The 72,089-nt window shown below is 37.7% G+C and overlaps 1 protein-coding gene across 2 annotated transcripts; it reads left to right on the top strand.

Moving 5' to 3' along the window:
* Positions 1 to 15,871: 15,871 nt before the first annotated feature.
* On the top strand, positions 15,872 to 60,484 carry gabrg2 (gamma-aminobutyric acid type A receptor subunit gamma2). Of its 2 annotated transcripts, XM_026181402.2 has the most exons (10): positions 15,872 to 16,364; positions 23,232 to 23,371; positions 27,845 to 27,912; positions 31,100 to 31,320; positions 32,336 to 32,418; positions 34,223 to 34,360; positions 50,699 to 50,851; positions 52,562 to 52,767; positions 54,190 to 54,213; positions 56,830 to 60,484. In XM_026181402.2, the coding sequence occupies exons 1-10, from the start codon at positions 16,249 to 16,251 to the stop codon at positions 57,106 to 57,108; spliced, it is 1,428 nt and encodes a 475-aa protein (XP_026037187.1). In that variant the 5' UTR covers positions 15,872 to 16,248; the 3' UTR covers positions 57,109 to 60,484. The 2 variants fall into 2 exon arrangements, with proteins under 2 accessions (XP_026037187.1, XP_026037188.1); XM_026181403.2 differs by lacking the exon at positions 54,190 to 54,213.
* Positions 60,485 to 72,089: the final 11,605 nt, after the last annotated feature.

Raw genomic sequence — 72,089 nt, 5'->3', positions numbered from 1 at the left:
AGTTCACACACCTACACAAACAAATACATAGTCCGTTATGAAGATTATGATGTGATACACAAAAAAAGAACTTTTGCCATTACATCAAAATCACAACAAACAAGAAGCATCTCATTTCTCACGGGTGGGCATTTTGAAGGCTGATATGAAGTCTCATTTCTTTATTAAATTATTAACACATAGCCAAGGCACTTGCAGGCCATAGTGTGTCTTGGGTAACAGCTATTATTCATTTTGTGGCTGGCCACATGATTTTTTTTTAGCACTTAATGAATTATTGTTGCATTCCAAAACATTCACCACTATCAAGCCTCTCTCCCTCTCTCCATCTCTGCTGCTTTGCGGTTCCAAATCAGATTTCAAAGTGAATCCTAAAATTCTGCTTTTAAGTGTAATTTGTTTATTTACTTTTTTAATATGATGGTAAACACATGTATAAACCTATTTTTAATATTTTCAACCAGTCAATAACTTTCATTAGATTTCTTTCGTTCTTGCTTAACCCTTTCACGCGTAGTGGTCACCCCAGTGGACAGCTATTCAAAGGCTGTTTTCTTGTATTTGTGTCAGTGTTGATGGTATACTTGCACATAAAACACTACATTGGACACTGATGTGTCACTCCATACCCTGCCACCCACTTTTCAGCCAGTGTAAGTACACAAAAAATGTTTCAAAATGTAAAAAAATCTTTTTTTCATGCCTAAAGATGAATAAAAATACTGATTGAGGTTGTCATAATTTATGCATGAAAGTTTAATATTGATTTTTATATGGACAAATATGCAACATAAAACACTATTTTCAGTTTTAACTTAAAGGAAAGCCAGTGATCTTAAATGCTTATAGTGTTACTGTGTCTGGGTTTAAAAAAAACAAAACAAAAACAATACCAGATGTTTTTCTTATACTCTGTATGCAGTCAATAGATCCACAAATACAGCAGCTTTATACAGGTAATTTCTTATCTTTATACATATCCCTCATTCTACAACTATATCATATGTTAGAGCCTGCATGGATTTCATTCATTATGTTTACTTCAACCTGAGATTAATACCATCACCTAGCATTTCATATACATATCTTTAAATGTAATATTCTTTGACAAATCCACCTTCAGCATGAATGCAGTGACATTTCCAAAGGTGAAGGTTTTTTGTGTTTTTTACTGTTAAAATAGTATTGCTTCGGTAGATAGAAGATTACTCCAGTCACCAGCAGTTTCCATGGAAGGTGGTAACAAGTCTGCGAATACTTGGTAATGACTTGCACTAGTGAAAATATTAATATTACAAGATTAAATAACAAGACATTCATGTTCGTTACTAACACTAAAAGTAAAAGCATTAAAAAGGTCATACAGATATGTTACACAAGACAGTTTATAATGTGTTTTGAAAAATTGTTTAAAAAAATATATAATGACCTTATTAAAGATGATCTTTAAGTGTTTAAAATGGTCCCTATTTGTTTTGTTTTTTATTTAACCTTTATTTGACTAGGAAACTATCACTCTTAAGACCTTCTGCAAGGTTGTTCTGGTCAAGATAACAACAGTTGCAATCAACAAAGGTCTAATGCCTGAAGAAAGGGTAATGATAATGAGGCAGGGCATTTACAGCCTGAAGTAACTGCATTCAAGTCACTTAGAATCACCTATCCTTCATTTAGCGACACCAGTTCTTAAGCCATGTTATCATAGAAAATGTCAGCAAAATAAATAAACCACCAAAAAAGGAAAGGAAGGGAGTGCAAGAAGCAAATGAAGAATATATTTTGTGGTATAAAAGTATGGTATAAGTTTTAAAATAAAAAAAAAAATGAAACCAAAATATGTTCTTTACTTCAGCGTAATATATCTGTCAGGTTCAGATCCAGACGTTATCTGATAGTGTGGCTGACAAACTTGGGTAATTTTAAGTTTCTGTGTAACAAAGATTTATTTAATTGAGTGCAGCAAATATAATCACATTTAATGCAAATTTTATGACGCCTTAAATTAATCAAAACTGTTTTTGCTCTTAAAAGTAATTATAAAAGTTTGGATATGGAATTGCTCACCTTACTTGAAAGCAGTTGAGTGTATTATGTCATGGCCACCCATCCTATCTCTTTAAGTGGATTTTTCCAGTCTGTCAAACAGGACAATTTGCTCTCAGATTCCAATATTGTTGAACCAGGTGAGCAAAGAAACAACTGCTAAAGGGCACTTTGTTCATATCTCTGAGACACCAGCTGTGCTCTGAAAAACTGTGGTATTTTGACACTCTGGCAATAAAAATGGATTACCATGGCAGTCCAGACTTGTCATTTTGTTACAATTGGACTTTTTGGATTGTCAGCTTTGCTACCTTGAACTTGGTTGCCTATTGTGACTACCTCCCCGACTAAAAGCAATACAGTCTAAAAATCATTTTATGGAATTGTTAAATAATCAAAATTATCTTCACAAAAAAAACCCCAACAAATTCGGTCACATGAATAAAAGCAAAAGGAAACTGAAACTGAAGAAGACATTTAAATGTATTCTCTTCTGAAGGTACAGTATTTTGTGCACTGAATCTCAAGTGCACTGTAGGTTAAGATCTGATTGACACAGCATCAGATATATCATTGGCAGGGCAAAGTAAGACCACTGTTATCTCATATACCCCACTGACACTTCCTTGCTGTCGTGTAGTCATCCAATGATTTTTAGATTCAACCTTACTGCCAGATGGAAGCAACAAGGGAGGCATGGGTGAAGTAGGGGACAGCAAGACAGAGGAAGGGATGAGCATGAGCAATTATGTAGGGAATGTTAGAGACAACACAAAAGAAGAGGGAGGGTGAAAAATCCAATAGGGCTTTTGAATGCTCTCCAGAAAATGCATTAAGGAGTTACTTCGATAAATCTATTATGCCTCACAGGATGTGGCTGCTTTTTTGCTCTAAATCAAATCATGCATCCAGGTAATAGTTCTCACATTAGAAAAACAACCTCCGTCTTCTATGTCTTGAATGCTGGCTCACCCTGTTCCATCTGTCTGAGATAGGGGATGGTTAAAGTGAAAGGCAAGGAATGAAGTATTGATGAGATGATGATGTTTATAATGTTGATAATGCAATACACTCCACGAGGAGGGTTCCAGCATTGTGTTTCTGAGATGAAGTGAGTTCTAATAAAGCCAAAACAACAAGGACAGCATAATTGGCAACAGCGATGATGATGACGTGATTACCTTGATTTACAATTGCAAAATTTACTGACTGTGCTTCTGTGTTTCTGCACTGCACTTACACACTTTTATGTAGGCCATTCAATACAGTGCCAATAATCTACTGAGTATCACTGCTGGTGTCTAGAAAGGAGACGAATTTGCCATTGGACCGTGATAATGTAATACTAAATCTTCTATAAGTTACGATTTACATTTTTTTTAAAGTTAATACAGCTTAATTTATAGTTTTGAAAGAAATATAGTACATAACACAATGCAACATAATTTACACCATACTGCAGGCAGGCCACATTAGTTCTCATTCGTTCTGCTACAAGTAAGAAAAATGACTGTGCCATAGCAAATGAATTACTCAAACCTTCAATGTGTGAAGCCCAAATTGACCTTTACATGGAGCCTATCAAAGGGGAGCACTGCATAATTGAAAATCTTTAAAAAATAAATGGACACCGAATCTCATCAACTTCAATGTAGAACATCAACAGCAGTGAACTCATAAAGTGTCTCTACATTTTGATTTGTGTTCAGGTATTCAGTTTGATCAAGTTTCATTCCTCGCCCACAAATTAACATTTTAGTTACTCCTGCCACACCAGACTAGCTGCACAAAAGCAACTAAGCAGATAAGCTGAAATAAATCTGAAATACACGTCAGTCACATCTTGATGATTTGATTTTACATCCACTGTGGTGGTTTACAAGGCAAAATGACCAAAATGTGACATTGTCTAAAAATGTATGGACCCAGCTATACATGTATTTAGCCTCTTTGTCAGGATATCATTATAAAATTATATGTACTACTTTTAGTACTGTAAATTATTACATCAAGATGTTTCGTACTACAATTATAAACACTCACCAGCAACTTCACTTTGCTAAAAGATTGGACCACCTTTTGCTTTCAGAACTTCTTTAATTCTTCAACAAGTGTTTAACAGGATCTCAATCTGGTTTTCTACTGGACTGAGCTCTAGAGGCAAGGGACATCATTGGCATATTCAAGATATTAGTGTGAGATGATCTGATATTGTCTGAGTAGGCTACATCTTTCCAATTTTCGATTGTCCAATTTTGGTGAACCTGTGTGAACTATAGCTTCAGTGGCTCCATGTGTGATCTTCTAATGTTGTAGCCCATCTGCTTTAAGGTTTGATATGTTGTTCATTTAAAGGTTCTCTACTGTATACCGTAGTTGTAACAAGTGGTTATTTGGGCTACTATTGCCTTCCTGTCAGCTCAAAGCAGTCTGACCATTCTTCTCTGATCTCTGGCATCAACAACTATGAGGCTTTTTTGCCCGGTGAAGTGCTGCTGACTTCTCTTTCTTCTTTTTCTCTTTTCAGACCATTCTGTGTGTGGAAAAATCTCAGCAGATCTGCAGTTTCTAAAATACTCAGACCAGCCCTTCTGGCACCAACAACCATGCCATGTTCAAAGTCATTTAAATCACCTTTCTTCCGCATTCTGATGCTGGGATTGAACTTTTGCAGGATGTTGAGTTACTGCCATGCAACCGGGATATTAGATATTTTTGTTACCCAGCAAAGCGAGTGTACAGCTAAAATATAACTTCATCTTTCTCACTATGTCTTCTATATCTCTCCTCTGAATTAGCCTAAACCATGAACACTGTGGTTTCTTTGACAAACTTTGAAAGCACTCGTGGATTAAATCAAATATTGTTTAAGTGTACACTGTCTCTATGACCTTGGTTCTTTAAACCCATCTCTGCAAATATTAAAAAATGTGAAAGGCTCACAAAAGAAAGTGAAGACTTTTGATGTCATCACAGAATACCTCCTGGAGCTGTTCCATTTGCTTGGATGGAACAAATTTGTCAATAATGTGACAGCTCTCAGTGGGACTTTCTTGGGAAACTGGTAATTCTTTGGGTTTGGATCGCTCAACATTTTTATCACAGAAACAAATGTGGGTATAAAACACTGTTTGTTTGTTTTCTCTACAGAGACTACAAAGTCAGTCCCCCAATCTCAAATATGAGGAACTATAACCGTGATGACATCATTGTCACTGGCCTAATTTTAGGGCATATTTCTTAAGGTTAATAACTATTAGAAATGTATTTCAGACAAGGTATTACTTGTCACATTTAATGATTTTATGGTGAAATCAATATTCAGTGTCATTACACGGCATGGCTCTGTGGATGCTTTCACGCAAGGTACAGTTAATACAGTGTATTATGTGTAATTTAGAAAGCAATATAAGTTTAAGAGGTGTTTATTACAATAATGTGACAGTTTATTATGCTGGACTGTCTATATATTTGTGCAAAGTAGCACTGATTTGAACAGTCAGTGTTCTGCCTGGATTTTTTAACGGTACAGTTAGTATTTTTTTCAGGTTATTTAATAGAAACAAGAATACTGTGCTCATAAGTAAACATATAATAGCATGTAATAACATCTTCCAAAAAAAAAAAAAACAGATGCATTCCCATAAACTTATAATTACGTTATTAAAAATACATAAGAGCGGGTTTGTGGTTTGTGAAAGCCACCAAGTTCCCTCACCATATTTGAATACAGTGGCCAGGAAGGACATCTTTCTTCCAACTAATGGGGTCTTACATATGTGGCTAGAGACCAAATAAGTAGTACCCAAAGGCAGAGGAGAGAACATATGTGCTTGCTTGCTGTGGAGGGACATTTAAATTTGTGCTTGCGCCATCAGAATCAAGATATGAAGGTTCATACCTAAGTTTTATCAGTGGGGAAAGAGTCCCCCTGATCAGCAAAATTAAAACGCAAAGGAAACAGGTAAAGCAACCGGCATCTTAATAAAATGTCATCATCTTCCTCTTCAAATCAAGCTTCAATCTCTTAAAGTCTCCTGAACAAACAAAAATGTGCATAAAAATGCTTATTTATTCTTAATATTTTCACACGTACTTATTGTTTGCAGATTAGATATGTGACCCTCCTGACAAAACCCAGCTTAACAACAACATTAGCTGGTTACAGTGTTGCCAAATCGCTATTGGCTGTCCTAAAAGTCTAGAAGTCAATGTCATCGCCCAATTTGCATAATTGGTCATGCTTATGTAATTGTAACCTGACATAAAGTAAGTAAAAAACACCCTAAATGCATTTAGAAAATATTTAGAACTACAAATGAAATTTATTTTAGCAATTATTGTGTTTTTTTTTAATGCCACAATTCCAACCTTCCTCCTTTATCGGGGGTTGGGACCGGCAAAAGAGAACTGAAACAGGCACTCTGGCAGACTTACTTGTGTGTGTGTGTGTTCTTAAGTAATTTAAAACATTGTCATCCACAAAAAGTAACAGTAAAAGCAGAACTGACTGCTCAGGGCAGGAGCGGCTTCACTCATGCACGATTCATTTGCAGTTTGGACTGTAGGTGTGAACATCTCCTGCTCTGACAGCAGCTGGGGGCAACTGCTGCAAGGACTATCTGCCGCCTGTAAGTGCTTTGGAACGGGCGAAGTGCCCACGGCAGCACCCGCTGCTTGTTGAGAGTAAGAGGGATATGTGCTTTCACATCAAAAAGTCGTCATAAGTCTCCAATAACACTAGCAAAAGTCGCCAGATTTGTCGCTAGTCCCTTTTTAGAAAAAAAAAGTGGCTAAGGGGGTCTGAAAACTCGCTAAATGTAGCGATGTAGTTGCTAAATAGGCAACATTAGCTGGTTATAAGCTAACGTTAAGCAAGCTAATGTTAAACTTGCCTGTTGTAAAAATCACACTTTCCCTGTGATAAACAGTTTGATTACACTCACACAGCTTGAGAGTTTATTCACTAAGCATCAGCCTACAACAATCTTACATCCACCTGAAAAAAAGAAATAAGCAAATGCCAGGCGAACAACAGCTTACAATGGCAAAAATAGCAGAGCTTACTGCCAGTTAACCACAGCATCAACAACTCACCTCAGTATGGCTGTCATCGGTCAGAAGTGAACTTCTCTGACTCGTTGACTCATATGGACTCCTTTCACAAAATTTTACAACCTCTTCCAGAGTAATTAAATGTGGATGCTTCTCACAGCAAACACAGCCGTACACAGAAAAGGAAAAACTCATGGACTGGTCCAAACAGTAGTAGCTACAGCTGAGTCTAAATGTATTTGTTTTTGAACTCTCTTGGCTAAATAAATATGTTTGTCCTATAGCAGCAAGGATTATGCTTACATTTAGAGGGGTAGGAAAACAGAACTCGATTCTACTGACATCTAGCAGGGAAAATTTTACACACTGTAAAAGAATAACATGTAATTTAAGAATAATATTTTTTTAAAACAAAAATTATTCGTACTTTATTTCCTCTCTAAATTATAATTATATAAGTATGCTTCAGCTTCCCAGATAAAAGCAGATGGCCTAGAGTTTAAACTCTTTGACACAGAAGTCAAAGTATGACAGCTGCAGTAATTCCAGGTATCATCCAGAAATCAATAACAAGTCTAATTTGTTTTCACTTCATATTGTTTTATTCCAGTTTTACCCATCATTTTTAATATTATCCCTTTTCTCATTTCCATGTTTTTATCATGACTAACCGCTGACAGATATGCCTTTCATATTACAAAAACCAGTTTTGTTCTTGGTGCATTTCTAAATAAAACTTCTCCAGCACACTTTACTTCTGTTAAAATTGGTGATATTTCTGTGTGAGGAAGCCAAGGATCTGAAGTCAAAGAGAAAAAAAACCCAAAAAAATATATGGTTACAGCTTTTCTGTCTGAGTTCATACACTAAGCAGGGTTGAGATCAGGGCTCCTGCCAGGCTCTTTTAAGTCTGCTGAGCAGAGAGATCGTTTTTCATAGACTTCTCACTGCTTGGTAGAGTAAAGATACAAAGACCTGCATTTGCTAGATTTAACGCCAGAATCTTAAGGGTGGTGTTGACATATACAAGTTGGTATCCATGACACTACAGGTTGTATAAATCCTTGAGGGTCTGCGCGTTGTTTAAAGACACCTGAACATTAAACAAAAACATTTATTATTTTCAAGGCTGTATTATAATTATTTAAAAAGAAAAAGTAACTACCACAAAATTAGTCACAGAGTATGTGTAATAAGAATGACAAACCCGTAAAAACATATGGGCCACAACTAAAGTTCCTCCAGCATTTTATTGCATTTTGGTATTCTGGGTTTTATAGCTCAGCCATTTATTGGCAGATTTTTACATGAAATGTTTGGTTGTTAGCAGACTACCTGCTAAGTGCAATTCATTTTTTTTGACAGTTGCAGGAAGGTAATTATCAGTGGTTGTTGTGAGTTACTTTGAGTCCTGCCTGCTGTGCACAATGGGTCAAAGTTTTATGTCCTTTGGCTGAACAACGTGTTATGTAAGCATCCCAATGGAGATGCAGAAAAGAGTGATGACCTTTGGACAAGGCCTTCTCCTGCACAATGAATTGAAATTAAAGATATTAAAAAACACAGGAGCAGATGCAACAGTTCGTCTTCACCACGTGGCTGGGGCCTGTCTGTGTTGAGTTTTGGATAATAGGATAAGTGGAAGAGGATGCATAGATGGCATTGTAAAACACTGAGGTATGCAAAGACGTACCACACTGACTAGACAAGGTAGGACCAAGATTCATAAAAGTAAATCTGTAGTTCTGAACTGGGCTCATTCTTTTATTCTCTGGCTCTTTTTTATTCTCCAAAAGGGATTGTTTTACACTAGTAATAACGTTTCCAGTCAAACCAGGTGTTATACTGAGCATTTCTTACAGGTAATAATGTATGATTAATCATTGCAATATATGTTAGGCACTCATATCTTTGGCTAAAATAACATTTATACTCTATGTGTGAAAGAATTTTAAATTCCAGTTAGGTTGGGACTCTTCAAAAGAACCATGTTGGCCAGAAATAACTGAAGATGTAGTTCTGTGCTCTGAGTCATAGCCTTTGGACATCATTGGGAAACCCTAATACTATCAGAATGCGACATAAACAATTTCCTTGAGAACCTGTTTCCCTGCTGTTTTCTTAACGGCTTAGGTGATGAGTTCTGTGTCTAGAAGGATGCAGAATGTATAGTAGTACAGAGGAAGTAAATAGGAAAAATGGCTCTTTTCCTGGTGTGGTGCTTTGGATGTCATTGAGACAAAAGAGTTTATGGCTGATGGTTGATGTGATGGTGAAGTGATTCCTAGGGACTTTCCATTTAGTTACAACGAGTGTCCTTGCGCTTTCCAAGTGCAAGGACACTCAGTAGGCTCCACTGGGGCTTTTTTCTATAGAAAACATAGCTTTTTTTAGCTATTTTATAAAAAGGACTCAAGATAACATACATTGATTTGCAGTAACATCTTTTGTTGGCACATGAAGTATAAATTTTAGTAAAGCAGAGAAGACCATTTGGAAGTGAACACTCCTGCAATTCTTTAAGTGGTGAACATCGTGATGTGACGGCAGCCACGGGAAGAAAGGAATTCCTCTATAAAGTTGTTCTCTGTAGCAATGAAAGTAGTGCTTGAATTCCCAGTGCATTAACATTCTGCCAGAGGAACAGCTAATCTTGACGGCAACTGTTGTGTAATGATAGGGAGATTTACTTTTGATAGAAAAATGCATCACACTGTAAGTACATCTCAAAGCAGATAAATACGCTGGCAACTCCACATCTGTGTGTGTGTGTGTGTGTGTGTGTGTGTGTGTGTGTGTGTGTGTATGGGGGGAGGGAACATTTGTGTATTACAGCTTTCTAACACTTCCGCTCTCTCTCTCTCCTCTTTCTCTCTCTGGGTTTAGAATGAAGAGACAAATTCCTAATGGATGAACACAAAAATGTTCTAAAACCTCTCCGCATATCCCAATATCCTCCTGTTTTCACTTACTTGGCAGTGCTATGTAAGCAACTTGCAACACTTCCATTCTGGCATCCCTGTTTTTTTCCCCTTATATGCATCCGTAGTGTCTGCATCAGTGATTTTGGGTTCATATACAGTTTGTGTTTGATAAAGCTTTGACGAGAAGAGAACAAAAAAGCCTCCGAAATAATACGAGAACTGAAAGCAGGAACTCAATGTGATCTACCTTTGGGAGTGGAGATTATACCTGCTTAACGTCAAACTAACCAAATACCATACAAAGAGGCTATGATTTCAGCCAGCTGAATTTGCCCCGAATCACAGTGGAGAGGTTAGATGCTGGCATGAACGTCATAAATCACATTTCTGGGACATTTGTAAGGCTCATGGGCAGCAGATCATCGAATCTGCCCATTAGGGATACATAGCAAACTGAATTTCTAAATAACTATTATTGTTTGTTTAGTCTGGATCAGAACAATTGAGACAGAACAAAATAAGTTGTGTATTTGAACTTTTTTCAAGGTGGCAAAAAAAAAAACCCCTGAAAACTTCAATAAAATATATTGTTTATATTTTATTCACTGCCTCTCATCCCCTTTTGATTTCAAGATCATTTGCCAAACTCAGATGGTGTAGCCTTTCATATTTTCTTTTTTGGAAGAAAAACAACAAAAAGGCATTTTTTTAGCACTAATTTTGCAGCTGCACCTGTATGTGGTTTGAGATGTATTCAATGCTCGCAGTATTGAATGCTCGCAGTATCTTTATCATTAGCCCAAAGGAGCTACCACGAATATATGAAGGCTGAAAGAATAAAATAATGGAAAAATGCATAGCTAATTCAGTCATGCCTTTTGCAGTGTGCAATAGTCCTCAAGTTTCAACATCGGGCTCCTTGAACATTTCCTTAATGAGGAGTGTCAGTCTGTGAGCTGCAGGCTAATTCAGTTGTCACTTAGTGAGAGGTAGGATACAACCTGGACAGGTCACCTACTCACAGGTGCCTTTAAAGTTCCAAGAAAGTCAATTTATTAAAGTCATGTTTCTTTCATCCAGAAAATACAGGCATGACACAATTTATGTGTTAAGAAAAAAAAGGCAGCAAGAAGGTAAAAGCAAACTGCAGAAAATCAAGAGGCCTGGAGATGTTCCTCTTAAGGGGGGCCCTCATTATATCAGCAGGGATCACTAAATGAAACAGCATGGCACGCTGATAGATGAAGGAGCAATTTCCTGTTGAGTTTTAGTAAAGACATATTTGAAAGAATATTGGACGTTGCCTTATAAAACACAAGCAAAATAAAGAGTGAATGTTAGTTTGAGTGGTCTCCAGTCTGGCCCCAATTCAGATGTGGTTTAAATTTTTAGTATTGTCAGACCACAGAGAGTGCTTTCTCGTGTTCATGTCCGAAAGTGCTCAGTATGGATGGATGTGTTTGCACATTTTCTAGGCTTAATAAACAGAATACCTATCTGGCCTTTTACTCTGGCTGTTTGTGGTGAGGGTGGTGGCTCTCACTTTATTTTAACTAGAATAAGTTTCAGATTTTGTTACGTGAAATTGACTTCTACTGTGTTTGGATTTTTTGCTTTTGATGTTACATCGTTTTGTCTTAATTGCCAGATTGTTTCTAATATGCAATAGTGGTTACAGTAGATCATTCTGTTCTCACAGCTTGATGTTAACCAAGTGGGGCTGTGACAGCATATGTGTGGGTTGTAAAACTGGAATGATAGTGGAACTGGGCATCTGTGTGTTCAGTGTTGCCATTATAGAAGACTATACCTCCCCCAGCTCTTATCTAAAGATGACACAACATATTATCACAGCCAGACTCACACATGTCACCCTGTCTGGATAGAGAATGGATGCCATTAAAGATGAGATCATTACTGAAATTTTTCAAGCAGACATGTAACTAAACTAAGCCTTCACATGCCAGTGCTGTCACTGTCCTAATGTACCCGTTTTATTATAGAAATAATGAAATGTGTATATTATAATACAGCATAACTGCGGTGACAGTTATGCTGTGTTATGAAAAAGGTCTACCAACTTTTGTTGCAGACCAAGCACACCCCCTATTGGCAATGGCAATGCCCAGCTGGACAATGTGCCCATGAAAGGCTTCATTAAATGACAAAAAGTCCAAGGCGTTAACCCAGCCTACAAACTCCACAGATCACAATCGGATTGAGTGTCTGTGAGGTGCGCCAGAATAAGCCTGATCCACGGAGGCCTTATTTTGCAACCCACAGTAAACAAAGGATCTGCTGCCAATGTGCCGATGCCAGAAACCCTCACAGTTTCAGATCCCAGATAGATAGACAGATGTTCTGTACTGCAACCTACATTGTTTTGACCAATAATTTCCATTTCAGTCTAAACCAAGTGTGTTAACTCAGATTTCAATGAATGTTACCAAATCATTGACTTTCTAAAGCATAAACAAACTTCTTGTTCAACTTCATGCAGGTGCAGTCTGCAAAGGATATGCTGTCTCTAGAGGAGTTGAGAAAATACCCAGTCAACAAGGACATGTAAGGTTAAGGTGTGGGAACCAAGATAATTTTACGAGTAGGCTTCTAGATTTGGTTGGTTATGAATAACCACATGACTATGATCAACAGCATTTTTTTTTTGTCAAAAAATGATTATCTCCGTCTTGCTCACCTTTAAAATGAGGTGGTTAGTACACCATCTGATAACTTACTCATTTTTGAATGTCTGTATTGCAATCACAATCATCTGAGTAATTCTGTGCATGGCTGGAAGACTAGCCATTTTTGTTAGCATGTGGAGTAAAAAGAACAGGCTTGCTAACATGGGTGTGTGGAGCTCCAGTGCTAACTTAAGGCTGAGATAGACCTTAACCCACTGAGTCCTATTTGCCACCGGATAATCATAGAGTTGACATCAGACTGTTTAAGCTTCTGAATGATGGGGCTGGAGAGTGTTAAAAATGGTGTGGAAGGCAATAAAAGCAACTGAGCATAAGCTGCACTGTCCTCAAGATGTTGTAAAACCAAATGGATAATAGCAGAAACAGCATCTGTACCCCACCTCTGTCTATGAGTAAACCGCAGAGGGTCTAGTTTACTGTTCACACCTGATTTCAACACAGACACCATGCATTTCTCCAGGCATTTCATTGTCCAAGTGTTGACAGGTCAGAGGTATTTTAATTGCACAAGGGGGACCTAAACAATGTTAGGTAGCTATGTTTCATGTTGTGGAAGATGTGTGTAGCTGTAGCTGTTTAACACTTACTTTATGTGTTAATCAGGGTCCACATACTTGCCAGTATGAGGTTACTAAATCATAACAGGACAAACACACCCAGATGAATAGGATTTTTTGAGGTAGGTCACTGCAGTGGAGACCAGGTGCATCACTGACACGAGGATGCACCAGTTTGGCTCAAATTTCTGCTGTGACTACTGAACCAAGTGGATCTAACCTGACATCTCTGCCTATGTGAGAGACAGTATAAAAAAAGAGATATTGGGATTTTAGCTGGCTTCCTTGCATCACCACAATAAATGTTTGAAATAAGTTAGTCAATATGTCTATTTTGTGTGCACTTAAAAAAAATCTAGTTTAATGTCTTCCAGTAGTGAAATAAATATCCGTCTGCCTTTGACTTAATTGACTGTTTAACTTTAGTGGCAGTTGGGTGTATCAGCATTTATCTAAATTACTACTTCCATCTAAACTAGATCAATACCTCCTTGTGCTGAACAGATTATCTGATGGTGACGTTTGGGCCAAGGCCCGCTAGGCCAGAGCCTATGACAGCTGGAGAACTGCATTAATATGACTGCAGAGGAAAGAGGGATACTGGTCCCTAGAGATGCTCTCTCTCTCTCTCTCTCTCTCTGTGTGTGTGTGTGTGTGTGTGTGTGTGTGTGTGTGTGTGTGTGTGTGTGTGTGTGTGTGTGTGTGTGTGTGTGTGTGTGTGTGCGCGTACGCGTGCACATGAGCTGATAACAAATAACCTTAAACCCTTTTCTTTCAGGAGGATATCCCAGCTATCATAAGGAGAGAGCCAGGGTACACCCTGGAAAGGTTTCCAATCTGCCTTTGGCAAACAAACAATTAAATAAAATAAATAAATAAATAAATAAATAAATAAAATAAAAATCCCTGTTTGGCTTCGGGGGATTTCTTCAGTACAGTTGAGTATGGTCAAACAAGTGTTCATCCAACTGATCATAGAAGAATCTAGGTGATTGCCAATTTATTCCACTTTGAGAAATGTTGCAGGGTTGATGAAGCATCTGCCAATTTATTTAAGGTGATTAGTCTACATGGAACTCCTCTTGCCACAAATAAACACATAATAATGTTTTCAAATCAGGTACACCTCATCTTCCATGCAGGTCACACTTGCCAGCTGCAATCAGTGCTGATTGCTGGAATCCAATTTTAATAACTAATACTTAAAAACTAGAATCAGACTTTAGGTGATTAACATTCTGGGTCAATGAGTGTATGGCAAAAAGAACAACAAAAATGACCATAGTTGACCATGACTGTAAACTAGGGCAGAAAAAAAGTGATATTGAATGCCTGAATACCTCTGGAATTAATATAAAGAGTGGAATTTGGAGTACCAGACTCCAGATGAATAGAGACAAAAGAATGTGAGGATAAAAATATTTTTACTTATTTGACTGTACAAACATGCAGTAAACTACTGCAGAAAAAAAAACTCAGGTTAAAGATGCATACAAATAAAAGTTTCAGTAAAACCAGAATACAAAACATCGGTGATGAGAACATGTGGCTTCATCTTCCTGCCACCATTTCTGTCAGTTTCCCAAGAACCAGTTTAATTCTCTATGTTGTTGTGTTTTATTTTTTGAGTTCCTCTATCTTTGCTCTTCTGGATTAACATTTAAAAATAATTCAAACATTTTCTCGAAATGGCTGTTCTGGTCTATTTCTGTAGATGGTTGGGATATGGCACAGGGAGAAGAAAAGAGCTGTACTGCAGCGGAATCATTGATTTATGAGTCAGGAAGGGAAAGGCTACAGTTTTTGTATTTAGAATTATGATATTTTTCTTCTTAAGCTTCTTTTCAAGAATTCACTGAACTGTAGTTAGCAAAGATATTGCATTAGCATACTTACACGAAGATACTGAAATGGATACCAAAGCATTATACATATCTCACCTAAAAAAACCTTCCCAGACTGGATTAAGATAAAGAAAGATATAATAAACATGTTTATTAGACATGTCAGCTTGCTAACTGAATACAAATATAACCTGCTGCATGTCATATAATCAATTTATGTACAAACATGCAACAACGCAAAGCAATCATTTTGGAAATAATAAATAAGTGTAAGATATTAATTTACCTGTGTTTACCTTTTTTTTCTCTGTTATGTTTTCTGTTATCTGGGCCATGCAGCCAGTATTCATCTGACTTTAAGCAGCAACGAACTGACTGGATTTGTCCTTAGTGCTGATTGGTTGTTCTGTATGTAACGCAGACGCAACTGATAGAGCTGTCCGAGGTTCTGATAGAGTGATTTGCCTGGGCTCATGCCTGTAGCATATTAAACCATTCCAAGCAGATGTGTAAGACACCAAGAAACACACAATCATATCTCATCTCAATATATTAATACATTAGTGTAATTGTAATTATAACAGTCTAACACACACACACACACACATATACATATATATATATATATATATATATATATATATATATATATATATATATATATATATATATATATATATATATATATATATATATTCAAAACCTTAACTTGGTGCTTCCGCTTAGTGAAACCACGCATGTGTTGATCCGTGCTGCAGCAACGTGCATCAGTTCCTCTCTGACCCCAGTGTTAATCTGCATTCAGACTGAGGCTTCGCTGCCTTTCTTGGCTTCTCGATAGTGAAGCAGCTTATTTCTTGGGGCTTCGCTGTTTTGTACCAGTCTTGTAGGCCCCTGCCAGTGCTGTCGAAACGGCAACACACACGCACGAAGACGGGCGATACGAAACGAAGCTTTTCGACTCGCGTCGATTTTGTTTTGGCTGATTTCACACCGCCGCGCGCTCGCCTCCAGTCTCGATTTGCAGAACGGCTACTGCTAGCGTGCGTAATGTATCGCAGAGAGGAAACAAAGTAAATAGACGGACACGTCCATCTGCAAGAAAGAGGAGACGAAGATGGTGATGATGGCTTCGCCAAAATCAGCCTTCAAATGCTCGATACCGATGGCGAAGCCTTCCCTCCCGCTGAAGCTGCTTTTCTGGGTGTTTATTGTCGTGAATCACTCTACAAGGTAAGATATTAAGGCGTATTTTTTCTCAAAACCACGACTGTGTTTCGGCCCGTTGGTCAGCATGTTTCAGATTTTTAACAGCAAATATAGCAGTGCCTCCATTCCAACACTGGCGTGCTATTAAGGGGATCCTGAGCCGTTGGGTAGCTGAGAGGATGTCGTTTTGTATTTAGGGGGAAAAACCGAAGCTTTCGGTGTACATGTGGCACGTTTAATTGCGGTTCCAGTTGAAGTGGAATATTGTTAATAATATTAAAATTGCCTCAGCGATACACGCATGCACATTGTATGTGTGCTACACCCTGTGTATCAATGTGTTGTTGGTGTTTTTAATTTTAAAAAAAATCCTCACAAAGATCTACAGATTGAATATTTGGCTTTGAAAAGCGAATAACAGTGATACACATTTATACGACGATACCAGTGTCTCCCTCCCAATCTGCCCCGCGTTAGATGTAGCATAGTGGCAGGCTAAGTTGAGTGAAGCTAAGGCTACATTTAGTCTGTTAAGCTGTCTTCAAGTATATTCTAAGAGTCAAAGCCTTGTTATGAACGCACTGGCCGGAGGAGGTCGAAATGGAATAGAGGCCACATGAAAACAATCGGTTGTTATAAAGGCAAACTTGAGGATAAAGAGGGAACCTTTCCTCCCACGTATTTGAAATAAAAAAATAAGCATTTCAAAATGGCAGACAATCACACAGAGAATATAAATATGAAGGCACAATAAGGAAATGGACAGCACATATGCACTGATCCTTGCCCAACACAGGCACACAACCAAAAACACCTGACATTTCTGCTTTAACTGTGGGCCGAAATTGTGTTTGTTACAAAGACAATGAAAGAGAAGAAAGAAAGCTGTGTGGCTGCTCCTGTGACGACTTCATCCCTGTATAGTGAGATAAGAATACTGGAGAGCAAGGGGATGGTTAGGCTCCTCGCATCGGTTTCCTCTTGTGCTGCTGGAGGGTGAAAAATGGAGGCAGATAAATCAACCGACGTTCAATCACCGTCATGCTGGTCAAAACCTTGGGGCTCCTTGCCCAGATCTACATTGTTAGGCCTGTGTATTTCTAATTGTCTGGAAAAGTAAAGTGGTGTATACAATGCACTTGAGTAAATGTTGCTAATCAATATGTGACCATATGCAGACACCTGTGCGGAGGTCACACTTAAAGTATGACTCAAACTATTTTAGAAGTTTCGGTCCTATGTATGGCATAATGATTAAAATGCATCCACTGACAGGAAGTAATTTATGATTCATGTATGAAAGCTCTTTTATAAGACATCAAGGTCTTTGCATGCATTCAGTATTTTGTGCTACTTTGTGACTCATTGACATTTACTATGTGTAGTGATGTCAGACTGCATCACAATACGTTAACCCAGTCAGTTACTCAGGTAGTGCAGTCAATTACTGTCACAGATCAAATTTTGCAGAACACCCTCAAGCAGAAGAAGGGGGAATTTGGTTGCAGATTCTTTGGTATTTTCTTCTATGCGTGGGTAGGTAGGTGTCAGATCTATAACCAGGATCCACTAGAAGATTTTCAGGCGAGGGATCATGGGAAGAGGGCCTCGACATGATGGAGTGATGTCAGAATGAGCAAAGTCTGGTGGTACTTACATTATGTGCCATCCCAGATGATGATTTTGCAAACTCAAGCATGTTAGGTAGCAGATGAAATTCGTTACATAAGTCTAATTTATTTATTTGCTTTATATTTTTAACCTTCTAGCATCAGTATTTATTAACTTCCTGACCTCCCACTGAAGTTGGTGGGACTTAATTGATCCATTTTGTACAGAACAAATGTAACATTATATCTCACTCAATCCATTTTGTGTGAGTGCACTTAAGGCCTGAAGAAGAAGAATGCTTGGATTAACAAAGAAAGTTGATTAAGATGTTACGTTGATCTAATTCTTGGACTAGGTGTTGTCTAGCCAGCTAATCTAAAGAAACCCTGACTATGCTGAACTTGAATGCTTCAGTTCCCAAACACTTGGTAACAAAAGAAGATTTAATAGAAGGAAATGGTAAACACGGTCCTGTCTTAACTTTCTTTAAACATGTTGCTAGCATAGTCAAAATGACCTTATAGCTTTCAGTTACATTTTAGAAAAATGGAAAGAATATATAAGATAACATTTATAACGCACACTGTGGTAATTTCTAAAGGCTTTCTGTGTTTCATTGTGGGACAAACATAAAAAGCTAGTGCCATTTATTCAGCACTGTGATTTCTAAGGCAACAAAAGCAAATTAAACTGTAAGTTGAAAGATATATTGATGCTGTCTGTTTATTCAACTAGCGCCTTTGTAGAGTTCAATTTCTGACTACAAAAATCTCTCAGGCAGACGTATTATCTGTACATAGGATGTAACCTATGTCCATTCAATTTTTGAGCTGCTGTTAAGTATTAATAATATGGGAAACATTTCACTACACATTTTATGCTAATTGTATAAAGTAGCTGTTAGTATGTTAGTATGCCCATTGCAATTATCCCTATCTGCCACCGATTCTCATCAGTTTGTCGGTATTTTTAGACAGAATTCCATCGAATTGGAAACCTACAGTGAATTAAATGGTCTGCCAAACTGCCATACATCATCTGCTTCTTGTCACTTGGAAAGGGTCAGGAGTTTTGACAAACTGCCATGTATTCCATAATTAACATCATGTGAATTTGTGTCTTAGAATTCCTAAAAGTCAGTTCATAGCAAAGACATGTTGTCATTTTTATTTTATTTTATTTTTTCTGCCTATAGTGAAGACAGTTTGACAGGTCAGTAAAAGAAACAGGCAACACTCATGGTTACCTTTCTACAACTGAGAAACTCTGGTAGATATTGAAGTCAAAGAAATTTTGGAATAAAGGTGGGAGGGCTTAAGTTGAAGCACTTTGGCCTCCTGTTGTTATAGACACACATATGTATTTACATATATATATATATATATATATATATATATATATATATATATATATATATATATATATATATATATATATATATATATATATATATATATATACTCACTTTTAAAGAGTCTAAATTAATAGATTTTGGCGCTTTAAGTCTCAGTCATACAGGCCTAGAGACCATGTGACAACCTCTGGTTGCTAGGGAAAAATGTGTCTTGGCAAGTGGTTGCTGGAGGTTGCTAAGTGAAATTGGTCTCAAAGACACAAAGAGGGTGCTGTACCAAAAAGCTTCTTGTAATTAGTGTGGTCACCTGTAGTTTGCATTCAGCTGCAACACAAGTTGAAAAAATGAGCAGCTTTTATTTGGAAGATTAATTCTATTTATCGTTTGAGTAACAAAAATGCAATTGCGTCGTGGTTTTCAGTGTAGCGTGATATACCTCAGTGGACTAGAAAAATAAACATTTAGTGTCTTGGCCAGCGTGACTCAGGCCTTAGCTGTTGGTTTCACAGACAGACAGCAACAATCACAGTCACAGAATACAAATTTTTCCCGCTGTACTTGTGTTTGCCATGGAGCCAACAACTGGTTTCTAGGCCTGTGTGACTGGGATTTAACTTAATGTAAGTGAAATTATTACAGAAACGGCTCATTATATTCGCCCACTGATCAAAATCTATTAATATGCTCTAATCTTTGTAATGTGGTTTACAGTGGATTGGTCTGTAAATAGATTGGTTGTATTAGGATCCCAGAATGCAGTTAAGTAGAGCAGTTAAATCCTGGCAATTGGATGTTAATATTACAGCATGTGAGTAACACAACTTCAGTTGTTCATTTATTTAAATTTCCAGGTTGATTAAAGGAAAAACAAAATATAATATTTGAAACGTTTAGAGCCATATGATTTGTCAGTAAAATATCATTACTAACAAAATACAACTGTATATTTTTTCTTTCATTAAAGGTAGAGTCTGTGAAAAGTGTTGCATCAACAACATCATGTACAGAAGAGTTTGTTGTGTTGTTGCCAAAGGTGCAAGATAAATTTCATGTTGAGTAATAAGGATCATGAAGGTTCATTAGATCATGCTGCTTTATTGGCTGCAGTTTGGAACATATGTGGTAGAGTGATAAACTGGATGAGGTCGAAAGCTGCTTATACTGCTGATATTACTGATATTATTGTTCTTGGACCCTCTTGTGAATATGTGAAACTGCAGCAGAGGATACTTCACTATTGCTTTGCATGAAACTTGAGATGAGAATTTAATTGAAATTCCAATACTGTCGTTACCACAGTCAATACCAGCACAATTATTGAAGTGCACATGCATAAGTATGAACCCAGATATACACATGCAGCATGCATGTGCAGGCACTAACACGGGGCTCTCTGTGGACCTTCAGGTACAGAATTAATAGGCAAACCCTTAGATCTGCCTGTAGTGAGGAACACATGGCTCTTCCTTTGATCTACTCATATTTGGAACATTTCCATATACACAGAGATATTCTGTGAGATGAATACAGATGATTAAATTGCAGCAATCTGAAAAACTGCATACTCTATCTATCTATCTATCTATCTATCTATCTATCTATCTATCTATCTATCTATGGTAGATATCCCATTCTTTTGTTTTGGTAATATATGGCTCTTAATGGTATCTAATGTAGGAGGACTGCTGTTCAAAACATTAGTCACACCCAACTGAAGAACACAAGAAAGCCATCAGTGCTTCTACCCTTGTGTTTTACCATGTTTTTTTCATTCTTTCTCATTCTTTACTATTTTATTCAGACATCTCCCCATCTAAAGCCTCGTTGAAAGCTCACAAATATTTCAAGGTTGCTTTTCTGGTCTGTTGGCCATCTCCTTGATCTAATCCAGCTGTTGCTAGAGGTGCCCAAGTGATCCTGATCTGTGATGGTATGAGGATTAGAGCCAAGAGAGGAAGTGTCCAACCATTTAGGTATCTTCTCATCTACTTTCTTATCTGAAACTCCCTGTTTTTTTTTTTTACTAAATCAGTATGTATATATAAAAGGAAGTGTTGATAAATATTCAGACATAAAAATAAATTATTTAGACATAAGACCAGTAAAACATCATTAAAAGACACACATAAAAACAGAATAGGCTGAAGGCAAAAAAATTGTCTGAAATCAATTTTAGACCAAAATGTTTTTGTGTGCTTATTTTCAAAGCACTCGGCTTTAAAGCAGATTATATATGTTTCTTTGGGACCCTTTTGAACACCTAATATGATATAGGTCAAGTATGTATTTGTAGAGAAGCTAAAAGGTTTTTGTATAGTTTTGCTGCAGTATTTACACAGATCTTCATTGACATTCTTATTGGCCTGCTAATCTCAGGAAAACCTGACCACCAAACTGCATTTCTTTATGTATTCTTTTCCTTCATGAACAAAAACCTTCTGGAGGGCAGTCCAACCACTGATTGCATAATGAACTGCTGTCTTGGTAAATCACACACTAATTACATACAGATTGTGCTCACACAAATTGAATGAAAAGATGTAGTGCAAATTTAGCTTGTGCTTGTATGCCTATAAATCTGCCCTGTGATCTCTTTCACCAACATCCCTCTTCTCTGTTCTTCTCTGTTCTTCTCTGTATGTTACTTACATATCTTCATCTTGCCCACTGGCAGTAAAAATCTTATCTTTTATTTTAAAAATGCGTGTTAATGGAAGGTCTTTTGAAGTATAGGATGTTGTAAGCTCATTAATTGTCCCTTTTATATTACATTAAGACTGCTTTTGTTTTAGTAATATAATTTACCAGGATCATACTTTGGTGTTGGATAGAAGGGAAAGCATTTACAGCTCAAGTGTGGTGGTATATGTGATATATGTGATAAGTCTGAGGTGAGAAAGTAAACTCTGGAAAAATGTCCTGTCCTCACATATATTTGGGCTCCTTAAAACCAGCTTTTCTGACAGATTCCCTTGTTTGAATTTATTCATTGTTTCTATAGAATCACTGACCTGAAAATTAAAGGAGAGTTTTAGCTGTTACTGGAAAAAAATACAGCAAAAGCACACACAAATCTTACACGTACTTACATTTAAAAAGAAAATATTTTGCAGATGGTATTATCGTTGGTATTACTAATACTAACAAGGTTGCTAACTATCAAACTGCAATATTTTAAACATGAACATCATGTCTTGATAGGGACAGAGTGTGAACAAGGCTTCCAGGAAGACTAAATAAATGATTAAAGCCAGTGCCACACGGGATTGTAGCTGTCATATACTTTTATATATTATCTTAGCTGCACATATCTGTATGACCCTCGCTTCATCTTGAGGTCACAATTAATATTTTTTTCCAACAAGACTGAGAACAGCAAAATTATGGCAAAAGCAGATCTGCATTTATGAATGCGTTCATACAAATTCAATTCTTTTCACATCAGATATCAGAAAGCAAGCAGTCTGTTTGTACTCCGAGTTATCTGATCTAAATGCTGCCTTAAACTGCCTTAAAATATCAAATATATTCAAAATATCTCATAAGGGTATTGAAAATATATGTCTATAGAAATATGTTTTTCCAAATAGTAAGTGAGCTAACAGATTTTACAGTGAGAACAAATGAAACTGAATGTCATGAAAGTTTAAGAAATGAGGCATTTGCCTACACGGAGGACACGCCTTGTATTTGTTCTTTTATTTAACTATGCAAGTACTTTGTTACACAAAAAATACCAGGAACGAAAAAAAAATATTAAATCAATCCTTTAATCTTTAAAATACCTTTCTCTTTCTGTCTTTCTCACCTAAAGATTTCTGCTTTAAAAAAAAACCCACATGGGAAACCACTGGGAAAGAATCTACTTTGTATCCCTTCAAAAGAATTTGCTGATTATATGCATTTTTTTACTCTCTCCCTTGCAGCTCCGTCCAGAGTGATGACGATGATGAGGTGTCTAACAAGACGTGGGTGCTGACTCCCAAAGTGTATGAGAGTGATGTCACACACATCCTAAACAGCCTACTAGATGGATATGACAACAAACTCAGACCTGACATCGGAGGTGGGCGCTGATTTTTCACAGATAATATGTTTAGTCACAGAATCATAAAGATATCTGGCAAAATTTGTAATTAGAGCTATTCAACAACGAGTCAACAGTACTTAGGCTTAGGTTTTGGGTTAAGAGTTATAATATAAGTGACTTGTGTTACACTGATGTTACTGTAGACCGAAATGTATAACCTACTGAACCAGGTCTAGATTTGTAAGAGTGGTTGCACAAAGTTTCATTAACAATCCAGAAACAAAGACCTTTAAATGAAGCAGCTGGCAGTGTACTAAACACAAACCAGACAAACACACTTATAACCTCTGTTTAACAACAGAATTAGCCTTATGAATCATTGAATACATAATTCATAATAAAAAAAATAGATTTAGATGTAGTTATAATTATTAAGTCAATTTTCAGTAAAACAAAGCATTCATTTTCTGGTTCACTCATAAAAAGCACAGCCATTTCAAACATAATAAATAGATAATGAAAGTAAAACTTCCTCGCCATAGTCTTAAAATTTCAGTAGTCTTTAGAAATTGTGAAAAAACACTGTTGAAGCTTTATACCAGCTGCCTTTTTTTTCCGAGACCCTTACTTCTCGTAAAAAATGCACATGCATGCAGTACGGTCAGGGAAACTGTCACCATCCTGCAAGTCTGTAGACAGCTATCTTACTCTCTGGAGTCTGACAGACAGCTGAGCAGGACTCCTTGTCTGCAGAAGCCTATCACGTCCATCTGCAAGACCAGATAAGGGAGATACTCAGTACCTTTGAATACTTGATTAATGTGTCAGTGGTTTCCTGGGAAACTCAGTTAAAGTCAGAAATAGTGTTTAAGTGACATAGTGTCAAATAATAAAGCTGCACCAGTCTACATGGTACTATAAAAATTTGCTTGCTCACCCACTATAATATTCATACACATTTGGCACTGTCCAGTGCTGTATTCAGGCAAAAAATGACAAGGATAGTTTATAAAAATCCTTTACTACTTACTTCTCTGCTTTGTGAAAGCTTATACCATCGTTAAGCAATTTTGTTGCAACAAAAGGCCATAGTCCATTGTGACAGATGGAATACAGCACCAGAAAGATTTTGACCTAATTTCAATCATAACTTTATTAAGCATGACTAATGAATTGACCTAAATGATAAATTTATTCTGCGCATGAATGTAGCAGAGTAATGTTGATGTAGCATCAGCAACAAATCCTTTACATTAGTCTGTATTCATGTTTTCCTGTATACGATGTACATTATTATACGTATTTTACAGTATATTTAATACCACCTATAAAGTGACAGGTTTTATGAGGGATGGTCATTATTCTTGATACTTTGAAAGTGGGTCTGTGCTATAAATTGAAGAGCAGCTTAGATGTGCTTTGAGGTGAAGCTGCAACCAAGAGAGCCGCTGCTTAGCTGGGCGGCTGACTGCCACAGTCTTAGCCATCATCTTCAAATGTTCTGTGATCTTGCTCTCTCAGCGCTAGTCTTCCAGCTGCCACCAAGTTACACATCTACACAGGGGATATAATTAACTGGCTGTACTGTCATCTGAGCCAACAACCAACCAGTCATACCAAGGCAAAGTGAAGTTTCTACTCCACTTCTCAGAGCTCTCAAAGTTGTGGATTTAGATTAATTGCTGATTGTGCCATAGCTTCCACCGGAAGTCCATCGTGATGCTGATTTAATTTTAATGGAACTAGAGTGTATTGTATATAAAGAATTGAAGCAATTGGACTGTGAGACAGAAAAAATGTTGTAAGACTCTTAGAGGTGATCAGGGTTTTTTAAAGATCCACTAATATGGAGAACAGAAGCAAGGACTTAGAGTTGTTGTACACTTAGTTAGATGATGTTAGGCTTAAGCTTTAAAATGGCTCGTGATGTCCATTAATAGTTTGTTAGCTAACTGAGTAGTGGATGGATTGGCTTGTTTTATATTGTTACTAGGAGGAAGTTTTGAATTTTAGGAAGACAATAAAACATTTCTTTTCATATCAATGATATATTTTAGGACTGGGCGATATCACCCAAAATTCATATCTCAATATTCTTTAGCTGGATGGCGATATATGATATATATCTCGATGTTTATTGAAGTTATGCAAAAAATAAAATGAGATGTACAGTATTTGATGGCATCCTTTGTTCTTAGACTCATATATACAGTAGTCTGGATGACCGCCATCTGCTTAAAGTTCTTTTTCTTCACATAAGTAAACAAAAAGAAGAGAAAAACAAAACAAAACACACAAACGATGTTTTTTTAAAGCCATAAAGTAAAAACAAAAACAGAGTTCTTAGTCACACTGTGTCCCAGATCTCACACAGGCACTTTTATTAACATACAGCGTAGATGTACATGAAAAAATTACTCAGAAATTAATTATCAGCATTTATTAAATAATAATGCTCCATAAATTAAATAAAACAATGTTGTTTTTGTGCATAACAAAAAGCTCACAATTGTGCAGTCAAAATCTAAATTAAAAGATGCTGAGCATAGTAACAAAGACAGATTTTGCAGCTGCTCTGTTCCCAACTTCTAATGCGTGACTGACAGCCTGGAGTTTGAAATCCTCTTTGTAACCACGTCTCTGAACAGGTGCCATTTGTGGTCCTTAAACACACACAATACGGTAATATTACGTTGAAATACAGTACGTAGTACTCCACGAGGCTCCTGACTACGGCAGCTGTAATGCTCCAACAATCCATCAAGCGGTGCGGCTTCGTAGCTTACCAAAGTCGTACTAAAACATTTTTTGACAGATTGCTGAGCGCCTTGTACCACATAAAAGCGGTTCGCAGTCAGTAAGCACAACCAGAACTCATACATAAGGAGCACTGTCGAGTTTTGGGAAAATGAAAGGATTTTAGGCCGTGCAGCCTCGTGCATGGGGCTGAATGGCGTCAACACGTGAGCGCTGTTAGCTCATTAGCTGATCTTGTTGTTGCCTGCAGGTGAAGCGATGGGGGAGGGGGAGTTACAAAAGTGGACGAAGGAGAGGCAAACTCGCGGCTCCACAAGTATAATTATAACCTGACATAGACTATATCGATATGAACAATATTGTCACATCTCATATCTCGTATAAAAATATATCGATATATTTAAAAACTCGATATATTGCCCAGTCCTAATATATTTTTTGTTAGTCCCAAAATTTGATGTTTTTTTTAAATTTATGATTATATATGTCCCTTATGATTTCATTGATATATCCCGCCCCACTTATTTACAGGTAACAATATTTGAGACCATTGCATATGTGTCTCATTGTTTTGCATGCATGTGTTTGTGTTCATTCGCGTGCAAACAATGTCAGTAGGGTGGGAGTGCAACACACATTTATGTTTGCCTTTGAGGGACATGGGAAATGGATGCAAACCTGCACTCACTTCCTCAGTCTCTCTCTCACACTCACTAAAGCTCCTACATCAAACCTTGAGGGTGGTTGAGTTTTAACCTGACTGTCCTCTAAGACATAGCAGCCAGTCATCCATGAAGATTAGATAGCAACATGTACAAGTTGATTCAGGCTACCTCAGAGGCTCTAGCAGAGAATGAATGTCCATTTGACACCAGCGTTCTTGTCTGGTCCCTGGCTGCCTAACTTGCTAACCCAGGAAAGGCAATTAGGCCACAATGGTAAAACATAAAAAGGTGGACAAGTGGTATAACTGCAGGTGCAAAAGAAGATAGATACATGCAAAACATGTGCATGCAAAGGTTTTCTTTGAAATGCATTATGCTTAATTAAAAATCAGACTTTGAACATTCATTGTAAAATTATGTAAAATATTTGTTTTGTGAAAAATGATATCAACAGTGAATACATAGAGAATGATTGTGTGGTTCTCAGAAACCAGTTTGATGTGGAAGTTGCCCATGTATTTTTAGTCTAAAGAAAGGAGGTCTGAACATTTATAACACTGAAATAATCTAGGTTCAACTCCTTGTTGTCAGCTAAGGAACCTGCAAAACCTTCAGGTTTTATAGGTTCTTTGAGTTCTTCCCATAGACTTTGATGTAAGGTTGGATGCATGTTGCATAGCTTCTGTGATGGATAGAATCATCTACCTTAAATAATGTATTATTGAGTACTCATGGTGTTTGTTTTTTCCCATTGGTTTGAAGAAGATGTTGCAAATTCAAAGCCTGACAAAGATCCACATCAAAATATTCAATTTTCAACAAACTTGGTGCTGACTGTGTAGATGACCTGTTTTCCAGGTGTGAATTAAACAACATGTTCATGTTTCTCCTCTCACTGCCATCTAACTGAACACTGATATTTTCCAAACACTTTCTATTCACACTTTCACAGCAAAGGGAATCGTCGCCTTCTTTTTCCCTTTGATGGTGACATATAAAACAATCTAACCCTTCTGGAAAATTTTGTGCTACCATATGAAAGATAATTTTTACCCTCTAAAATGTTTTTTCCTGTTCTTCATTGCAGTCAAGCCAACAGTGATCCACACAGACATGTTTGTCAACAGCATTGGACCAGTGAATGCCATCAATATGGTAAGTGAATACATTTTTATTGTTAATTATTGTGAAGCTGGTAGAGAGTGCTTTAGTATGCGTAAGTCTTTAGTGTCATTGTAGTCTAGCATTATGATTAAATTAAGTACATTTTATTTATCTCTAATAGTAAGAAATTAATAAATAAAGAAATATTGAGTTATAAAAGATTTTTATTTTAAATTTAATCAAGCAAATACAAAAGAGTTAACATATTGCAGTTGAACACCTCATATGTCTAAATAAGACAAAACATTATAACAGGTAACAATTTTGTGTTGCTCAGCATGCATGCCAGATCTCACGGCAGTATATTTGAATATGACTGTGTGCACTGGCAAATCCTGACATATTCTGGATTTGTACATGCCAAGAATTGCATCTGAGTCAACTGTCAAAGCTTTTTGTGTTTTGTTCAAGTAAATATACTTAATTTGTTATTTTCTTTGGGTCTGGTTTAAAGGCAAGGGCTTTTTTAAAAAAAATTTCTATCATATCTGTTATGATTGTGAATCACGAATTGCTGCTAAAACCATGATACCGTAGCTTTGCTAAATGTATTTCTGTTAACCAATAGCAGTAGTTCATGAATGTTTCTAATGCAGTTCAGTATTTTTGTTTGTTTGTTTGTTATGCTATATACAAAAGTTCTAAAACACTGGGACATCATAATGTTTTCTCAAAAAAAAAAAATCTGTTCATTATTCAGTGTCATAAATCCTATAACAGCGGGGAAGATTGTGGCTATATTTCACATTCGGTGAGATATTGACTTCACACTAATCTTCAGTGGCCCTTTATTTAATCCGATATCACAATAAAGCGTGTAATAGACATGTCGGCCCACCGTGTCCATTTCACACTTTGCCTCTCCAAAACGTGAAATGTACATGCATGCAGAAGTTGCAGCTGAAGAAGATAATTTATTTCAAGCCAACATGAAAATAATCACAGGAAAGTGTTTAAACAGACATTATCCTAGCTTAATCGATTCTGGTGATTAAAGGACCCTGGAATGTACTTCATATGTTTTTACTCACTACAGATTTTGTGGCTTTAAATGTATTATTTCCCCATGATGGTAATGCAGTTTCTGCATGCAGTAATGCGACTTGTGCACGTGTGTCCATTTCACATTTTGGAGAGGCAAACCGTGAAATGAACACGGTGGACCAGTGAGTGTCTATTACACATTTTGTCATAATACTGGGTTGCTATATTGCTTTTCCTTAAAGTTTGATACTGTTTACTGTGTGTGTGTGTGTGTGTGTTTGTGTTATAATGATATTTTTCTTATGATCTTATGTGAATTTAATGATAATACAGAATAAAACGAATAGAATTGTGTTTTTTTTTAAGTACTTTGTTACTTGCCAAGACAAGTCCGTCCAACATGAGACGCATTACTCTTACACAATTTCACATTTCTGTCAGCCAACATGTGTGGGAGAGCTTCTCAACTTCCAAAAATCCCTTTGCTGGATTCTTAGAAGGAAGTTAGAGTGGAAAAAAAAATGTTTGAAATGCTGAATGTTCACTGATTCATATTGGTGACCCCTTAATGCAGAAGTAACAACAAAGTAGGGAAGCGTGGTCTAGAAGGAGGAGATTGATCCTCCTTGTTATCATTTCATGACATGAGCAATCTGTTCTACACTGTGATGCCATTCCATTTTGGTAAGTAGCTAAAACACCCACTCCGCTCTGGCTAAAGTGATGGAAGAAGAGATGCAATGATGGTATCAGTTAGAAAATGTGTGCTTATACTCACATTAGGAAGTCTGCGACCATGCCTGGCTGTGCTTCTATGAAGAGGGCATTTTGACATGAAAGGTTGACTGATTGCCTCGCATTCATATGTAATACATGTGCTTGGGCCAGTCATTTCACACTATAACATGACAAATGTTGTTAGGTTGGTAGTTTTTCTGAGGAGCACAGAGTACTCTGATTGTACGGGGGTGTGAATCTTGGCATGAATACAGTTTTGATTTCTTATTTATGCAGTAGGAATCTAAGATGGCTAAGTAACAAGTTATAAGGGACAGTATAACAGATGGAAAGAGGTCAAGGTCTGAAAAATAAAAAGAATGAATGATACATTGCTGCTTTGTAGCCGCTGCACCTGAACATTTCTGAGCTGCTTTTAGAGCTGTTTGAATACTAAGAAGAATAAAAAGTTCCCAGGCCTTGAAAGATCCCAGACTATTTATGTTTATCATGCTCAGTGGGGCGCAGATGAAGATCCTCGAAGATCCTAAGTCATTCAGCCTTTCTCTTATCATTGTATTTGTACTGTCTGTCTGTCCCTTGTGATAAAAAGGGCTGCTGAAAGGATGGGAATTCTGCCTTGTGAAAATGTTTTTCAAATCTCATTTGGAACTCTTTGGCAAGGATTTAGACTTTATTGTTGGGATAAGCTTTGTCAGAAAGTTAATGCCTCTATGGCCTCTTACACACAAATCCCCAGATTTTTTTCTCTCCTGCTGTACTTCACTTTGAACCTCAGCGCTGAGCCTATCCAAATAACAAAATAAATAACACAGAATGATAGCTCTCTCTTTCTCTCTATTTAATGTTTCACCTAACGCTACACCTGTCACGTTTCACCTATTGCTCTTCTTCTTCTCCCAGAGGTGTATTGCCTATGCTTTCCTCCATATAGTGTGTATGTTCCAACACAGCTGGCATAGTGTCACCGCACTGAATAGGAGACAGAAGGTTTTGTCAATGCCCAGGACAAAGTGCTGCCGAGGCAGCAGGTTATAAGGTCGGGTAATACTTCAGTCGAACAATGGGGGTTATTAATTGCCCCGTTGAACATTTAATTTTCAGGTTGAGGGCGTCAAGCTGGTCTTTTTTCAACAGTGCTCTTTAGCTGCGACAAAAGCACTTCCCGGCCTGAAAAGACACCATCTCCTTTAAGAAAATTGTATGCAAATGCATTTCAGCGTTAAGTTTCCTCTGGCATAGAAAAGTTCCCTCGAGACAGAAAAAAGTTCTCTTTGAGCCCACATTTTTAATTTGGTGTTATAGCATCTCACAGTTTGAAGCTGCATGTTGTTGACAGCGCTAGATGAAATCTTTTATCAGACCTTTATCTGTTGTGTAATGTGAAGCATGTTCAGTTTTTCTGAAGTAAAACTGAACACGACAGTTTGAGTGAAACTGCGTTTTGTGTCGTTAGGAATACACCATCGACATCTTTTTTGCTCAGACCTGGTACGACAGAAGATTAAAATTCAACAGCACAATGAAGGTTCTACGTCTCAACAGCAACATGGTTGGAAAAATATGGATCCCAGATACTTTCTTTCGCAACTCAAAGAAGGCCGATGCCCACTGGATCACCACACCCAATCGCATGCTCAGGATATGGAATGACGGCAGAATACTTTACACGCTGAGGTAAAAACGTAAAACGTCAGTGATGCTGGAGCTTCTGATTTGCATGTTTCTCATTCATCTACAACTGACAGATTTATTTATTAGGCCTTAACCTGCATGTAAGGACATTCTACATAAGTAATCTTTACACTGATTATCCTGAACACGCCTTGGGAAATTTTAGCTTCCTGCTTGTTATGGTTAACATTAATTAATGTACAGAAAAATCCATTGTGTTGAATGATTCAGAAAATTGCCTTTTGAGATGGAGGAACACCTGCTTTGGCATGCAGCTTAAAAAAAGCCTTTTAATTTTACATCAGCGTTCAATAGTTTAATTGCTTTAATTTGTCTCAAACCATATAACTCACAATGTTTCTGACTGTAAAACCATGAAACTAACGCATGCTATATGTAAAATAGGTTGATAGATCAAAAATAAATATTTGCACTGACACCACGATACATCAGTAGTGATAATAAGAGAGTAAGTGAAGTCTTCCGGACTCAATCGAGCTGTGATGGATGTTTCCCTATGCAGAACACTGCCTCTCCACTTCATTAATTTAGGGGACTCAGAACTTAACCACTGGTTGTTAATTAGGATGGCCGCTGTGATTCGGTGCACAATGATACAAGACAATAGAGAGTGCGTGGATGGGTAAAGTCATTTAAGGTTATTCTCTCATTAAGAGGAAGTTTAATGACTTCTCCTTCAAACTTCCTCAGGTGTGAAAAAGAACTGTAGCTGTAAAAAAATAAAAAATTTTGAAATTGTAATTAATAATTTCTTGTGTCGTTTATGATAAGGATTAGCGGTTGGTGTGAGCTACCCTTTTTGTAGAATTTTCACATAACAAAATAAAACCAATAATGCCAAAATGTACCAGACTTCGTCTGAAATGAACAATATGACATAAAACAAAACCCATCCCTGGTGACCTGGTGATTAGACTGAAAAATTTGGTTTTATATAGAGTATTGTACAACATATTGCATTTTTGTGTTCATGGAGCTAAATTTCATCTCTCTGCAGGTTGACCATCGATGCCGAGTGCCAGCTTAAACTGAACAACTTCCCTATGGATGAACACTCGTGCCCCCTGGAGTTTTCAAGCTGTAAGTCTGACCATATGCTGAAACCCTACTGATTTACCCCTCCCTGTCTTCGTCTTCTCAAACAAACACACACAAACGCAGCAAGGCCCTAAACACGTCACATGTGAGCAAAGACTAAATTTAAGCAGTGATTATCCAACAGACCAAATCAAGGAATTAACGCTGGAACCATTTAAGATTTTCATTGGGAGCACTCCAGTTACCTAAAAGAAGGCACATGAGTCATGTGTGTATTTATGTAAATAGGAAAGGAATTATGGATGTAGAATATGTAAAGTATGCTTTAATGTAACTGGTTAGGTCTAAGATTGGTAAAAAGCAACAACAGCCTTTCAATTGAAAGCAAGTGAAACCTTATGAATGTGTTAGAATGTGGAATAAATGAACAACAAGATTCAAAAAACCATTCAGGCATTTATTTATTCAAGCCAAAGGCACTATTCATTTATTTTCCTGAAACCTGTCAGTATTGTTCTAAAAGACATTTTAAAAAGTAACACAAGTCCAAACGAGTTAGTCATTCCATGTTAGGAATGGACAGGGGTAAGTTATCTGCTGAAGTCACAGTGGATATATGGAGAGACACACCAGGGGATACTCTCCAGAGAAAATGATTCCTAAATAGCTCCACTTCACAAGAAAGCAGACCTAAAAACGGAACACAAGCCTTCATTTAAATTTGATGAAAGCTATGGATGTTTTTCAGAACTTTGATGTACAGTATGAGCTCAATCTCAGAAGCAGCAGATGGATTAGTGTGCCGCACTTTGCATTCACATTTTATGAACATTTTATGTGCCACAAAGCAACAAAGCATGGTCGATTTTCCAGCGCAACCTCTTTTGCGGCGATTTTGACTGTAGTCAGCCGAGATCAGGCCAAACTTTTTTGCTTCAGGACTTTTCAGACACACAGAGCAGAGTATATTGTTTCAGTTTGCTGTATATTGCATTTTAGTATTTGGATTACAGCGGCTTTTATGACAGCACAACTAGGCCCAAAGTGAATTCATAGGAGCATTATTGTTCCAGCTTATCAAAAGAAGTCTGAATCAATAATGTGTCCTGAATGCATTACCAGTAAAGATGAAGTCTGCCAGCCTCTGTGGCTGTAATGTGGGAAATGGGCAGCACCTTTCATCCCCCTGCTCCTCTAAGGTCAGACATTACTGGATGTCTGAGAGCACTTTAGTGATAAAATCATCGCAAGTTTGCTCTGAAAGCAGTTCATGTGCATTATTCAGACTACTCCCTCATCTGCTACACACAGCTCATCACTAGACTGAAGACTGTACTAGACTGAAATTTAAATAGAGCTGAAAGAACACCCAATTTTAACACCCATACTGAGGGACAGACTCTTACTGTGAGATGGTAAGAACACAAATTCGATACTCACATACATGATTTAATTATGAAAATGCATCTGTTTGTCTAAGTGACTCAGCTGTACTCTATTAAGATTGTTGTTATGATTTGTATAAAAGAGGATGTGCTGGAAGTAATAAAATTATAGAAATCCAACTTATCGCCAGCTACAGAGCTGTGTTGTAATCTTTGCTTTTAAGTGATGTTAGTGACAAAGACGTTTTCGCCCCACAGATGGACTGGATATTTTGTCAACATGTTGTGCTGGAGTCTGTTATATAATGTTTCTTTCATGAAACATTTTATTTGCAAGCTTGCCGACTTGGTGGAAACGGATTACTCTAAAATAAAAGACAGCATAGCTATGCAGTCGAGTCTTGAGCTTCTCTCCTGCCTTTAATGAGTTTGAAGTAATCTCCATGTCCTCCCTTTTTCAGATGGCTACCCCAGGGAGGAGATTGTGTACAAGTGGAAAAGGAGCTCAGTGGAGGTTGGGGACATTCGCTCCTGGAGGCTCTACCAGTTCTCCTTTGTGGGCCTGAGGAACACCTCTGAGATTGTCAGGACTGTGTCTGGTAAGAAAATAAGCTGCTGAAAAATTCTAATTAAAACTCTCTTTTATTCAGTTAGGACAGTCAGGGTTTCTCTAGCATGTGAGGACTGCAAGTCAAGCACCCATCATAAATCATGATCAGTCTTTACCCAGCATAGGTAATCTCTCATGTGACGTGCAGTAGAATTTCATACATAAAAACCTTTGAATGCATCAGTGTTTTTATTTGGCGGACACATCTATACATCGTATTACCATAGAAAGTTAATCATTCCCACAGAACCACCACTCTTTGTCCTTGACTGATCTTTAACTAGTTACAGCACATGTGTTGGTAGCTGTTGCTGTCGGGTACAGCGTGAACATTTAGAGAGACAGAGGGATGATCCATCGTGGATTTTATCATTTTTAGAGCCCACTGCTTCAAGTAAACTCCATAAGGGCTACCTATGGCTCGCTTCCCCTTCAAGATCGATAGACAGACGTTCAATAGAATTTTTTTGCTGCAGAGTGGGATGGCACTTTTCAGTTTTACACGAACTGGATAACAGTATTCAAAGATGGCATCTCATTCATCTCAGGGAATATCGCTCACTCAAGTTTTCTGTCAGTTCTCAGCATTTTTCACCATTCAACATTTTCATCCTGCTTGCATATTTTAGATATAAGATTGGAAATATCTATGGCTATATTTATATTCATAAGATGCCAGTGAGAGACTGATGTATTTAATGGTTGGCAGGGAAATGCGATCCTTGTGAATGCATTAATGCCTGCCACAGAGATTAACTTTAGACCAGAGAAAAGTTCCTTCTCATTAGATTAGCTGCTTTATCCAGAGGGACTGAAAGTTACAGTAAATGTCTGTTTTGTAAATGCAATTAAAACATTCTCTTGTAATCTCTAATGTTAAATTGCTTGGAAGGAAGGGCAGCAATTGCAGCGTCTATTTGCCCCAACTGTCAACTTTTAAATATATGTTTCTGAAAGAGTTATTTAAAAACATGGATGTACAAGTAGTTTTTAGCTTTAACTCCTGTTATATTCATTTAATTGAAGTCTGCTTGTCTTTATCATCACTTGCAGATAGGACATCTAGTTTGGTATACTCAGTAGGCGTACAGCTTTACAGTTTTTAGAGTCCAGCAGTAAAAAAAGAAAAGTTGTAAAGTGAAACACCTAGTATGGCTGGTTTTAAATGCCCTTAAAATGTGGTTTATTGTTCTCTACCTTTTGTTGTTCTGTTTTTATTTATTTTTTCTTTCTTTTTGTAGGGTAGGTGCAGTTTATAGTGTTCATTTTAAAAGTTATAGAGCTAACATTAGAACAGTTTATAATGCCAGATGGTGGAGGTGGAATGCTCTCCTCTGACAAACAGTTAATTTGGAGGTTATATATTGTGTATTGTTTTTGAAGTGCTTGCTGGGGGAGTAAAAAGCTGTTACTGCTGTTAGGTAATCCATTATTTTCTAAATGTGACAAATAGAAACTGTGACAAAACACCGTGAAGCATCAGATCTTTTAAATGTTTTTTTTGTCTTTCCTTTTGCCACATTCCTTTTGAACAAAATAAAATTACTTTCATAAAATAAGAATCATTTAATTATCTAACGGCATGCACACTGCTGTTGTAAATCTTTATTTTCAGCTTGTTCTGTGACATATACATACTTGCATGCACTCATATACAAAGTACCCACAGGAGTTACTGAATTCACCCAGCCATTGTATAATTTGCCACAGTTTAGCAGAATGTCACCAAGTGTTATGTGCATGCACACTCTCTGACACACAAAGCAGCATAAAGAGTATTCTGGTGTAAGTAGAGGATGTGCATCACAATGCCAAATGCTTAAACTGTATTTGTGTAAGATAATTTAAAAAAAAGAAAGAAAATTCTTTGGATTTATTTATTTTTTTTCGTTTTTAATGAATGAATGTTTAAAGTGACAACATGAAAAGGCAATCTATGTAAGAGGATGAGCTGTAGTGGAGAATTTTCAGAGTCCTCTGCCTCTCTCTCCTTTTGATCTGGGTTGTTATTTCCACAAACCGCCATCTGCTCTCTTGTCAGAGCAGAGAACCTTGACTGTGGCTGAGAGACCTCTTGTCTCATTTTGCAGTCAGTTTGGGTATCTGACCTGCTTCAAGATTCGTGAACACAACATCTGTCTCAAAAAGCAGTCAGTTAGGGCATTATAATTACCCACTCATCTCAACTGTCACGCAATGCATAGCGCGGGACTAATACTTTATATGCTGCATCATATTCAGCCCTATTAAGCTTTCTGCTTAGGTTTGAAAATAATAATAATAATAACAATGATTCTAGAAATCTCCAAAGCTGGTGATCTAGTTGTTTCTGCATCATTCCCTTGATCGTTGCAGTTCTAAATCCACATCTTTGAAAGTAGATTTTAGAAAGTAGAGAGTCTGCTTTTTAATTCCACTGCAGTAAATTCAATAGAGAAGTCGTTTGATGTTCAATGCAGTGCATTACTTTTTCGCTAGACACTAAAAGTGAAGTCTCTCTAAAGTAATGTCTTGAATAAATATGATGTAGCCACCCATTGACTTTAAAACAGCACGAGTTCATTCAGGTTCAGTTCACCGAGGCGCAGCTTTTCAAGGTAGGGTCGGTAGAGCCTTTATGACTCTGGTTGTATGTTTGGGATCATTGTCACGCAGCAACATGAAACTTGCACACCTTCCTGATTGTACATGTCAAGTGCCTAAAAGCCTTTGCACAGTAATGCGTGATTTTATTCTGACTTTTGAATTTCATTATATAGCATTTCGTTTTTAATTTTCTCTTTTTTATTTTATCCAAAAATGCATTAAAATGTCACATATATATAATTATACATGTAGAATGTGACATTTATGTATTATATATAAATATAACTATACTAGTGTAATCCTTCTTATGGTTGAAAGATATCCTACAAATGATATATTTTGCCTTTTTTATGTCGTTTTTATGTCATGACGTTGTTTCTCTGGCGATTGCTGCATTTTCTAATTGCAGCAGTGGACTGCAGACTAAAGTGTAGTGAACAGGATGACTGCCCTTCAGTTGGATCGCCGCCAGCTAAAAAGATTATGTGTCTTTGCCCTCCCCGGTGGGTTATAGTTAGTTACAGTTATTCTTTTAAAACCTTATTTTAATTTCATTTCAAGCTCTGTGTTGAATCAGTTGAACTGAGTCGAAACAGGTCAGGTAAGGAAACAGAGGGACACATAATGGTAAGCTAAGCAGACAGGCATTCAGGTGAATTGGCCCATTCCAGACAATGATGACTGTAGCAAATAGCCAGAGGAAGAGATTGCCTCTCATTTTGTGGGACAATCCAATCTCTCCCAGGCTCAACTTGTCACAGCACTGTTCTCCCACACTAATGTATTTGCTTTTTTCCTGAGTATTATTTAAAAAATATATGAATAGATCATAAAAAAGTGCATTATTAAAGAATGATTGAGTGATATTGTAAGTGCAGGGGCTGGGGGCACATGACATCTGCAGTTGCATTGCATCATTTTATAAAGGCTATGTCTGTTTTTATTTGGTTTCTCTTCTGTCCCTCAGCCAGTGTCCAAAGGCTTGGTCTCTCAACTTGTCACGTCACATCAGGGCTCTCTGTATCGCCTGCAAGCCTATACCTGCATGTTCAAACACAAAGACACATGCATTTACATTCATGCACACACTCGAAGGGATACAAGGAAAAAATATTTTATTGTGACAAGCATGAAGGCTTAAAAGTAGACCAGTGGGCAGGATAGGGAAAAGATAGATGCAGAGGATTTGAATGTCAGACAGCCGAGGCACTACGGGCAAAGCTAACCTTACAGTTAACCCCTCAGTGACCTGGTTAAGCATGGTTCCAGAAGCTCCATTCACCCATCTGCCATGCTGGAGTTCAGTGATAATCAGAAGCGCAGATAAAAACAGCAAGTAAGGATGCTGAAGGTTGTTGAATGGGGGAAGGAGAAGACAACAAAATAGAGAGCAGTGAAGGGTGGAACGGAGTGGTGGTTGTAGCATTTATCTGTCTGCAGTAAAACATTATTGCAAAGAATCAATGATTCGCACATTTGCAAAGATCAGGTGCACAGGGATGCGAGGCTTTACTGTAGTTTGGAAGCTTGTGTCTTATTTAAAACATAACAAGATAAAGATATATTGTCGTATCGTGATTAATTGTTATATGCAGTGCGCGTGCAGGGAGTGGCTAAACAAGAGGGGTGTGGCAGTGTTGATACATTAGGGAAGCAAGTGTGTGAGAAGAGAGCGAGAGAACAGAGATAAATGTTGCGTTATGAGTAAAGATTTTTTTCTTTTAATCAAGAAATGATTTTTATTCCAGTTCTGCTAAATCACATCACCTGTGTGTTGCATTTACTTTAACTGTGAAATATCACCACAATAATATTTATAACCATAGTCAGAGAAATGAGCATATAAAGTCTCTTAGATGGGCAAGGTGTTTTTCCTTCCAAGCATAAAGGAAATCAATGCCATTAGCCGTCTTTCCTTTTTGCAGCTAACTTTACTTTCCTTAGTAGTGAATGTGAGACGTTCTGGGCCGGACATGAGGTGGTTAATTTCCTGTCCTTTTAGCTGAGCACAAATATATCCTTTGTGCATCAGCCAGTGGAACATATCTGTGTGTGTTTGACAGTATGAGTGCTTTGGTCCGTGCCTTTGTCCATGAATTATTGCATGTTTTTTTGTGTCCATTTGCTTGCATGCACATTTCAGCATGTGCTCCCAACTGGATATGAGCCTTTTTTTTATGTATTGGAAGCTATTCTTAGAGTGACCTTCCAAAAGCCATGCCGTGCAGTGCAGTGCTGTTGTCTGTGTGCGTCCGCCTGTGTGATTTAGGTTGAGTGGAGAAAGCCCAGGGACACATCAGTGGCCTTCTCCAGCTTACAGAGCTCCTCAGTTTGAAGATGATTCTTTGATGGGGCAAATCTGGAGGCATTGTGGTCGAGAGGAAGTGACTTAGAAAGAGGAAGCAGTCAGCAATGAAAATGCATGAAAACACACATGCACAAGAACACATATATACAGTGGGGCAAAAAAGTATTTAGTCAGCCACCGATTGTGCAAGTTCCCCCACCTAAAATGATGACAGAGGTCAGTAATTTGCACCAGAGGTACACTTCAACTGTGAGAGACAGAATGTGAAAAAAAAAATCCATGAATTCACATGGTAGGATTTGTAAAGAATTTATTCGTAAATCAGGGTGGAAAATAAGTATTTGGTCACCTCAAACAAGGAAAATCTCTGGCTCTCACAGACCTGTAACGTCTTCTGTAAGAAGCTTTTCTGTCCCCCACTCGTTACCTGTATGAATGGCACCTGTTTGAACTCATCATCTGTATAAAAGACACCTGTCCACAGCCTCAAACAGTCAGACTCCAAACTCCGCCATGGCCAAGACCAAAGAGCTTTCGAAGGACACCAGGAAAAGTATTGTAGACCTGCACCAGACTGGGAAGAGTGAATCTACAATAGGCAAGCAGCTTGGTGTGAAAAAATCAACTGTGGGAGCAATCATCAGAAAATGGAAGACATACAAGACCACTGATAATCTCCCTCGATCTGGGGCTCCACGCAAGATCTCATCCCGTGGGGTCAAAATGATCATGAGAACGGTGAGCAAAGATCCCAGAACCACACGGGGGGACCTGGTGAATGACCTGCAGAGAGCTGGGACCAAAGTAACAAAGGTCACCATCAGTAACACACTACAACGGCAGGGAATCAAATCCCGCAGTGCCAGACGTGTTCCGCTGCTGAAGCCAGTGCATGTCCAGGCCCGTCTGAAGTTTGCCAGAGAGCACATGGATGATACAGCAGAGGATTGGGAGAATGTCATGTGGTCAGATGAAACCAAAGTAGAACTTTTTGGTATAAACTCAACTCGTCGTGTTTGGAGGAAGAAGAATACTGAGTTGCATCCCAAGAACACCATACCTACTGTGAAGCATGGGGGTGGAAACATCATGCTATGGGGCTGTTTTTCTGCCAAGGGGACAGGACGACTGATCCGTGTTAAGGACAGAATGAATGGGGCCATGTATCGTGAGATTTTGAGCCAAAACCTCCTTCCATCAGTGAGAACTTTGAAGATGAAACGAGGCTGGGTCTTCCAACATGACAATGATCCAAAACACACCGCCCGGGCAACAAAGGAGTGGCTCCGTAAGAAGCATTTGAAAGTCCTGGAGTGGCCTAGCCAGTCTCCAGACCTCAACCCCATAGAAAATCTGTGGCGGGAGTTGAAAGTCCGTGTTGCTCGGCGACAGCCCCAAAACATCACTGCTCTCGAGAAGATCTGCATGGAGGAATGGGCCAAAATACCAGCTACTGTGTGTGCAAACCTGGTAAAGACCTATAGTAAACGTTTGACCTCTGTTATTGCCAACAAAGGTTATGTTACAAAGTATTGAGTTGTATTTTTGTTATTGACCAAATACTTATTTTCCACCCTGATTTACGAATAAATTCTTTACAAATCCTACCATGTGGATTCATGGATTTTTTTTTCACATTCTGTCTCTCACAGTTGAAGTGTACCTCTGGTGCAAATTACTGACCTCTGTCATCATTTTAGGTGGGGGAACTTGCACAATCGGTGGCTGACTAAATACTTTTTTGCCCCACTGTACATTCATATACAGACAGTTGCTTTAAAGTGATAAGGGTTTCCGCTAATAGCATGACAAAGAAAATCAGTCTTGCATCTTTAGCCCTGTAGCTCTGTAAAAGGCATTCAACATCGATTCCTCAGGCACCCACAACTTGACAACTCGAAAATACAGGTTCACCGAAACAGATCTGAACTGTAAAATATTTTATGCTAAATTTGTTGTTTTCCCACGTCATCTGGACTTTTTTCTCCACCCTTCTCTCCATATTACATTTGAGTCATCTTACATACAGAACCCCCAAAAGGTTTTTTTTTTAGAAGTTATTAATATTTTAGTTCTGTGTCAGGGGTAAATCACATTCAACAGGGTTTTATTTTTAAATATAGATAAAATTATTTTTTAAATATATTTTAAAGAAACATGACAAAGATGTGAAGATGTTGCATTGATGTCTTGCTATTCCAGATCAGGCAAGGTTATTCTTATGTCACATATAGGTTCAACTGCAGAAATTCAAGGCAATGTAAAGATGAAAAATGACCAAGTTTCATAGAAGCTTGTACAGTTGAGACAAGAATGCCTGTCACTGCCTGCCAGGGTTAATTAAAGAAAACATGGAATGAGACAAAAGGCAATAAAACTAACTAAATTGGGACTTTGAATCCCTGATCAAATAACACACAATATGAACCAGAATGCTGTATGAAATTATTTCACTATATATATATATATATATATATATATATATATATATATATACATATATATATATATATATATGGCGATGGTTCTATCTAAGGCCTCAGTCAGCAAGTGGCTGCTGGAGGATGGTGGCAGTTGGTGTGAAATGGGTTGCCAAAGCAACAGTCACATAAGTCAGTGAAGTGACAACAGTTTGCTAGGAAAGATGTGTGTTCCTCGACAGGTTGGCAAGTAGTTGCTGGTTTGTAGGTGAAATTGATTGAAGTGTAGAGTGCTGCTCCGATAATCTCATTGTGATTGCTTTGGTCACTACCAGATAGCAGCAGTCACCCACAGTTCGCATGCAAGATACCTACTTGTCTGCAAACATTTGCCAACTCCTCATTGAGCAGCTTTGAACTTGCAAAAATACAACACAAACCAGAACCTGATAACATGTGGTCACTGGCCAGTCTAGAGCGTGTGTGACTGAAGGCTTAGAGGTTTATAGTTTCTAAAGGGTTAAGAAGCACCGAAACAATCTATTATCCATGCTGTGACTCTGTTGCAGTACTAACGACTCTCCCTAATCCTCTCCTACCCCACCCCCTCTCACTGTGAGTTCTCCCTCTTGCTTCTGGTTGATGGGTGTGATGGGCAGGAGTGGGAGTGAAAATGCTCTGACTCAGCCAGAATTCTCCTTTTGTGAAGTCAAATACGAGTTCAGACTCCCCCCATCCCCTCCCCCATGCTCCATATACACATTCCATACACCTGCCCCATACACTAACAGTATTCATATTTACGAGTGTTGGCTCTATAGAGTCCCTCCGCCTCCAGCCCTTCTCCCTTGTGCACTCATACAAAGAGATGATTTTTATTTTGGACCTGGCGTATTCCTGTGTCCTACTTTGTATGCATCCTCCCCTCCCCCTCTGTTTATCGCTCTCTTTCTTTCTGCCTTTCTCAGTCAACAGTCTAATAAGCCAGTAATTAACGCCTGGAAAAAAAAATGAAAAAACAGGGAATGGGGATAGGCCATAGGAGAAGAGATTGCGTTGAGAAAATAAGACTCTTGTTTCCCTCCTCATTGATCACCTGCATGTAAAAGGCTGCCTGTGGGGACATGAAAGGAACGCAGATTTAGAAAAATAGATTTTTCTGTTTTTAAATCTGTCTGAGATTTTATATTGTCAGTCCAATCTGTGTTAGATATTTGTTATTTTGTGGTGGACAGACCATACAGAACACAGGGAGAAGAACTGAAGACAGTGAGTGATAGTAGCTGGCAGACAGAATAATGTTATCAAAGGCAGCACATTGCTTCGTCTATGCAGCCTGACAAAGTCTTAACATCTTAACATTAATACTTGAGTGTCACTGCCCTCTCACATTTTTAACTGCGTCTAGTGATGCCAAACGATGCTACAACACTAGTGTTATTCATTATTATTTTTTCTATTTAAAAGATTGAGCCAATACCAAAAGAAAACTATTAGTATAAATTATTATGAAGAGCAAAAAAAAAAGTCCATTGTAAGAGAAGATGTAGCATAGATAATGGATTAAGCATTAAACACAATACTTTCACCTTTGGAGCATTAATCTCAACATTCATGCACCGTTATTGTGCTCATTTTTCTTATGTGGTGGATGGAGAGACTGGGGGGTAGAATGCACATGCATGTGTACATGTGCGTGTGCACACACAAATGGATGTGCATGCAGGCACCCTTCCAGTTTGTCTCTCAGAGAGTGCTTTTATGGGAAAAAGGGCTATATATTTCTACCTTCTACAGTTTTAAGGCCAGGGCAATACAAAGTGATATTTTTAATCGATCGTTATGTGTAATGTAGTGGTATGGATGGCCAGAAACTTGCTTTAAATTTCATGTCCTGGGTCATCACAAAGAATTGTGGAGAAGGAGGGATTTTTAGCTATTTTGCAGCTATTACTAAATCCTAAATGTAAAAATGCAAATGAACTTCTGGGATCTCTTCTTGTGACCCGGTTTAGATGGATGCAGATGGTCTGGAGGCTAAAAGCAGCTCAAAGCAGTTCTGCTCTGTGGAGCAATTGTTCCTAGGGCAAGCCCCTCATTGCTCAATAAACTGTTATAAAGTTTCGTGCCAGAGCCCTAGTTATTCTTCCCAGTCAGCTTATTAGCCTTGGGTAATAATCTGCAACTTAGTGTTTCAAAGTAATTAGCCACAAGGCTAGATTTTTTGTGAAATACTCAGTGTCTGGCCAGTTAATATACACCATAAGAGGATAAAACTTACAGTTGCCATAAAACAGAGTAAGCAGACTCCCATGAATAATAATCATAGTGACACCGCATGGCACCTCACCCAAACTCTAAGCACCCACTTAACAGTTTTTTTTTTCTGTTACTGTATCAAAACTCTTTAGTATCAATATGTCATATGTGGCATAAGATATTACAATACACATCCTTGGAAGGAGCATGTTATGCTAATAAGGCTAATACACACAAGCAGACCTATTACTGGTAAGGTTAACATAGGTTGCAGTGAAATTAAATCTCAAGTCACCCCAGCTTGGACTCTGTTTACAAAGAGGATTAACCTTCCTTTACATGAATATTTTAGCTTCAGTGAAACTATCCAAGAGGCGCAATGTACATGCAAGATAACTGGAATAATGTGCAAATCTAAGCACCCGGAGCACATTTGCCAAATAGATATATTCCAATAAAAATGCTGTTTTTAAGAAAGTTTTTTCATGCAAGATTTTTAGATTGTTAAGGTATTTAAGACAGCACCACTTAGACTGAGTATACATAAGCATAAATTAGTGTTATAGTTTTGGGCAATAAAGTTCATAAGCCAGATATAATTAATAATACTGAAAGCTTAAAACCAGTTATCTAAAGCTCTTATCTGTAATAGCCCAAAGCTATTGGCAGTACAATGAGCACTGATTGTCTTGTCTCACAGAGTATTTCTCTGAGCTTATCCATCCAATATACATTTAAACATCCATATACTGTGGACCAGTATATTGTGCCATTATATCTGAAAATTCCTGCTATATATATATATATATATATATATATATATATATATATATATATATATATATATATATATATATATATATATATATATATATATATATACATTTTATTTAATTTTTAATTTTCAGGCAGTCGATGATCCTTTAAACCTGACACTGCGATAACATAATATCTAGTAAATGCTGATTAACTGCTCTCAGTGTTTTCAGTCCAAAACTCAAGTAAATAACTGAATCCCTACTTGGACAAAAGCAAGGGGTTAGAATCTGCTCTGATCAGTGAGTCTGTTAAGAAATAAGGAAATTACAATTTCCAAATTTGTCAGTGTCATTTTATGTTCTGATATTTTAAAGCAAGTCTTAAATCTATTGCTGGCATTTCTAAAAGGGATCGGGAGGTACCTATAGATTTCTCTTCAGTTGAATATTTGATGACAAAATCTTAATGCTCTGATGTTTTTACACTTGATTGTTTCTTACTTATGCAAATATATGCTCTGCCACCATGTCCTTGAATTTTAGATTTAGCCGGAAAGCTTTCAGACACTCAGACATAAAAATAGTTTAGCTGCTGTTAATTATTTAAATTGAACAACTTGTTATTTTTGCTGTGTGTGTATATGTGTATGTGTGTGTGTGTGTATACCAAAGCAAAACATAAAAGCTAAATCATAAATATGCGCTTTACTATATTACTGAGAACAGTTGCAAATATTCTCCGCTTTTTTTTCTTTCTGACTACATGTCTAGAAGTATCAAGTCAACAGTTCATTTGTGTGTGTTTTTAGACTTTACTTTCCTTTTTAAAATACAAATATGAAGCTAAACTGATTAGCTCCCCTTACTTACGGCTTCTGAAAAAGTCCTCTGTGATTATTAGCCGTGCTATCTCTGTTCTTGTCACCTTTTACCAGACGACTTGTTTATTTTGAATTGTAGTCAAACTGTTTTTTTTTGAAGAAGCACAAATAAGTCTTTCCACTAGTGTCGTGACTGTTGAGTGCGAATAAGTCCTGTCACCCAGCCAAAAGTGATTAAAACAGAAAATGAGACTCGGGGTGGTGGTGGTGGGGGGGGAAGCGATGCATTAAACACTGGAATAAAACGAGTGAGAGTTTGAACTTCAAGCTTATGTAATGAGTGTGAATCGCATCTCTACTCAGTGTGTGAATAAGAAATAATGAAGCCATTTTTAGACAAGGTAAGCTGGGAAACTGATAAAATGAGGGGAGACCAAGAAATAAGTGAGGAATGTCTTGTCCTTGTTTTTAATTATGTGATATGACAGAAATAAACTCACACGTTTTAGATGCCTTAAAGATTCTTTAGAGAAATACAATATTTTACGGGGTTTGAAAAAGGATGAAACATGAACAAGATGTTCTTCATAGCCTCAGATGAAATACTTTCTACACAAAAATGTGCAGCCCACACTGGAATACCAAATTGGCATGATAGGCAGCTGTCCCTTGACCTGCTGTGGCGATTTGATTAATTATAAATGTGTTTCGTACGAGCCACTGAAGCATAAATGAAAATGTAAAATTAAAACTGTGATAATGTAGCCTCTACATTTTCAGCTTAAGGCCTCATTTTAAATAGGGCCCTTGGGTAAATACCTTGAAAATCCTTGCTTAGTGTTTTAAGTTTTATTAATTTGTGTTACCTTTCCCTTTTCTTTTTCTTTTTTTTGCTAAACTGGCCAAATAATTATATGAAAAATAGGTTCGCCAGCTTCTGACTACCTGTCATAAATCCTACAAACAGTCTTGCTCTCAATAATTTGAGAGCTATTAGTGTGTCTGGGAGAGGGATAATCATCTGTCCCTGTCACAGTAAACACAATGTTAACAACAAGGCAATCAAACTGTGTAGACTCCTGCCTGGTGTTTAATCATGCTGCTGTGTTGCCGCAGTTACTCACCATGACAATGCGGTGCTTTTTTTAATCCTTTTTTTTTTCTTCTTTTTTTCTTTTCTTTTCCTGTGACATCATCTTGCCGCCCACTGTCGGGGAAGAATAGCTTCTGTAGGCTATGGAGGCAAAATGCAAAGGGATTGCAACTAGTTAATCACTTCTACATAACCTGTAGTCATGTCAGCGAAAGTGCTGCGTTAACATTGCCTGTTCGTCTTGTTGACCCTGGCAACCAGCCGTGGCTTTACGCTGGTCATTAACAAAACTCCTTTCTTTCTCACAAACGGACAATAGCATCTGCTGTCACCTCCGATATACATGACCCTTGACAGGAGAAGAGCTCAGTAAGACAGCCTGTCAGCAGCTCTGCAGTGTGTCTGGTTTGTCTGCTTTCACTGGATGGCCAGCATGTGCCTCAGGTCCTCCCTGCCCATCCATATCTACACCAATTTAAAGCCTGGCTGCCAGCAGAATGATATTCTCATATGACATTCTTTTTCCCCTAAGGTCAGCAATCCAGAATTAAAATGTTTCATTCTTTTGACCTACTGGGGCTATTTTATAATATTGTATGGTCACACTGATTGTGTATACTCGTGTATCAAACACATAACGATAGAGCAAATGTGTGTTTATAATAAAATGTATCTACTGTTACACCACAGTAGAAGGTTCATACTGGAAGACTGATCCTCTTTTTGTTTCTTGTGTGCGTCTAATTGTATCTAGTGTGTTGTCTCTGCGGCTTTTAACAATAAAGCAACACTCTTTTCTGATGAATGATCGTGCCTGCCGAGTTTTTATTGCTTTTTGTAGATTGCATCAGCTCGAAGTAAATCACTTTTGCCAAGAAAACGTGTGATCCTAATAAAAATAGGTGAAAACATATCTTAATGTAAACAATAGTTTTGAGCTTTTTGCTGCGTGGTTGATTTTTTTTTTTTCCCCACGCAGCTGTCATCACCATTCATCATTCCTAAATTATAAACAGAAAAGGTTGGGCTGAATTGATAGTGGTGCAATTATGCAATAAGACTGGAAGGGTTGGCACGAATGTCAGTGAAAGAGTGGCAAAGAAAGGAGAAAGTGAGATTTGTGTGTTACTGGAGAAGTTAGAACATGACGTTGAACGCAATGATGAAGATGAATCAAAGACTTAGTGTATCACTGAACATGTGGATATTATTAGATGCACATGGAAAGTTGTGAGATCTAATAAATAGTATCACACCTGTATTATTATCGGTAGCATTAGCAGCGTTAGAAAGGGAACGCTTTCTAGAGACACTGTGAAGATAGAAAAAACCTCATGTGTTTGAGTTAAAATTAGTTTGAGCACCTCAGTTAGAGGGAGAGTGGACATAGATGTTTAGATGATTGACATTCCAGCTCCAGCGCAGTAGAATATAACCTCATGTACACACACACACACACACACACACACAAACACTGAGCTATATCAGAGAGTACACAAGTGGACAAGTATACAAAAACTGAGATATGCAGGAATGCTGGCAAAACCAAACTTTTGTTCTTCCAACAGCAACAAATGTAAAAAGGTACAAATATCAGAAATAATTGAACTTAAAGCATTAGTCTGGTTCTCCTTTGTTGATTTTTTTAAATGCTCCTACAAGATTTTCAAAAATCTCCAATTACTGTTGGATTAGATGCTCATTTGTAATTACAAACGTAAACAACATAGACAGTGTAAAAGATGGTCTTAGCTGTTGTAATGTCACCCACGGATTTCTGGTATTTAAGCATTGAGGTGAACATTTAGGAATGCAACATGTGACACCGCACACTCATTGGCTGCTGATGTGTGATTAGCCGTTAGCCAATGAGCGTGTGGATTCATACCACAGATAATTCTTCACACCACTGAATGACACTTTATGGGGGATCAAGTTTAAAATTCTCACACTATTATTCCCACTTTGATTCTCTGTCACAATGGGTTGAAAATATTTCTGTAACACTGATTTTGCATATATTTAATACAAGCATCACCTCTGTGTTTGCAATGTTCGGGACAAGGCTTACAAAGCGCTGCACAACAATATACCTGAGTGTTGTGACTTTAAATCTGAGGGACTAAATTTACTTACAGTTAAAGTACGTTGTGGCGTGATGAACTTAAACTAGCCAGGGAGCTGGAAGCCATTTTGTTTTGAGTGGACTAGAGACATGATTAACAAACTGCTGCAATACTACAGGGCTGTAATGGCAGACGTTCTGATACTAACACATCGCGCTGCCAGAATAAAGGGCATCGGTCGATAACACCTCCTCAGAGTATCTTTTTGGCAAGTGCTGCGGCCTGTAATGAAACCAGCAAACAGATGAAGAGAAGCATGGAGCAGAAGGGTCTTACACCAACCGACCTCACCCGTGTGGTGGAAACTCCATTATTGTTATGAGTCTGGGAAAATCTGAAGGAGGCTTTGTGCTGCTGACAAAGCTGAAATAAGCGTATAAACTGGAGGCTTCTCAGCTGTCAAGGGTCTCGGTTTTGGGCCCCTGCTAATGTAATATTAATAAAAACAAAACACTGAGCCGCCTGACCCCTGAGAGCAGCCTTTGTGTCTCTCCTGTAATCTTACAAATCCAGTCAGTGCACTGTAATATCTCGTGCACCTGCCTGCATCGATAGAAAACACACATGGCGATATGAACAGTTATAGTTGTGCTGCTGGGGTTATTACACAGTGCTTATTTGATGACGCCATCGATGGCCAGGTGAATGAAAGGGGTGTGTGCTGGAATACATCACGAAGATTTGGCCCTTGTGCAGTTGCTATGAGGTCTGTGGCGATATACAGCCTGCGCATGGCCGCAGACATAATAAACACTGACAGCCTCCTCGCTTTCTCTCTCTGTCTCTCATTAATGGAAAAATACACAGATGTTGGCTGTTTTCCACTGCAGTATGTGTTGTGTGCCCTTTCTCATGAGAGAAATTATTAGCCAGCTGTTCATTCCCCAGCTGCATAGGCTATGGTGTGCCATGGGTGCTTAAACACACACACACGCGCACGGAGATATATCAGAGAGTATATTCCTGCCCCACAGGTTACAAGCCATAGCGAGAGGCCAGGGGAGGTTCTTGACACAGTTAATTGTGTGATGTTAATCAATTAGCAGACATCTGACTGAGCTGGAGGCCAGCAGTGAACTGTCATTAGACTCCCAGAAACAGACAGGTGCATTGGTAGACAGCAAAAAAAAAAATGGACAGTAGCTATTGGCAAGTAAAGCTGTGTTGTAAAGCTGAGGCAACGTGTGTGTTTGTGCGTGTTCCAACATGACTGTCTTTCTATTTAGATGATCATGATCAATTCAACCTCATTACAGGATGTTAGATTCACATTTGAAAAGTGTGTGTGTGAACATTTGTGCATTTGCGAGTCCTCGCATGTTTGGCACGCATGCTTAGCATGCATTTTAAACAGGCAGGCTAGATCATCCATATTGTCGGGGTCAGGTCTTTCTGGGCTCAGCTAACCTCAACCTTTTAACACCCAACATCTGCTTGAGTCAGCTAGCCAGCCCAGGGATGGCTCATCATCAGCTGGACGGTGGTGTTCATGTTCCGGCTAAATACTGGCAGGAGACAAGCGTTTGTGTTTGTGCATCCAAGCAAGTCCAGCTTCAGCTCTCTGAATCGCTCTGTTCCATTTTAGATCTCAGGTTGCCTTGGGCAGACATGCAGTCAAGACTGTGGTTACACAACATTAAGTATTGAAGACCTAACAGTTTGTCTAATCTATGCTTGGTGTTTCTGTCTTGACAGCATTCTTTGAGCTGCCTTCTTCATAAGCAGACAGTGTGAAATTGCTTAACTCGCACTGGTCCTACAGTACTTCTGTATGGACTGTGAATCAGTTCTTGATACTAATCACTCTTCTCAGTTCTGCATATTTTACACTACATGATAACATAAATAACGCACACAGTAAACTGTATGCTTCGTGTGTTATCTTCCTGATGCCTTGTTATACATTTCCATGCTCTCACTCTTTTTACCCTCTTCTTGTATTGTATGTCTGTCCAGGAGACTATGTGGTGCTGACTGTGTACTTTGATCTGAGCAGGAGAATGGGTTACTTTACAATCCAAACGTACATCCCATGCACACTTATTGTTGTCCTCTCCTGGGTCTCATTTTGGATCAACAAGGATGCAGTGCCTGCCAGGACATCATTAGGTAAGGAAAAAAAACATGATGTCATTGCTGCCTCTGACTGTTTAAAGCAAAAGTATGCAAGTTCATCAGCAAAGAAAAATGAATATGAATTAAATGTTTTTGCTTTTTTTGTTCTTTTATAGATATGTCTCCTTTGTGTAAAAATCACAAGGCTTTATCAGAATTGCTTTAATTCTTTTTTTTTCAATCAGTCCACTTAACCCTGACACAATCTTTGCTTTAATTACTCCCCCTGGTAAAACACATCTGACTTCTGTGGTGATTAGGCAGCACACTCATATTGTAAAACAGTCTGCTCAAGCTTCCCATTTCTTGTTGTTCTTTTCATTTTGTCTTCTCTTTTCACATACGCTGTTTCCAGTCAGGGGCAACACATCTGCTTAGGAATCTAGTGCATCTTGATTAGAAGAGCCTGTCCTAGCACATATGTTTGCACGCATGCCTTAATGAGGCATTAATTATGCAATGCAGAAAGGAAGATGCAGAGATGCCTCGTCAGCACAATAATAATGCAGGTGGCTTTCTCACAGAATGCAAAGAGGCACCCTGCATGTACCAAGGGGAGGGGGAAAAAGGAGAATTTCAAGAGAATTTTTTAGGTTTTGAACTTGCCCTAATGGACATTCTCAAAGGTTTTCTTGTGATGGAGTAAGAAAAAATATTCTTTTGTCAGCTTTTTTTAGACCCTCGAGGCTCCAAAACCTGACCTGAAGTCCATGTGGTGTGATTATTAGTATTAGAAGGAGTAACTTTATGTAAAATAATCCCTTCTGGCCAAAAATCCCCTTTCCACCTTCCTACCATCACTGCTTTGTCTGTCATTAATCTTTCTAAAAATAGGTTGTTTTCTTGTTTTTCAGCCTCTGGAGTCCAGACGTGATTTGCAGTTGTAGTAATAACACAGTTAATTCCCTGCTAAAATTATACCAAGAGGGAAATGTCTTAATTTCCTTTTTAAAACATGATGCAGAAGGTGCGTGGAGCCTGGTGGCTAGGAAGCAGATTAATTCAGATGACATAATTCATAATCCTTCAATGCCATCCAGAAATATATCAATTCACTCACAGTACTACAGTGTTAATCTTGGCGCAGACTGATATCCTTCAGGCCACATTAAATTTAGACATAAATCATCTTCTTTATATACGAAGCGAGTCCCCTAACACGTATGGTCTATTTAAAAGGGAGGAAGAAGGCGGGCTTGTTAGTTGCTTTTTTGTTGGTGTTTGGGGATTGTGATGGTGTTGTTGGTAATCTGCTGTGTATGTGTACTTACAAACACATTTCCTCGTCATGTGCCATCACTCTGCCTCCATCTACATCATCATTAGAGCCCAACAGAGTGAGTAAAAGGGTTAGCAGATGGTGGATATAGCAATGCAGTATGTCACTGTTGTGGTCAATTGCAGTTGAAATGTCAACCAGTAAGTAGCTATGTGGATCAAGGCAACAGTAAAACAGCTGCTCGCTATTCCCACATGGCTATTCCAGTGTTAAGAGCTAACAAATCAAAAGACACTTTTTTTAGCCTTTTATACTGATACAATATACAGTGCATAGACATCATGCATATGAAGAGAGCATTTTTAAACATATAATAGGAACTTGGGATGTGCAAATTATACATAGCAAGAATAATCGAACTTGTAATCTGTCATTATTTAAAACTGGTCTGATTGTTTTCCTTTTTCCTGTTATTTTATTACCAGGCATTACCACAGTGCTGACCATGACCACATTGAGTACTATTGCCAGGAAATCTCTTCCAAAAGTTTCCTATGTGACAGCCATGGACCTCTTTGTGTCTGTCTGCTTCATTTTCGTCTTCGCCGCACTTATAGAGTACGGCACTCTGCACTACTTTGTCAGCAACAGAAAGCCGAGTGCCAAAAAGGACAAGAAGAAGAAGAATCCGGTGGGTGTCTTTCCAAAACTAAACGGAACTTTTTTTTTTCATTTTTAATCATTAGGAGTTTCTCAACTATGGATCTTCGAATTAACAATGAGACCACAAATAACGTTTTAAAATTAAGTGTTTACTATTTCTGTGATGTGTATTTTAAATTATTAGTTAGATAAATGGTCAGATTATCACTTCACATGTTTTTTCCCCTCCCCCACTCTGTTACAGTACTGGAATAAGGTGCAAAAAAGCTCTACAGTGCTTAGAATTCCTAAGACAGTATTTTCCCAATGGCCGCCACCCCAAATTACTCAATGAGTAATGCAAGCAGGTCAAATCTTTCATAATCCTCTACACATCTGCTACAGTTGTAATTTAGATCCAGGTCACATGACAGTTGAGTTGCCTCATACTTTACAAGTCTTAAGCTCCCAAGAGATCATGCCAGCTCAGTTTAAGGACCATGATTTCTGACCTAATATTTTGGAGGATGTTTATGGTATATAGCAAAACTAGCAATTTTTCTCTAATCATTTAAAGTTGATTTGTGTAAGAGGAACAATTTTTAATTAAAAAAATGTTTAAATATACCTCTGGTGGTATTTACTTTATGGCAAGACAAAGTTCCAGCCATTTTTTGGGGGGGGAAGGATAATAATTGTTTTAACAAGGCTTTTCAGTGAAAGATATTAGAGCTTAAATCAAGTACACCACCATGTGTTGATGAGAATCATTCAAATGAAAAGTGGTGAAAATTGAGGTGATCTAGCTGTAGGCTCTGTAACTAAGGTTTTGCATATAGTCAGAATGTCTTGCGGGTGAATAAAGGAATAATGAAGTGGAAGGTGTAGTGCTAGTTTGCTATTTCAGAGGGGAAGACCAAGTCAAGCAAAGAGAGGCTTTCTTTTTTTCTTCCATTTTAGTATTTCATTACTATTTGCTGTTTCAGCTACATGTGATATGACCCTTTGAAGAATTTGAAATATTCTCAGGAATTACAATTAAATAAACTACGTATAGTGACACCGACTACAAAGCTAGTGAAGTACTGTGTAATTAAAAACTTGAAGATACGATGAAGTCACAGTCGCAAGGAGTTTGTAAAGCTTGAATTAAAGTGGATGTAATGTTTTCCTAAGGCAGTGCTGGCCTAAGAAGCATGTAAAATACATGTATCCTACCATACATCTCCCCCTGTGTCCGTTCATAATATCTATGTCTCCTTGCAATATATATCCTCTCTTTCCATTTTGAGTTAAATAGTGCAGTATGTGTAATTATCACACATTTTCTTTGTGTTTCTCTTTATTTTTTATGGTTATTTTCTTAATTCTCTGTTTACATGTATTCTGTGTTTTTGTTCTGTTTTGTTTTGTCCTGTTGTGTTACTCTCTTTCAATTCCACATATTCTTTTTCTCCTGTTGGGACAAAAGCTCCTCCGGCTCTTTTCCTCAAAGGTATATTGCCTGTGTCTGACTGCATGTGTCTGCTGCATTTTGGCTCTCTGAGCCCCCAGTACCTCACTGCTTTTTTCTGTCTGTTCTAAAGCTGATACACCTCTCTATATTCCCTCTTTATCTACCTGCATTCTTACTGTACTCCTCCTCATTTACTAAATAGGTATCACAGATAGCATTAAAAAGGGCGCTCTGCAGTGCACAGTGCGGAGGCAGCCAGCCAGACATACTTGCAGTGTTTAAAATTCAAATAAGCATCCCACACATCCCATGTCAGGAAGAATGTAATATTCCAGGCTCAGTGTGGATTTAATTCTGGCTCCCTCTGTCCTGTTTCACTCTTTGTTGTTGTTGTTACCACAGCGAACTAGCAGCTGCTACAATAGCTTCCTCTTCTTTCCCTTCTTCTGCCAGTTAATCTATACCTGTGTGTTTGTTGGGCTTCTCAACCTGACGCTTCCTATAGAGTCAGCAGAGCCTTAACAGACTGAAATAGACAACCCATGCAGTGTGCTAGGTCTAAATTAAATTGGAAACCATTTAAAGGATTAACACACAGTGAGACAAACACCTAACAAGCGTCCAGGGTAGGCGAAAGCAAGCAAAGATTTAAATTTAGCTTAAACCACAAACTGCTGATACTTTTCTAGACTAAATAATTTAAAGTAAGATTAGTTAGATTTCCAGGAATCTAAATGTGTTGTTAAAAATCACCACTTGCAATGTGGAAACACTACTACAAATTATCAGCTTAAGCTAGATAAGCAGTATTAATCCTGAGTGTTTCTGAATCTTTTGTCTTCTCAGAGCGGTTGTCTCCTTTCAGTCGGTTAAAGCTGCAAATGCCACTGTGTTGGTTCTTTGTTTTTATTTCTTTATATCTTTTGCTAACACCGACTCAGCATTGCCCAGCTTGACCAGGCCATGCGGCGGGATGCTGTTAATGCTCCTTCTGCTTGAGCTTCCACTGCGCTTTCTTCAGTGCAACCAATCCCCCTTTGAGAATGGAGCCATAACCTGCTCTGCTAATCCCGTCATTAACTTCACATATGGTCCGTTAAGAGGACAAAATGCTGAAACTAACCTGTGCGTCATTTTGTTGTGGTTATGTATCCTTTTCAAAGGGTCAGCAGATTTTTGCACTAGTGCTGGGCAATTTCAGTTTCAGGGAATGAACATTATTTTGAGCTGTATTTTAAGCTTGTTTATGGTTGCATGCTTACAGCAGATAATGAGGTGTATTAAACTAAAACTGCATTTATATTATTCTTTTTTCTTTTGCAGTAAACATGCCTTTTCTATATACTATATTGAAAAGGAACAAAAGCAATAATGAGGCAGATGAAAACAAAAAGCATTCGCCGTTTTGAGATGGTTGTTAACTCATTAAAAGTGTTTATATTCTCACAAAACAGAATATGAATTTGTGTTGTAAACTATAATTGGAGTGTAAGTGCAGTCACTTATAGACTACACTGGCACTCCAAATATGGAGTGCAAAATTATAGATTATCGTCCCTGTTAGCTATGTATAGTCTCTCCATAATGGAGACAATATCTGAGAAATAATCTAAATCTTTAGTTTTTACAGTGGGAGAGCATACGAAATTCTTGGAGTACACTTAACTAACAGACTCCTTTTAAAGCATGAGGCTGACACCCTAGTTTATCAGCAAGGTCAAGGAAACTTTTGTCAAAGGGAAGAAAAGCATTTAATCTGCCAAGCAGCAAGACTTCCAATTTGTGCAAAGGTGACATGGCATTTGAAGATAAAGGCTAATGAAAATGGTCTATTTGAATACTAATTGTCTCTCTTTAGAATGACAGGACCAACAAGTGACTGATGTCACTGTCCTATTTTAGAAACCTTAACAAATGAAAGCCGTGTGCCCTGCAGTGGTGAGCACAGATTGAAAAGAGGGTTTATTTTAACCCATCTAGTTACAGAAAGAGTAGGTTGGAAAAATACTGAGCTTTGTGCTGCATAATTGCCAGCACATGCTTTCTCTTAGCTACATGATGCATCATAAGCCAGTTACAACATATCTCTTAAATGAATTTTCAGAAAAACATCCATTCTGTTCCAAAATCACTGAGTGTTAAAAAGATCTTTAAAATGTCACAGAACAAAATATGAATAATCATCTGCTTTCGTTGACATTTTGTAGGATTATTTAATGTAATGTTTTGAATGCAGAGCATCACAATAAGAAATGGAGGGCCCATTGCCCAGCACTAGCTTTGTATAGCTGGCAAGTAAAGCAGTATGGACCACTGTACTAAAATTTAACTGATTGCTTCAGCTGCCTATTACACCCTAGCCCAAAGGTGTAATTTGCATCATGGGTTCCATGGGGATAGACCCTTTGTCATTTTAAGCCTCACTAATTACAACTACAGGTGGTAGTTATAGGTCTATTTGTATTTCTTGACGCTAAAAGGGTCCATTGGCAAGTTAAAGGTGCAAATTACATTCTGCTGACTAATGACTGAAAATGAAGAAGAAGACAAAAAATGGTAGCTCAAATGAGGTCCCTTGTTATGTCAGTGAAGTCTTCATTAGAGCTTTCTCAGGTTCTGGTGGCTAATTGCGTCATTTTGTCCTGTTAAATGCAGACACCCACGGTGGACATCCGTCCGCGCTCGGCCACTGCCATTCAGATGAATAACGCCACGCACATGCAGGAGCGAGACGAGGAGTACGGCTATGAATGTCTGGATGGAAAGGACTGCACTAGCTTCTTCTGTTGTTTCGAGGACTGTCGCTCCGGAGCCTGGCGGCACGGCAGGTTGCACATTCGCATCGCCAAGATAGACTCTTATGCACGCATCTTTTTCCCCACTGCATTTGCTCTCTTCAACCTGGTCTACTGGGTCTCCTATCTCTATCTCTAGGCGCAGGTGTGTATCCAGCCTTATCATACAGTCCATTACATTCTACATATGCTCTGCGCCAACGAGTGACTTTATGGAGGAGGGGACCCACTGAAATACCCAGAGATTTGATTATAGCATTTCTTCTATTTCTTTTGTTTTAATCCAATTAAATCTCGTTTATTTTATCAAAGAACTCTGACAGACATTGCAAATGTTGTAGCATTACATTTAACTGGTGTGAAAAGGTTTATAGATGTGTTGAGGAACTATGGATTGTGTAAGAGATCAAACAAAGTTTTGTTTCATTTTCACCACTTTATTTTTGAATTAGAAATTTGAAAGACACGTCTCAATGGGGGGTTTACCAGTTGTTTTATTAGATAAAAGATCATTTCGCAAGAACCAATTAGTAATTCAATAACAGCAGTTTGGATCATGTCAGATCAAGTATTCATCAGAAAAAGTCAATAGGTTTCAGAGGACAATTAAAAAGAAGATCAGAGTGCTTTGCAGAAATCAAAGTGATATCGATGTGTTTTTATAAATGATTATTACTAAATCAAAACAAAAAGAGTGTGACCAGTTTATGGTGAGTAATAATACATAACATCTTTTGCATTGACTGTACTTTTAATTATGTTCATACTTCTTTGTTCACTTACTAAAAAACAAAATCCAAAGCACTTTAACAGAGCTGTTAGACACTGACATGAGAATATTACTTTTTTTTTTTTCAAATTTATTTGTTTAGTGTGGTCAAAGTGTGGTGATGCTGTTTATGGAATTCTACTGTACAGACACTGTATATATTTTACTATTGCATAGTGGTTTACATTTATTGCATGCACCTTTCGGGCCAAAAAGCAACTTATTTTATGGTCTTCTACTGTTGGCTATGGAAAATAAGAAAACAAGCACTAATAATCATTCAGGATACTCTTCTTTTTTTATGAAAATTCAGAAAGTGACACAGTGAAAATGTTAAGTTGAGGAATCCCTCACGATTACAGGTGGGAGGATCATCCCAGGGCAGAAAACTGGTTTAGTCAATTACCTTGCAGCCACTAGCTTACACTTCATCCCTTTCTCCGGTTGCTGTAAAAGTGCATATTTGCAACATGACACCATGCTATTGTGTTTTTAGTTATGGAAGTTTGTCAGAGTGGTAACTGCAGCAGGATATTCAGAGCCTGAGTTTTACTTTTGAGGATACTTCAACTAATCTACAGACAGCTGTAGGGCATTGTGCAATCTTTGCAGTTAAAGGTTCATTCTCTTTGTTATTCTGCTAAGATTACAAGAAGAAAACGAGGCTTTTATTCAAGCGTAAGAACAGATGTAACCTTTTTTTTTTTATCAAGCATTTCATTTCCTGTGTCTTTGAGAAGAATCACATTGAGAATGTATCTCATTCGTAGTGGGAAGAGATATTCAAAAGGCTGAGAAGAAGTCTGGTATTGTTTCAGTATTTATTTTTTTTCTTCCATTAATCAAATGTCTGAATGTATAGAGAGCAGAAAATAAATGAAACATTTCTGAACTGTAAATGCTATGTATGATACAGTACAATCCACTTTACAGATCCCTTACAGCAGGCACCAGTATGCAACTAATGGAGAGCTCACTGATTGTGTACATAAATTATGAATAAAAAACTGGTCAAGCCCTTGGGATATTTTGTAAAGGGTATATATTTTGTCATTTCAGCATTGCTATTATATCAACGTAAAGTATATCACACCTATTATATTATGGTTTTACCAACCATGTAGAATATTTGGGGGAATTGGGGTATTTATTTATTTATCCATTGCTGGCATTTATTTATTTCTTGAAAGAAAATGCATTTTATGCTCATATAGCCCCTGAAAAGAAACGCAGAGTGCTGTCATTTATATCAAAGATACATTTTTGTTTAGTGTGTCAATGGAGCTTGAGCTTATTTATCTTGTGTTTTGTTGTGATCAGTGTACACTACTCTCACAAAAGCCTGTCAATCTGTTATATTTGTTAAATTAGTGGCTTGCAGCATTACCTGTTGTGCATCTTCTGAGTAGTAGACTTTATTTAATGAAAAATATATATATAAATATACAAAAACAGTTCCCAAGCCACCAGAAGAAGAACATTTGCTTGTCTAAATGACTATTAATTGCGTTCACTTTTCCAGCCATCTCATTGGTTTGCTTTGGTCTTGACATCTGAAATAAATAAAGCATCTCTGGTTATACAAATATATGTATTTACCAGATAATGTCATATTTCTTACAGTTCTTTCCCTTTTGTATTAAATGGTTGTCCTGTTGTGTTACAAAGCTACCACCCAGTAGTCTGAATCTGTCTTCAGTGTATACATATGCTATTTCTCACATCTTTAGGGTTTCCAAGTGTGTCAGTAGCAATGTAAACTGGTCCTCATCAGTGTTTGTTTAAAGAAGTGTAATGGAGTGACTACATCTTATAAAGTGCCAAACTGACACACACTGAATAGAGAATATCTAACTTTAATATCATCATATACTACTTTGTAAAAGAAAAGACATGATAAAAGATGAGGGTTTTCTTTAAAAAAAAAAAATAAAAATGCTGCCCTGCGGGATGGATTAGCAGGTGCCCTGGATTTCTTTTTTTTTTTTAGTTCAAATTTGACATGATGCAGAACCAAAATCATCAGCTATGCTCGAATGAACATGAAACTAATAAAAACGATCAAGGTAAAATGGAAATTACTTGACTGTGTGACGTACCTTATTAATGCCGATGAGAGCGTGTGCTGAGGTTAAAAATATATATATTGTGAAATATTTTTCTTTCCATAATAGATGCTTGTTGATTGATTTCTGTTGTTTGTGTGTGCTCTACAGAAAATGTAGAGATAGAAAATTGTGTGGGAGGTACTCAAGTGTGTTTATTCTCAGTAGCGTGCATGCTGAACATGTTTGAGGTTTAAAAGGGACGTTTCAAAGAATTGGGACTCGCTCATCTGCAGGTGAATCCTTAATCCTTTGCTTGCATTGACATGGACACTTAACACTGTACTTCTTTTTGATGTGATTTTATTTCTTTTGGGACCCACAAATGAGACATATATGTGAACAGCACATGTTGATATTTTCTAATGTGTGTATTTTGTCAAACTGCAGAAAAGAAAATAAGCGCTGGAATCACAGAGCCCAGTAAAAGGTATTCTAAGGCTAAACACATTTCACACGATTCTCCATACATACAGTATAATAGTTGTCTCTCATCTATGTAAATTTGGTTATTGTATAAAATGGGCACTGATCAATTCTGTTAGGATCTGCATAATAAATTATATATGTGAAGATAAAAGTCCTTTTCATAAGAAAATTGCACATAGCTGTGGAATTTTACAATAAAATGGTCGCATTTATCAGTGTGTACAGGTTCATTTATTATTATTATCATTATTATTATTATTATCATTAATGCTGTTGTTGTTGTTATTATTGTGGGGTGTACAGTGGTCAGTGTGTTCCCCTGCCCCTGCTTGAATACTCTGCCTTCCTCACACAGTTTATATATTGGGGTTAATTATCCTGTAATAACAACAGAATTATTGAAGTAATCACTGAGCATCTGGATCATTCTTATCCAGTTTTTAAAAATTATTGTTACATTTCAGTCATCTCACATGGGTTTTTTCCACCAAGAATGGAGCCCTTGCTTTTGTAATTCTCTGACTGTACCAGCACTTTCAGTTACTGCCATCACCATTCACCTCTTGCAAGTATTTGGCAGTATCGTTTTCTCAGCTGTTCTCTAACAGCTTTTTGTGCTTAGGGAAATTTTGCACTTTCCTTTACACCTCGCATAAAGATGCTGCCATTGTTTCTTGGAAGCTTGCCTTTTAGTAAACAATCTTACCTTGTCTCTTTCTCGTGCTCTCTTTAATGCGCACACATGCAGTTTTAAAAGTGCTCTTGCAGAACACAAGGTTCATGTTTTTATGCATTTTGTGCCAAAACAGTAGAAACAGTGACACACTATCAGGTCGTGTATTGTTTATGCATTAAAAAAAAACAATTTCTACAGAGGCACTCATTGTTTGCAGTTCCATGCTTGGGTTGCATGTTTAATTTGCCCAAGTCCAGCTGAACCATGCTCGGGAGAACATTTTTCATGTGGGGCAGGGCAAGGTTCACATCACTGGGCCCAGCAACATCAAGCAGCACTCAATGGCAAAATAAGCAGTATTTTGCAGGGTTGCTTACTGCAAGTTACAATCAAGGCCAACAATATTGGACAATCACACCATTGTTGTAATTTTGACTCTGCATACCATGTAAGTGGATTTTAGTGGATGTGACTGAAGTAGAGCTTTAAGTTTTACATGAACTGTTTGGGAATTACAAGAGCTTTATTTATTAATTTTCAGAGGCTCAAAGGTAAGTCAAGATTTGACAAAAAAAAGCAGTGTTGTGGCCAGGTGAAGCAGATGTAAGATCTGGAGTTGATTCCAAATTGTATTTGTCAGCTATTTGCTGTAACTCTCAACACGGGCTCTAAAGAGATATTGATTCAATTATCATTAAAGTGATAAAACAAAAAGAAACCCATGAGAGCAACCAGAACAACTTGGATAGTGGCCAAAATCAATAATCTGACATATTTTTAAAAAGAAGGAAAGCACCTGTCAGCTCAACAAAACTCAAGTCTGGGAAATCACAGAAGTTAAAATGATCATTGAAAAAATAATTTTCTTGGCTAACAAAACCTGTAGCCAAGTCTTATCATTGCCAGGTTATTAAAACGTAAATTACTCAAAAGTATTAAAAACAATCTGTATCTGTAAAATTATGTCACTTATATATTATATTATTATATTGATATTGATATTTGTATGACCACTAAAGCAAGTTCTGTCATCTTCAACAATGCTGTGGTGGCAATATAAGGGCAATATATTACAACAGTCCTGAAACTTAGACACCAGTTTGTTTTTTTTCCCACTCAGTTGTAAAAAACAAACAAACAAAAAACATTAACCTCCTAGGACCTGGCATCCACATTTGTGGACATCACATTTTGGGTTATTTAGACCAAAATACAAAATTTTGCACTACAAGGACCTGATATCCACTTACGAGGACATAATACTGCCACTGCTCTATCGAAATTTTAAACGAATGTCCTCATATGCGGCTCTCATTTTTCTTAGAAACAAAAATCAGGTTAAAAAAAAAAATCTGGTAATTCTTCGTTTTTACATTCATCGGGTCCCAATCAGCCCAAATATCAAAGAGAAATTAATGCATGCTGTGGAAGAGTTCAGGTCTTAGGAGGTTAAACACTGTAATTTTTATTTCAACTGTGAATCTGTAAATTGCTCAGAAAAAAAAGGTTCACAACATATTTATCTCATCCATTGTGGACACATATTAACATATTTAATAATGGTCTATCCTCTACATCAAATGGCTGAACGAGATACTTCAAGTCAGTTGCATGGATAAGCATCCAGGCAAATTGTTATAATTCTAACAAAGGAGGTGGCTGATGCTTTAAGTTAAAAAACAACTAAGGGCATTTTGTATTAACATGCTTCATGTAAGCCTTACATAACCCCAACAGAAGCTTATTTTTTTTATTTAATGTGTCATTTTTTTCTTTTCTTTTTTTTTTTTACATAGTAGCACAGTGTGGTTTAGTCCAGTGTCTCTTCATTCCAGGAAAGTGCACTTGAAACAGAGCAGCAGTTGGCTGCTGGGCCTCTGTGTTGGCACCTCTCTCTCTGGGCAGGGTGGCAGCTGCAAAGGACAGCAAGTGAATCCCTCTGATTATTACACAACCGTCTGCAATGTACCACAGCACCGTGCCATCATAGCTAGCCCTTTCATCAACTGAGGTACAAGCGCTTCAGTCAGTGCAGAGAAGGGAGTACAGGGAGTCCTGTATTAATAATGCAGCCTGCACATGGTTCACTTTTTAGGACTTCACCTCAGTGCTTTGATCCCTGTAAGATATCCAAAATATTAATATTTTGGCACAGATCTATGGGGGGTTTTTTAATGGAATTTTTTTCTTTTTTAAAAAGGAGTTAGATTGTCTACTGATGGGTACCAAAAACTAGAAAATAAAGTAGTAAGTGTTTTCTGTAAAATTTTTAATAATCACATAATAATATATATATTTTTATTTGTTATTTAACCTAAGATATATATTTCTTCAGGTGAAAATGTATGTTGTTTATGTAAAATTTAAAATATAAAGTTCATTATTGCTTTCCAAAAAACACTGTTTCCATTAGCCACAATACCACTTTTCTCTATCTGAAAAGTCAAAGTGCCCTACACAACTTGCACCCGTGCACTTTTTTATCTATGCTGTTTCCAAGTGCTTACTTAGTACTCATTCATCATCATCATCATCATCATCATCATCATCATCATCATCATCATCATCGTTTATTTGTATAGCACTTTAAGAACACACCAGGCAGACCAAAGTGCTGAACAACACAGATCAAAACAACAACCAAATTAAAAATACCATAAAATTCATACTCCGGTGGATGCATCGGAGAGCAACATGGAGTTAGCATCTAGCCCAAGAATATTTGGCATGCAGATTGGAGCAGACTGTGATTAAACTACCAACCTTCCGGTTAGTAGGTGACCTGCTCTATCACCTGAGCTACAGCCACCCCAATGACATATGACAAGGACCTACAGACACCCAAGCATGCAGAATAGTTGGCAACAACTTGTTAACAACTGATCAAGGAAAAATGAGTATTTCTCAACCTGTTGTGAATGTTTGCTGGCAGTCACTGCCTAATCAAGTGCTAAAGCCCCAATCCTGCAAGACCAGAGTCAGGTCAGTAGCCATGAGTCTTTACCTTCTCATCCCTTCTTACATTCCCAAAAAACTATGGTCAGTCACAGCAATCTGCTAGAGACCAAACAACAAGCAAAGAGGTTTTCAGTGCAGCACCGCATAACTCTTTGTAACCAGTTTCACTAAGTGAAAGCCAGCAACCTCCATCAGTGACTTGCCAACGAGTCAGGGATTGCATATTTTTCACATGAATTGTGACCATTTTGGTTTCTGGCAATCCCATGTCTAAGTCTACTGTGAAAATTCCTTACAGACAACTACATGCTGTTTTTGTTTTTTATGCTTTTTTTTTTTTTCTAATAAGGCGATACTGACTTAGATGAAGTAATTAAAGGGCCACAATTTTAACGACAGAAATGTAAATTACCAAAAAGTTTTGAAAAATGTTAAACTCATTATAAAAGGAACCACTTCTTTACACTCATCTTTGTTTCTTGTTTCAAACACCACGGACATTCAGTTATAAAATATTGATTATCCATGAACCATTATTTAGAATATGCAAAGCATTTTTAAAAAAGATTATTATCTGCTTAGTTAAACTGTTAAAGCTTTCTTTGAGCATCTCGATTACTTAAAAGGGATGCCATGTGACAAAACAGAGGAATGCAACACAGAAAATTTAAAAAGGGAGTTCAAGTGAAAGGGCAACTACAGTTCTCTGGACCTTTGCTAATTAATATTATATTGGTCATATAATATTAATCATATTAACCATCTTCTGAAAGCGTAAATCAAGGGAATCGGATTTCAGTAATAGTTAAAGTAGTGACTTCTTTTCGAAAGCAGTGTTGAAAAAGCCGTGATGCTAAAGATACCACCACGTTATATCAATATATGACAGTCTTCATTAGACATGACATTCAGTGACTTTTGAACTACTGAATCAATGATGCTTGTTGGGATGTAAAATGTCAAGCTGAAAATAATATGACCTTTCACATTAATTTAGACTATGCTTCTTGCATTAGCACTGAGTGCTGGTTGGAGTGTTGTCTAATGCCTATGTATGTAATTTTCAACTGCATGTAGAATTTTTCAAATGTTTCTCTCTTATAATATGTATTTATCTATATGTATTAATTGGGTATGTATGTTTCTGCTGGTTTTCTTCATGCCTCATTAACAGCTCAACTGTAATCTGCTTGGGATTAGTAACACTCTGAGCAGGGTAACAGGGGAATGGTTGCATAACTTCTTCCTTTAGCCAAGACACTCAGTATAAACTGGGATTAATTGCCAAGGCTGACTGTCAAGATACTTCAATCCATTATCATCAAAGGCAGATCATGAATGTGATTTTAAATGCACTACATGCGCATAATGCACATGCATACAACTATTTACTAATTACTGACAGAAAGTGTGATACTGAGGTTGTCTTTTTACTTCATGAGTCTGTGAAAGTGGAAGCTTTCAGGTGGCTGGATCCTAACCCAGTCGCCCTAGGGCGAGAGGCAGAGTACACTGTGGAAAGGTCACCTATCTGTCACAGGGCTAATAAAACCATCTGGCTAATATTGTGTCATACTTGTCGCCAAAAAAGCTCTGACCCATTTAGGGGTCCTGTGGAATCTGGCTCCAGGATGATCCTTCAGGTTCTGCTGGTTAAGTCCGTGAGCTGGGCTCAGTCCCACAGATATTTGATCGGATTAGTAATTGGGGAGTTTGGAGGCCAGATCAATGGATGGGGCTCTTTGTCATGTTTTTTCAGTTGTTGCTGAGCTGTTTCTGGATAATGGTGGAGTACACTGTCTTGCTGGGAGTGGTCACTGTTGTCATACAGTGGCTTAATATTTCAAACACACTGTTTGTGATTGGTATATTTAGCTGCCACTACAACATCAACATGAATGCCAAACCCCAATATTTCCAAAGAGTACGTTGAATTTATACGTCTATCTTGGAACTGGTTAGTTACACAGCACTCATAATGGGGTGAGCAGCTGCTGGCACTGAAAGAAAGTGAAATGGTATAAACCATTAATAGGCTCAAAATATAGGTTAGGTTAGTTGTATTTGTATTTGTGGCTCATAATATTTTATCTCTGAGCAAATGAAATTTAAATTCAGTAAAATGGGAGGAGAGAGGAGAAAGGAGTGTGTGTGGAGTTCTAAAACAAGAACAACAACTATTAGTGCTGAATATGATGCTGAAAAGCTGTTTGTCATTCAAAAGGTCTCAAAACATACCCATCTAGGTGTTCAGAGAATCCCTGTTGTGTTTTCAGATTTGAAAAGCCTTATATTTTCAGCTGCTAATTAAGTCTCCAGGGACTCAGACTGAAGAAAAACAAACTGTATTGGAGCCACTTTTACCTTTAGATTGCCACTGTAATCATCTGAAGTGTATAGTGGCTGATGTTGTGTTAAAAGTGTGTATAAAATGTAATTCAATGGAGAGTTAAGAATTATAGTACTTGTTTTTCCACTTCTCCATTTGCTGAGTACAAATCTGACCCACATAGAAAGGCTTAAATCCTCTTCTCTTCAATGTGAGAGCAAACATCTAACACAGTATGACAACCTTGCACAATGTCTTTTTGTAGACAAGGTACATTTACTAGGATCTGAAAGCATCATAAAGCACAGACTTTATGGACAACTTACATTCAATGGTCCATGATGCTTAGAGCTGTACATTGTAGGCTTCCGATAGTTCTTCAGGAAATGTATCCATTGCTTTTATAGTCTGACCTTTAAGGAGCTTTGAAAAGATTCTGGGTTTGATTTCAAAGTTAATAGCAATTTAGATGAAGGCAGTAATTCTAAAAGTCTACATATGTTTTTTTAAAGCATAGAATATACATATACACCTCAGCCACTGGGAAATCATTGATATGGGAAATTATTGATACACCACTGGCTGTTAGCAAAGGGTAATAGGCTTTCTCAGGCAGGTAGATGTTTGGATAATAGTAGAGAAACGTGATGTGAAGATGTCAAGCAGATAAGCATGAATACATGGCCAGTTATTGTGCAAAGTCTTGCTATTTTGCGAGTTCAGAGTGTAAAGTTTAGTAATCAATATAAAGTGGTTGCAAGAAGGAATATTTTCTACTAATTTTTACCTATAGGTTTGGTGTACTGGGGAGCCAGAATAGAAGATATGTTGTTAGTATAGAAACCTGTTGACAGCACCAGAACTAACAACTAAGAACAAGAACAGTGACAACTAAGAACATGTTACACATTTTATGATCCTTCAAAGGTGTAACTTGAAGATAACATTTTTGTCAGTAGAAATTGCAGAACTCAATTCACCCACCCAGGATATGCACTCCTTAGCCTGTGGCAATTGTTAATGTTTTTTAGTAATTTTTGTGTCTATAACATACAAGTATCTTCCCTATAACATGCCCTTAAACCAGGGATGTCCAAATCCAGGCCTCAAGGGCCAGTGTCCTCCAGGTTTTTGATATCGCCCTGGGTCAACACACCTAAATCAAATGATTAGTTCATTACCAGGCCTCTGGAGAACTTCAAGACATATTGAGGAGGTAATTTAGCCATTCAAATCAGCTGTGGTGGATCAAGGACACATCTAAAACCTGCAGGACACTGGTCCTTGAGGCCTGGAGTTGGACAATCCTGCCTTAAACCATTCAGTATTTACGTCATGTAAGATTTGCCAAAACAGACAAGCTACAGTTTTGGTCAGAAGTTTATATATATACTCATCATGGGCATGAATGTCATGGTAATTTTGACCTTTTAATGGTTTCCTTGAGAAGTTCATTTTCAAGGGTGGAAAGATGGTAAATCATCCATCTATAATGACTTTAACAAAAACAAGAATTGGATGCACAAGTTTGAATGTATTTTGAATTTTTTCTAATCCACAGAGGGTCAGAAGTATAAATACAGAACGCACTATAAATCGAAAATGAAACTAAAACTGGATTTGTATATTAATAAGCATTTTAGGCATTCATAAACACTTGTCAAAACAAGTCATATACAAGGAGAGCTATAGTATCATTGGCAGTGTGGTAAAAAGGCAAGAGTTAGAAAAATGACTTAAAAACAAAGTTCTAAAATTTAATTACAACACACAAGCAAGGAAGAACTTATTAATGCCTTCACTAAGTCATTACAAGTTGATTCGCCAAGAAGTACTAAAAAAAACCCCAAAGTCATTCAATTGTCTTTGTGGTAAATAATTGCACTTTTATACTAAACCGTAGAACTTCATGGACCAAGCATACTTGTTCTGGTCCTTATTAATATGCTGGCCCTGCGGCAAAACAGAGCTGTAGGTGTAGACATGTTTAAATCTCTAATCTCTCACACTGACTGAGTTCTTCCCTGTGACTAAATCTGTGAAATTAGAACACGGTGTTGCTTTGGGTTACTTTGCAGATAAGAGTACAGTCTGGTTGATGTTGATTAAAATGGCCTAGGAAGGTTCAGAGACATTCCTTATTTAGAAACTACTTTGCATTCCTTATAGAAATGCATTTTCATTTGTATGATAAAAGATTTAAGCGTGGTTCTTGTGATTTTAAATGACCTACTCTTCACTTACAGCACTAACACGGTAGCTCTCAGAATCCCCATGGGGCAGCCACCTGTTCTAGTGGGGGTTTTTTTCCTTCCCATCTACAATACACACAATACCACTTCATCACCTGTAAAAAGACACAATTTGTTGGAGATCAAATGTGCTGTAACCATGAGACTTTTGACAGATGTTAACCCTATGGTTTGAAGATAAGTACCTTTTGTAGCTGCAATAGGAAATGTGGTGCACAAACCTTATTCAAAGTTTCCAAAGAGATTTGTCTTGCTAGCTGATTTATAGAAAATTCGATGCTGCCTTTTCAGTGAATCTCAAATTACACCTATTTTAATACTATACAATTCAACATTACCTTTAAATCTTTACATGATCGATCTCTCAGTATGTTCCTCTAACTGATGTTCAGTAGCCATGTCTTGGGTGCCAAAAACCAAGCAAGCACTGGTCACTTAACATATCCATATGGTGGCACACAGCTTGACGAAAGCATAATCCTGTCCATGGCACAGACTGTTTAATTGCTACTCCTCCCATGTCAACCATAGGACTGACTGTTTGATAATTGTGAAACCACTCTTAGGTCACAAAGCCAGACAAATCAGCTAGCTTTAATAATGCAATAAGGAACTAGGAGAATATTTGCAAAAGTAGATGCAAGTGCCAAAACTTGCATGTTTGACACATTAAGTTGAAACATTTTCAACAGCCACCAATTTTCAACATTTTTGATTTTTTTTATCTGTCGTTTTTATCTTAGGAAGCAACTATTTTATTAAAGAATTTCAAACTCTGAATAAAATCAAGAGGTTTTACTATTGATTGATATGCAATTTAAGTAAGACTATGTCATAGTCCTTCTTTTTATGCTTATTTAGCATAAAAATGTTTTTACAATGAAAGCTGCATACACAAACATATTTTTAATATGTCAACCCAGAGGCATGTGACACGGGTTCACCATCTCGCCCAAGAACACTTCAACATACATTGTGCATTGACTATATAACTATATATAGTTCATGTGTCATGTGTGTGTGCATGTGTGTGTGTGTTATCTGCTAGACACAGATGTATGCAGCTTAATACGTCACTATGTGCATCTTATGTCAGCAATACCAACACTGAAAACTGGATTTCTCCTTCACCGTCAATGTCAGATTCAGTTTTGCCTTGCATGGTTATGCCCATAAGCTTTGAACTGAACAAGAACCCATTGCAGTTACATTACTACTGTGTTAAACATGAACTTCCTGTGGGCCATGGATTCCAAATGGAACTTAAAAAATATGAAGATAACACATATTGTACTTAAAGATTCAGTCCTTCCTCCAAAACAAGAGCGTATAAGAGCAGTGTAAGTATATAGTAGAGTGACATGACACACTTTATAGCCCTTAAGGTTCAAATTTCATTTGATGAGTTTTTAGGGATGTTGACAACAGGTTCATTTTTCTTTTCCAGTCTGCCATCGTAAGTGCCAGTGGCAAAGACATGAGTCCTAATTTAGACAGTTACATTAATATTGCACACACTCACACCATCTGCAAATACAGTGACAAGATCATATGGAGACCGTCTAAAACAGACAAATGCAAAATAAGCCTTGAAGCATATGTGAACAAAAATACTAACATGGTACGATGATGAAACATGCTGTGACAGGACAGCTTGAAAGATACACCACATACACATCAGATACACACACACAGACTATTCTACTGCTTGACTTACAGTACCTTCAGCAACTGCCATTCCTAATCTATCAATGGCGTAGATACGCTAAGCTGTCAGGTCTATGCTTGGTTCAGGGGATGTCCACACAAAGTGCTGTCAGTATTCTCCTGTATTTGCCAAATGCTAGTGAACAACATTTTCTGCAAAGGTTATTTAAAAAGCTGCTTCTAAACATTGTTTAATGTCTAAACATTGTTTAAGAAATATGAACCAATGAGGACTAGTCTAGCCACAGCTAGTGGGCAATTAGTTTTCCTTCATAAAAGAACAATAGCCAGGCTTCAAAAGTCTGTCACTGCAGACTAGCAGCACAGTGGCTTAAATAAACTTAAATTAACTTTGACATGGAGGTCGAATTAAATTTAGTATGGTGTTTGTATTTCTGTCCATCTGTGTATACTCCCAAATGTGTATGTGTCTTACTGGTAGTTGGTACAGCCTACTTCTGGACTACGTTGCCCTTGACACTGCCTTTCCTCATATGACTGCACCTATCTGGACTCCCTGCGGTGATGTTGCTTCAGTGTGTGTCTTGTGGAGAAAACTGGATATCTGTCTCTCGTCACAGGGTTAAAGGTCCATGGTTGTGTGCCTAAGATATCCCCTCCACAGGCAGTTTATTCCCCCCAGGTTCCAGTGACTCTCCTCCTGGTCCCACAGCCCAAAGCACACAGCTGAGTCACGCCTGCAGTGGAAGACAGACATGTGTGTGTGTGTGCGTGTGTGTCTGTCTGTCTGTCTAATGTATGCTATACTGTATATGTATATACCATAGATGTTCATACAAGTAATATGGTCATAAAGACAACAGGGTAAGCGAGTGTAACATCTTGCATGTATCCCTGCATAGTGAGTCACTGAAACTGGTGAGATTTTTCCTCCAGCTATTTGTGTTCCCAGTTGAATTTTCTCTGGCTCCCTCCACAGGGACCCATCCAGGAGGTATGCTGATCAGGTGCCTGAACCTCACAAGCTGACTCCTTTCAGATCAATTCAATAGAGCAGAAGTTCTATTATAATCTACTTAGAGAGGTCTGAGCTACTTACCCTGTGAGGAAAACTCATTTTAGCCTATTGTATGAGTTGCATCAGCCTTTTCATGGCACAAAGCTAGTCAAATGTATTTGCATGAATAAAAACTTGATCCATTGTTTTCCATGGCCAGGTCTGATTCACAGTTCTCCTAATTCAAAGGTTTGACAATTGGTCGAGCTGCATGCTCAGCTCTGTGGTATTAGCCTCCCCTAACAGCCCGAACAATATAATATCACATATTACTTTAACCTTTAATCTCACTGGTTAAGTTTTCCGGGGAGGTTGCATTCAATAGAATTTAATTCATGTTAATATAGTTTCAGAATAGATGTGTACACCATCAGGGTTTTTAAATTTTCTTGTATGAAATGCACCAAATGCCTTTGTTGAAGTTTGAGCACCTTATGACCATAAATAAAGACATACATGTAACAAGTGTTATGGCAGCACTGTCCTGTCAGGGTCCATTATGAAATACTTTACTAGCACAAAAATCCATATAAAAAAAACAGATGAACATCATTAAAATCAAACATCATTTTCAGCAGAGTGGAGATTTGGCGCAAAATCTAAATTTTCCATTCCATAATATTCCAAAACCAGCAAACATAAAATAATAAATGTGTAGATACATAATACATGTATAAATAAATAAAAATGTATAGACAGGGGCATTTCCATGATGGAGGGTGGGGGAGTTGGGGTGACACCAGCCCCCAAGCCCTCTAAACTATAATTACCCCCACCTCTGGTGCTTCCACCACCAAAGCCATTGAACTAGAATATCATTAATCATATAATCCCCAACATCATTAGATGCGAGCATGGATGAGACCAGCAGGAATAT

This window comes from Astatotilapia calliptera, chromosome 10, assembly GCF_964374335.1.
Source record: "Astatotilapia calliptera chromosome 10, fAstCal68.1, whole genome shotgun sequence".
Taxonomy (NCBI): Eukaryota; Metazoa; Chordata; class Actinopteri; order Cichliformes; family Cichlidae; genus Astatotilapia; species Astatotilapia calliptera.
The sequence above is the reverse complement of the archived record's forward strand: the minus strand, read 5'-3'. Positions and strand labels throughout refer to the sequence as shown.

What these genes read in the sequence shown, in the direction of transcription:
- gabrg2 (XM_026181402.2), top strand. Translation starts at nt 16,249, where the DNA reads ATGGTGATGATGGCTTCGCCAAAATCAGCCTTCAAATGCTCGATACCG. An exon ending in ACTCAGACCTGACATCGGAG is followed by an intron (nt 23,372 to 27,844) that starts GTGGGCGCTGAT and finishes TCTTCATTGCAG; the next exon opens with TCAAGCCAACAGTGATCCAC. An exon ending in ACAAGAAGAAGAAGAATCCG is followed by an intron (nt 52,768 to 54,189) that starts GTGGGTGTCTTT and finishes TTGGGACAAAAG; the next exon opens with CTCCTCCGGCTCTTTTCCTC.